We start from the raw sequence: 72,089 nt of genomic DNA, 5'->3' as shown, positions 1-72,089 counted from the left end.
TTCCAAAGAACTCCCAATCTGGAACCCACAGTTTGGAGGACAGGAAGTGTTTCTGGCAGTGAGAACAAACATACCTCAAGGCCTTTGCTGTTCTGTCACCCATGAAAACTTCTTGTACATTGCAAGAGGTAATTTCCTTCCAGGAACTACATCTCCTATCATGTGGGAGGATATTCTGTTAGGTGACACAAAATATAGCACACTGGGAACCAGGGGGTTGTGTTTCCAGTCTTCTGTGTTCCTAACTTCATCAAAACACAAAAACGCACACACTGGCTGTCAAAAGCCTCTAAGTGACCACAAAAATTTTCTTCATGTACACAAAGAAATTAATTCACGTTGATCTGAGAATTACACAAGCACATCCAGGGTGTAGTCAAGGAATGCCTACTATTCCTTAGTCAGTGAAAATGTTACCATCTCTCCAGTGAATGGCAGCTTTCAGGAGCACCAGAAACTATGGAATGTCATGAAGCACTCAGGAAGGACATTCATTTCTTTAAAGATTCTCTCAGGGAGAAAACACTACACCTTTCATTTGTGGAACTGAACACATAAAGTCAGAGTGGCTCAAGGCTGTTCCTCAAAGTCAGTTTGGGAATTAACCTAATTTCTACAAATCAGTGACAGCAAATTGAACAAAAAATGTCACACACACACACACACACACAAAGTGATGATATCCTAATTATTATCTAGTAATTGAATTTTTTATCTTCTGTCTACTGAATAGCCAAGTTGAACAAGACCAGAAGTCACTGAACACCAGGAAACCCTGGAGCACTGCATCCATTCCCAAAGTGTTAAAGAGAGATTTTTATTTAAGGAGTCTTATGCATTCGTAAACAGTGGATATACTCAATGAGTGTGAAATAGTAGGTAGTATGAGAATTTATTAGAAAGAGCAATGAAATTCATACACTATGACACTACAAGTATTACAAATACACAGAAACATGAAACCTGCCTATATTCAATGCATGTGGAAAGTTACCCCACAAGAGCTGAAATCCTGGCATTACCCTACTGTGCGGACACTTTTGTGACTTCATAAAGAATCAAACTTAGAAGAACACGTAAAGTGAAATCATTTCCACCAATGTTCTTGGAAAGAAGACATACTACCACTTGTATGCCAATGAGGAAGGAAACCCTAATTCAGCAGAGTCTATGCCTGAAGTGATCACTGGAATTGAAATCATTTCTAGCAAGCCAGTGATGCACATGGACACATGTATCATAATACCCAGACATACACTGGACATATTCAGTGAACGCTGAATATTTCCTCCTCGGACAAAAGGTTACAGTTGATCTTCGAAATAGCAACATTGAGCCAAACCCGAAATTAGTGACTTCCCGGAAGCATTGCTGACTTGCATTAAATAGAACAGAGTATGTAACAGACACTGATAAAGGAAATAGTTTACAACCACCCACGTGCCTGCACACAAACACACCCAAGCATAGCTATGTTCCGTGAATATTAAGTGTTCTGGTGTAAGGGAATGCCTTACATCTTTCATCTTTCATCTAAGTAAAGTACCTTTCAGCAGCACCCAAATTTCATGAATACCAGGAAACACTGATGAATCAGGGTAATTTCTTCAAACATTCATCACCACAGTTTAATGTACCCTTCAAGCTAGAGAAGAAGGGATGTCACATTAACAGGTGCCTGGGCCTCCATGTAACCTTCTTCCTCCTTTGCCAGTGCGCTAGCAGCACACCATGAGATCGGGTGTTAAGGGTGAGCCCCTGGAATCAAGGCCGCCTGTGTAACTCAGTGAGATCCTGGATAGCCTGTTCTGCTCAGTGTGGTCCAGGCCCAATGGCATAAAGTCCTGTAGACACTCCAAACCTTGGGCACAGTAACTTAGGCTAACAGGTGAAGAATGGAATCCCCCAAGACTAATGTGCTCAGGTCACCCATGTGCTTCTGCTGTACCTGCCCCGTTTCCCTAGGATCCACTTAATTGAGAAATCTTCCACACAAAACAGGGGCACCGTCTTCCAGGTTCTTCCTGCTTGCCTGGCTGGGCTGCCATAGCAACAGGCCAGGCAAATGCTGCCTCAGGACTATCCAAGTTCCAGTGGCAGTGAGCCAACTGTGACATCACAACCAAGTCTTTCCTGATTGGTTGGACTGCATAAGCATGCCCTCTAAGGACCTCCCCATCCAGTCTCCAACCACTTCTGTGGCAGTTTCCTGACAGGATCTTCAGATCTTTGTATTGTTTTTCTCCTCCATGTTCCCTTGTCAGCTGGTTCAAGGTTGAACTGGCATGACATTTCCATCCTGTGCCAAAGAACTCCCAATCTGGAACCCACAGTGTGGAAGACAGGAAGAGCTTCTCATGGAGAGAACAAAAACACCTGAAGCCCTTTGCAGTTCCATCAGCCAGGAAAGTTCCATGAACATTGGATAAGGAAACTTCCCTCTCAGAACTACATCTCCCATCATGTGGATGCAAAATATACCACACTGGGAAAAATGGGTTGTTATTCCAAGCTTCTGTATTCCTAACTTGAACAAACCACACAAACACACACACTGGCTGGCAAGAGCCTAAAAGGGACCACATTAATTCACTTAATGTTCACAATGACATTAATTCACTTTGATTGAGAAATACACCAGCACGTACAGGGTATAATCAATGAATTCTTAGTATTCCATAGTCAGTGAAATTGTTACCACCTCTCCAGTGAACGTCAGCTTTCAGGAACACCAGAAACTAAGGAATACCATTTAACACTCAGGAGGGACATTCATTTCTGCAAAGGTTCTATGAGGGCCAAAACAGTACACCTTTCAATCATGGAACTGAACACATAAAGTCAGAGCGACACAAGGCTATTCCTCAAGTGACTTTGGGAATTAACCAATTTCTACAAATCAATGAAGGCAAATTGAACAGCAAACATCACACACACACACACACACACACGTACACACAAGGTGGTGATATCCTAATTGTTATCTAGTAAATGAGTAAACACATTCTATCTACTGAATAGCAATGTTGAGCAAGACCAGAAGTCATTGAACACCTGGACACCCTGATGCATTCCATCTATTTCCACAGTGTTAATGACAGATTTCGATTCAAGGAGTCTTCTGCATGCCTAAGTAATGGATGTTCTCAATGAGTGTGAAACAGATTGTAGTATGAAACAGATTGTAGTATGAAAGAGCAAAGAAATTAGTACACAATGACACTATTAATATTACGCACGCATGAACACACATACAGACACACACAAACACACACACATTCACACTAACACACACACACACATACACACACACACACACACACACACACACACACAGAGGAACCCTGTCTATATGTATGCATGTGGAAGGTTATCAGCAGTAGCTGAAATCTGGGACACTTTCAGCACTTAAACAAGGATCAAACTTAGAAAAGCACATGAAGTGACATCCTTTCCACCAAATTTCTTAGAATGAAAACATACTACCTCCTTTATGCCAATGAACAAGTAAAATCTAATCCACCAGAGTCTGTGCTGCAGAAATCACTTGAATTGAAATCATTTCCAGCCAGTCAATGATGCACATTGACACTCATATCAGATCACCAGGACATACACTGGGCATATTCAATGAACCCTGAATAGTTCCTCCTCAGACAATTTATTACACATGACATATGGAATAGCAATGTTGACCAAAATCTGAAATTACTGACTTCCTGGAAGCATTCCTGACTTGCAAGATTTGGAACAGAGTATCTAACAGACACTGATCCTGGAAATATTTTACAACCACCCACATGCCCCCTCACACACAAATGCACCTACAGAGTGGCTGTATTCCATGAATATTAACTATTTTAGAATAAGTAAATTTCTGGGCTTTCAATTAAGAAAAGTAACTTTCAGCAGTGCCAATACTTAATGAAAGGCAGGAAATACTGGTGAGTGAGGTTTATTTCTTCAAATCTTCATTGCCCATGCTTTAATGTACCCTGCAGGCCAGAGAGAAATGATGTCAGATCAACAGGTGCCTGTGCCTCCACTTAAACTCATCCCTCCCTTGCCAGTCTGCTAGTACCACACACTGAAATCAGGTAGTCAGGGTGAGAAGCAGAAATCAAGGTAGCCTTTGTACCACAGTGGGGTCCAGGGTGGCCTGTTCTGCTCAGTGAGATCCAGACCCAAATGGTATAAAGGCCTGTGGACACTAAAAACCGTGGGGCATGGTAGCTTAGGCTAGCTGTGAAGAATGGAATCCCCCAATCCAGATGTGCTCAGGTCACCCATGTGGTTCTGCTCAACCTGCCCCATTTCTCTAGGCCCCACTTAAATGAGAAGTTTTCCACACAAGACAGGGGCACCTTCATCCAGCTTCTTCCTGCTTGGCTGGCTGGGCTGCCATAGCAACAGGCCAGGCAGGAGCTGCCTCAGGACTATCCAAGTTCCAGGGGCAGTTAGCCCACTCTGACATCACAGCCAAGTCTTTCCTGATTGGTCAGACCACGTAAGCACTCCCTCTAAGGCCCCTCCCCCTCAAGTCTCCAGACACTTGTGTGGCAGTTTCCTGGCAAGATCTTCTGATCTGGGGATTGCTTTTCTCCTACATGTTCCCTCCTCAGCTCGTTCCAGGTTGAACTGGCATGACATTTCTGTCCTGTTCCAAAGAACTCCCAATCTGGAACCCACAGTTTGGAGGACAGGAAGTGTTTCTGGCAGTGAGAACAAACATACCTCAAGGCCTTTGCTGTTCTGTCACCCATGAAAACTTCTTGTACATTGCAAGAGGTAATTTCCTTCCAGGAACTACATCTCCTATCATGTGGGAGGATATTCTGTTAGGTGACACAAAATATAGCACACTGGGAACCAGGGGGTTGTGTTTCCAGTCTTCTGTGTTCCTAACTTCATCAAAACACAAAAACGCACACACTGGCTGTCAAAAGCCTCTAAGTGACCACAAAAATTTTCTTCATGTACACAAAGAAATTAATTCACGTTGATCTGAGAATTACACAAGCACATCCAGGGTGTAGTCAAGGAATGCCTACTATTCCTTAGTCAGTGAAAATGTTACCATCTCTCCAGTGAATGGCAGCTTTCAGGAGCACCAGAAACTATGGAATGTCATGAAGCACTCAGGAAGGACATTCATTTCTTTAAAGATTCTCTCAGGGAGAAAACACTACACCTTTCATTTGTGGAACTGAACACATAAAGTCAGAGTGGCTCAAGGCTGTTCCTCAAAGTCAGTTTGGGAATTAACCTAATTTCTACAAATCAGTGACAGCAAATTGAACAAAAAATGTCACACACACACACACACACACAAAGTGATGATATCCTAATTATTATCTAGTAATTGAATTTTTTATCTTCTGTCTACTGAATAGCCAAGTTGAACAAGACCAGAAGTCACTGAACACCAGGAAACCCTGGAGCACTGCATCCATTCCCAAAGTGTTAAAGAGAGATTTTTATTTAAGGAGTCTTATGCATTCGTAAACAGTGGATATACTCAATGAGTGTGAAATAGTAGGTAGTATGAGAATTTATTAGAAAGAGCAATGAAATTCATACACTATGACACTACAAGTATTACAAATACACAGAAACATGAAACCTGCCTATATTCAATGCATGTGGAAAGTTACCCCACAAGAGCTGAAATCCTGGCATTACCCTACTGTGCGGACACTTTTGTGACTTCATAAAGAATCAAACTTAGAAGAACACGTAAAGTGAAATCATTTCCACCAATGTTCTTGGAAAGAAGACATACTACCACTTGTATGCCAATGAGGAAGGAAACCCTAATTCAGCAGAGTCTATGCCTGAAGTGATCACTGGAATTGAAATCATTTCTAGCAAGCCAGTGATGCACATGGACACATGTATCATAATACCCAGACATACACTGGACATATTCAGTGAACGCTCAATATTTCCTCCTCGGATAAAAGGTTACAGTTGATCTTCGAAATAGCAACATTGAGCCAAACCCGAAATTAGTGACTTCCCGGAAGCATTGCTGACTTGCATTAAATAGAACAGAGTATGTAACAGACACTGATAAAGGAAATAGTTTACAACCACCCACGTGCCTGCACACAAACACACCCAAGCATAGCTATGTTCCGTGAATATTAAGTGTTCTGGTGTAAGGGAATGCCTTACATCTTTCATCTTTCATCTAAGTAAAGTACCTTTCAGCAGCACCCAAATTTCATGAATACCAGGAAACACTGATGAATCAGGGTAATTTCTTCAAACATTCATCACCACAGTTTAATGTACCCTTCAAGCTAGAGAAGAAGGGATGTCACATTAACAGGTGCCTGGGCCTCCATGTAACCTTCTTCCTCCTTTGCCAGTGCGCTAGCAGCACACCATGAGATCGGGTGTTAAGGGTGAGCCCCTGGAATCAAGGCCGCCTGTGTAACTCAGTGAGATCCTGGATAGCCTGTTCTGCTCAGTGTGGTCCAGGCCCAATGGCATAAAGTCCTGTAGACACTCCAAACCTTGGGCACAGTAACTTAGGCTAACAGGTGAAGAATGGAATCCCCCAAGACTAATGTGCTCAGGTCACCCATGTGCTTCTGCTGTACCTGCCCCGTTTCCCTAGGATCCACTTAATTGAGAAATCTTCCACACAAAACAGGGGCACCGTCTTCCAGGTTCTTCCTGCTTGCCTGGCTGGGCTGCCATAGCAACAGGCCAGGCAAATGCTGCCTCAGGACTATCCAAGTTCCAGTGGCAGTGAGCCAACTGTGACATCACAACCAAGTCTTTCCTGATTGGTTGGACTGCATAAGCATGCCCTCTAAGGACCTCCCCATCCAGTCTCCAACCACTTCTGTGGCAGTTTCCTGACAGGATCTTCAGATCTTTGTATTGTTTTTCTCCTCCATGTTCCCTTGTCAGCTGGTTCAAGGTTGAACTGGCATGACATTTCCATCCTGTGCCAAAGAACTCCCAATCTGGAACCCACAGTGTGGAAGACAGGAAGAGCTTCTCATGGAGAGAACAAAAACACCTGAAGCCCTTTGCAGTTCCATCAGCCAGGAAAGTTCCATGAACATTGGATAAGGAAACTTCCCTCTCAGAACTACATCTCCCATCATGTGGATGCAAAATATACCACACTGGGAAAAATGGGTTGTTATTCCAAGCTTCTGTATTCCTAACTTGAACAAACCACACAAACACACACACTGGCTGGCAAGAGCCTAAAAGGGACCACATTAATTCACTTAATGTTCACAATGACATTAATTCACTTTGATTGAGAAATACACCAGCACGTACAGGGTATAATCAATGAATTCTTAGTATTCCATAGTCAGTGAAATTGTTACCACCTCTCCAGTGAACGTCAGCTTTCAGGAACACCAGAAACTAAGGAATACCATTTAACACTCAGGAGGGACATTCATTTCTGCAAAGGTTCTATGAGGGCCAAAACAGTACACCTTTCAATCATGGAACTGAACACATAAAGTCAGAGCGACACAAGGCTATTCCTCAAGTGACTTTGGGAATTAACCAATTTCTACAAATCAATGAAGGCAAATTGAACAGCAAACATCACACACACACACACACACACACACACACGTACACACAAGGTGGTGATATCCTAATTGTTATCTAGTAAATGAGTAAACACATTCTATCTACTGAATAGCAATGTTGAGCAAGACCAGAAGTCATTGAACACCTGGACACCCTGATGCATTCCATCTATTTCCACAGTGTTAATGACAGATTTCGATTCAAGGAGTCTTCTGCATGCCTAAGTAATGGATGTTCTCAATGAGTGTGAAACAGATTGTAGTATGAAACAGATTGTAGTATGAAAGAGCAAAGAAATTAGTACACAATGACACTATTAATATTACGCACGCATGAACACACATACAGACACACACAAACACACACACATTCACACTAACACACACACACACATACACACACACACACACACACACACACACACACACACACAGAGGAACCCTGTCTATATGTATGCATGTGGAAGGTTATCAGCAGTAGCTGAAATCTGGGACACTTTCAGCACTTAAACAAGGATCAAACTTAGAAAAGCACATGAAGTGACATCCTTTCCACCAAATTTCTTAGAATGAAAACATACTACCTCCTTTATGCCAATGAACAAGTAAAATCTAATCCACCAGAGTCTGTGCTGCAGAAATCACTTGAATTGAAATCATTTCCAGCCAGTCAATGATGCACATTGACACTCATATCAGATCACCAGGACATACACTGGGCATATTCAATGAACCCTGAATAGTTCCTCCTCAGACAATTTATTACACATGACATATGGAATAGCAATGTTGACCAAAATCTGAAATTACTGACTTCCTGGAAGCATTCCTGACTTGCAAGATTTGGAACAGAGTATCTAACAGACACTGATCCTGGAAATATTTTACAACCACCCACATGCCCCCTCACACACAAATGCACCTACAGAGTGGCTGTATTCCATGAATATTAACTATTTTAGAATAAGTAAATTTCTGGGCTTTCAATTAAGAAAAGTAACTTTCAGCAGTGCCAATACTTAATGAAAGGCAGGAAATACTGGTGAGTGAGGTTTATTTCTTCAAATCTTCATTGCCCATGCTTTAATGTACCCTGCAGGCCAGAGAGAAATGATGTCAGATCAACAGGTGCCTGTGCCTCCACTTAAACTCATCCCTCCCTTGCCAGTCTGCTAGTACCACACACTGAAATCAGGTAGTCAGGGTGAGAAGCAGAAATCAAGGTAGCCTTTGTACCACAGTGGGGTCCAGGGTGGCCTGTTCTGCTCAGTGAGATCCAGACCCAAATGGTATAAAGGCCTGTGGACACTAAAAACCGTGGGGCATGGTAGCTTAGGCTAGCTGTGAAGAATGGAATCCCCCAATCCAGATGTGCTCAGGTCACCCATGTGGTTCTGCTCAACCTGCCCCATTTCTCTAGGCCCCACTTAAATGAGAAGTTTTCCACACAAGACAGGGGCACCTTCATCCAGCTTCTTCCTGCTTGGCTGGCTGGGCTGCCATAGCAACAGGCCAGGCAGGAGCTGCCTCAGGACTATCCAAGTTCCAGGGGCAGTTAGCCCACTCTGACATCACAGCCAAGTCTTTCCTGATTGGTCAGACCACGTAAGCACTCCCTCTAAGGCCCCTCCCCCTCAAGTCTCCAGACACTTGTGTGGCAGTTTCCTGGCAAGATCTTCTGATCTGGGGATTGCTTTTCTCCTACATGTTCCCTCCTCAGCTCGTTCCAGGTTGAACTGGCATGACATTTCTGTCCTGTTCCAAAGAACTCCCAATCTGGAACCCACAGTTTGGAGGACAGGAAGTGTTTCTGGCAGTGAGAACAAACATACCTCAAGGCCTTTGCTGTTCTGTCACCCATGAAAACTTCTTGTACATTGCAAGAGGTAATTTCCTTCCAGGAACTACATCTCCTATCATGTGGGAGGATATTCTGTTAGGTGACACAAAATATAGCACACTGGGAACCAGGGGGTTGTGTTTCCAGTCTTCTGTGTTCCTAACTTCATCAAAACACAAAAACGCACACACTGGCTGTCAAAAGCCTCTAAGTGACCACAAAAATTTTCTTCATGTACACAAAGAAATTAATTCACGTTGATCTGAGAATTACACAAGCACATCCAGGGTGTAGTCAAGGAATGCCTACTATTCCTTAGTCAGTGAAAATGTTACCATCTCTCCAGTGAATGGCAGCTTTCAGGAGCACCAGAAACTATGGAATGTCATGAAGCACTCAGGAAGGACATTCATTTCTTTAAAGATTCTCTCAGGGAGAAAACACTACACCTTTCATTTGTGGAACTGAACACATAAAGTCAGAGTGGCTCAAGGCTGTTCCTCAAAGTCAGTTTGGGAATTAACCTAATTTCTACAAATCAGTGACAGCAAATTGAACAAAAAATGTCACACACACACACACACACACAAAGTGATGATATCCTAATTATTATCTAGTAATTGAATTTTTTATCTTCTGTCTACTGAATAGCCAAGTTGAACAAGACCAGAAGTCACTGAACACCAGGAAACCCTGGAGCACTGCATCCATTCCCAAAGTGTTAAAGAGAGATTTTTATTTAAGGAGTCTTATGCATTCGTAAACAGTGGATATACTCAATGAGTGTGAAATAGTAGGTAGTATGAGAATTTATTAGAAAGAGCAATGAAATTCATACACTATGACACTACAAGTATTACAAATACACAGAAACATGAAACCTGCCTATATTCAATGCATGTGGAAAGTTACCCCACAAGAGCTGAAATCCTGGCATTACCCTACTGTGCGGACACTTTTGTGACTTCATAAAGAATCAAACTTAGAAGAACACGTAAAGTGAAATCATTTCCACCAATGTTCTTGGAAAGAAGACATACTACCACTTGTATGCCAATGAGGAAGGAAACCCTAATTCAGCAGAGTCTATGCCTGAAGTGATCACTGGAATTGAAATCATTTCTAGCAAGCCAGTGATGCACATGGACACATGTATCATAATACCCAGACATACACTGGACATATTCAGTGAACGCTCAATATTTCCTCCTCGGACAAAAGGTTACAGTTGATCTTCGAAATAGCAACATTGAGCCAAACCCGAAATTAGTGACTTCCCGGAAGCATTGCTGACTTGCATTAAATAGAACAGAGTATGTAACAGACACTGATAAAGGAAATAGTTTACAACCACCCACGTGCCTGCACACAAACACACCCAAGCATAGCTATGTTCCGTGAATATTAAGTGTTCTGGTGTAAGGGAATGCCTTACATCTTTCATCTTTCATCTAAGTAAAGTACCTTTCAGCAGCACCCAAATTTCATGAATACCAGGAAACACTGATGAATCAGGGTAATTTCTTCAAACATTCATCACCACAGTTTAATGTACCCTTCAAGCTAGAGAAGAAGGGATGTCACATTAACAGGTGCCTGGGCCTCCATGTAACCTTCTTCCTCCTTTGCCAGTGCGCTAGCAGCACACCATGAGATCGGGTGTTAAGGGTGAGCCCCTGGAATCAAGGCCGCCTGTGTAACTCAGTGAGATCCTGGATAGCCTGTTCTGCTCAGTGTGGTCCAGGCCCAATGGCATAAAGTCCTGTAGACACTCCAAACCTTGGGCACAGTAACTTAGGCTAACAGGTGAAGAATGGAATCCCCCAAGACTAATGTGCTCAGGTCACCCATGTGCTTCTGCTGTACCTGCCCCGTTTCCCTAGGATCCACTTAATTGAGAAATCTTCCACACAAAACAGGGGCACCGTCTTCCAGGTTCTTCCTGCTTGCCTGGCTGGGCTGCCATAGCAACAGGCCAGGCAAATGCTGCCTCAGGACTATCCAAGTTCCAGTGGCAGTGAGCCAACTGTGACATCACAACCAAGTCTTTCCTGATTGGTTGGACTGCATAAGCATGCCCTCTAAGGACCTCCCCATCCAGTCTCCAACCACTTCTGTGGCAGTTTCCTGACAGGATCTTCAGATCTTTGTATTGTTTTTCTCCTCCATGTTCCCTTGTCAGCTGGTTCAAGGTTGAACTGGCATGACATTTCCATCCTGTGCCAAAGAACTCCCAATCTGGAACCCACAGTGTGGAAGACAGGAAGAGCTTCTCATGGAGAGAACAAAAACACCTGAAGCCCTTTGCAGTTCCATCAGCCAGGAAAGTTCCATGAACATTGGATAAGGAAACTTCCCTCTCAGAACTACATCTCCCATCATGTGGATGCAAAATATACCACACTGGGAAAAATGGGTTGTTATTCCAAGCTTCTGTATTCCTAACTTGAACAAACCACACAAACACACACACTGGCTGGCAAGAGCCTAAAAGGGACCACATTAATTCACTTAATGTTCACAATGACATTAATTCACTTTGATTGAGAAATACACCAGCACGTACAGGGTATAATCAATGAATTCTTAGTATTCCATAGTCAGTGAAATTGTTACCACCTCTCCAGTGAACGTCAGCTTTCAGGAACACCAGAAACTAAGGAATACCATTTAACACTCAGGAGGGACATTCATTTCTGCAAAGGTTCTATGAGGGCCAAAACAGTACACCTTTCAATCATGGAACTGAACACATAAAGTCAGAGCGACACAAGGCTATTCCTCAAGTGACTTTGGGAATTAACCAATTTCTACAAATCAATGAAGGCAAATTGAACAGCAAACATCACACACACACACACACACACACACGTACACACAAGGTGGTGATATCCTAATTGTTATCTAGTAAATGAGTAAACACATTCTATCTACTGAATAGCAATGTTGAGCAAGACCAGAAGTCATTGAACACCTGGACACCCTGATGCATTCCATCTATTTCCACAGTGTTAATGACAGATTTCGATTCAAGGAGTCTTCTGCATGCCTAAGTAATGGATGTTCTCAATGAGTGTGAAACAGATTGTAGTATGAAACAGATTGTAGTATGAAAGAGCAAAGAAATTAGTACACAATGACACTATTAATATTACGCACGCATGAACACACATACAGACACACACAAACACACACACATTCACACTAACACACACACACACATACACACACACACACACACACACACACACACACACACACACAGAGGAACCCTGTCTATATGTATGCATGTGGAAGGTTATCAGCAGTAGCTGAAATCTGGGACACTTTCAGCACTTAAACAAGGATCAAACTTAGAAAAGCACATGAAGTGACATCCTTTCCACCAAATTTCTTAGAATGAAAACATACTACCTCCTTTATGCCAATGAACAAGTAAAATCTAATCCACCAGAGTCTGTGCTGCAGAAATCACTTGAATTGAAATCATTTCCAGCCAGTCAATGATGCACATTGACACTCATATCAGATCACCAGGACATACACTGGGCATATTCAATGAACCCTGAATAGTTCCTCCTCAGACAATTTATTACACATGACATATGGAATAGCAATGTTGACCAAAATCTGAAATTACTGACTTCCTGGAAGCATTCCTGACTTGCAAGATTTGGAACAGAGTATCTAACAGACACTGATCCAGGAAATATTTTACAACCACCCACATGCCCCCTCACACACAAATGCACCTACAGAGTGGCTGTATTCCATGAATATTAACTATTTTAGAATAAGTAAATTTCTGGGCTTTCAATTAAGAAAAGTAACTTTCAGCAGTGCCAATACTTAATGAAAGGCAGGAAATACTGGTGAGTGAGGTTTATTTCTTCAAATCTTCATTGCCCATGCTTTAATGTACCCTGCAGGCCAGAGAGAAATGATGTCAGATCAACAGGTGCCTGTGCCTCCACTTAAACTCATCCCTCCCTTGCCAGTCTGCTAGTACCACACACTGAAATCAGGTAGTCAGGGTGAGAAGCAGAAATCAAGGTAGCCTTTGTACCACAGTGGGGTCCAGGGTGGCCTGTTCTGCTCAGTGAGATCCAGACCCAAATGGTATAAAGGCCTGTGGACACTAAAAACCGTGGGGCATGGTAGCTTAGGCTAGCTGTGAAGAATGGAATCCCCCAATCCAGATGTGCTCAGGTCACCCATGTGGTTCTGCTCAACCTGCCCCATTTCTCTAGGCCCCACTTAAATGAGAAGTTTTCCACACAAGACAGGGGCACCTTCATCCAGCTTCTTCCTGCTTGGCTGGCTGGGCTGCCATAGCAACAGGCCAGGCAGGAGCTGCCTCAGGACTATCCAAGTTCCAGGGGCAGTTAGCCCACTCTGACATCACAGCCAAGTCTTTCCTGATTGGTCAGACCACGTAAGCACTCCCTCTAAGGCCCCTCCCCCTCAAGTCTCCAGACACTTGTGTGGCAGTTTCCTGGCAAGATCTTCTGATCTGGGGATTGCTTTTCTCCTACATGTTCCCTCCTCAGCTCGTTCCAGGTTGAACTGGCATGACATTTCTGTCCTGTTCCAAAGAACTCCCAATCTGGAACCCACAGTTTGGAGGACAGGAAGTGTTTCTGGCAGTGAGAACAAACATACCTCAAGGCCTTTGCTGTTCTGTCACCCATGAAAACTTCTTGTACATTGCAAGAGGTAATTTCCTTCCAGGAACTACATCTCCTATCATGTGGGAGGATATTCTGTTAGGTGACACAAAATATAGCACACTGGGAACCAGGGGGTTGTGTTTCCAGTCTTCTGTGTTCCTAACTTCATCAAAACACAAAAACGCACACACTGGCTGTCAAAAGCCTCTAAGTGACCACAAAAATTTTCTTCATGTACACAAAGAAATTAATTCACGTTGATCTGAGAATTACACAAGCACATCCAGGGTGTAGTCAAGGAATGCCTACTATTCCTTAGTCAGTGAAAATGTTACCATCTCTCCAGTGAATGGCAGCTTTCAGGAGCACCAGAAACTATGGAATGTCATGAAGCACTCAGGAAGGACATTCATTTCTTTAAAGATTCTCTCAGGGAGAAAACACTACACCTTTCATTTGTGGAACTGAACACATAAAGTCAGAGTGACTCAAGGCTGTTCCTCAAAGTCAGTTTGGGAATTAACCTAATTTCTACAAATCAGTGACAGCAAATTGAACAAAAAATGTCACACACACACACACACACACAAAGTGATGATATCCTAATTATTATCTAGTAATTGAATTTTTTATCTTCTGTCTACTGAATAGCCAAGTTGAACAAGACCAGAAGTCACTGAACACCAGGAAACCCTGGAGCACTGCATCCATTCCCAAAGTGTTAAAGAGAGATTTTTATTTAAGGAGTCTTATGCATTCGTAAACAGTGGATATACTCAATGAGTGTGAAATAGTAGGTAGTATGAGAATTTATTAGAAAGAGCAATGAAATTCATACACTATGACACTACAAGTATTACAAATACACAGAAACATGAAACCTGCCTATATTCAATGCATGTGGAAAGTTACCCCACAAGAGCTGAAATCCTGGCATTACCCTACTGTGCGGACACTTTTGTGACTTCATAAAGAATCAAACTTAGAAGAACACGTAAAGTGAAATCATTTCCACCAATGTTCTTGGAAAGAAGACATACTACCACTTGTATGCCAATGAGGAAGGAAACCCTAATTCAGCAGAGTCTATGCCTGAAGTGATCACTGGAATTGAAATCATTTCTAGCAAGCCAGTGATGCACATGGACACATGTATCATAATACCCAGACATACACTGGACATATTCAGTGAACGCTCAATATTTCCTCCTCGGACAAAAGGTTACAGTTGATCTTCGAAATAGCAACATTGAGCCAAACCCGAAATTAGTGACTTCCCGGAAGCATTGCTGACTTGCATTAAATAGAACAGAGTATGTAACAGACACTGATAAAGGAAATAGTTTACAACCACCCACGTGCCTGCACACAAACACACCCAAGCATAGCTATGTTCCGTGAATATTAAGTGTTCTGGTGTAAGGGAATGCCTTACATCTTTCATCTTTCATCTAAGTAAAGTACCTTTCAGCAGCACCCAAATTTCATGAATACCAGGAAACACTGATGAATCAGGGTAATTTCTTCAAACATTCATCACCACAGTTTAATGTACCCTTCAAGCTAGAGAAGAAGGGATGTCACATTAACAGGTGCCTGGGCCTCCATGTAACCTTCTTCCTCCTTTGCCAGTGCGCTAGCAGCACACCATGAGATCGGGTGTTAAGGGTGAGCCCCTGGAATCAAGGCCGCCTGTGTAACTCAGTGAGATCCTGGATAGCCTGTTCTGCTCAGTGTGGTCCAGGCCCAATGGCATAAAGTCCTGTAGACACTCCAAACCTTGGGCACAGTAACTTAGGCTAACAGGTGAAGAATGGAATCCCCCAAGACTAATGTGCTCAGGTCACCCATGTGCTTCTGCTGTACCTGCCCCGTTTCCCTAGGATCCACTTAATTGAGAAATCTTCCACACAAAACAGGGGCACCGTCTTCCAGGTTCTTCCTGCTTGCCTGGCTGGGCTGCCATAGCAACAGGCCAGGCAAATGCTGCCTCAGGACTATCCAAGTTCCAGTGGCAGTGAGCCAACTGTGACATCACAACCAAGTCTTTCCTGATTGGTTGGACTGCATAAGCATGCCCTCTAAGGACCTCCCCATCCAGTCTCCAACCACTTCTGTGGCAGTTTCCTGACAGGATCTTCAGATCTTTGTATTGTTTTTCTCCTCCATGTTCCCTTGTCAGCTGGTTCAAGGTTGAACTGGCATGACATTTCCATCCTGTGCCAAAGAACTCCCAATCTGGAACCCACAGTGTGGAAGACAGGAAGAGCTTCTCATGGAGAGAACAAAAACACCTGAAGCCCTTTGCAGTTCCATCAGCCAGGAAAGTTCCATGAACATTGGATAAGGAAACTTCCCTCTCAGAACTACATCTCCCATCATGTGGATGCAAAATATACCACACTGGGAAAAATGGGTTGTTATTCCAAGCTTCTGTATTCCTAACTTGAACAAACCACACAAACACACACACTGGCTGGCAAGAGCCTAAAAGGGACCACATTAATTCACTTAATGTTCACAATGACATTAATTCACTTTGATTGAGAAATACACCAGCACGTACAGGGTATAATCAATGAATTCTTAGTATTCCATAGTCAGTGAAATTGTTACCACCTCTCCAGTGAACGTCAGCTTTCAGGAACACCAGAAACTAAGGAATACCATTTAACACTCAGGAGGGACATTCATTTCTGCAAAGGTTCTATGAGGGCCAAAACAGTACACCTTTCAATCATGGAACTGAACACATAAAGTCAGAGCGACACAAGGCTATTCCTCAAGTGACTTTGGGAATTAACCAATTTCTACAAATCAATGAAGGCAAATTGAACAGCAAACATCACACACACACACACACACACACACGTACACACAAGGTGGTGATATCCTAATTGTTATCTAGTAAATGAGTAAACACATTCTATCTACTGAATAGCAATGTTGAGCAAGACCAGAAGTCATTGAACACCTGGACACCCTGATGCATTCCATCTATTTCCACAGTGTTAATGACAGATTTCGATTCAAGGAGTCTTCTGCATGCCTAAGTAATGGATGTTCTCAATGAGTGTGAAACAGATTGTAGTATGAAACAGATTGTAGTATGAAAGAGCAAAGAAATTAGTACACAATGACACTATTAATATTACGCACGCATGAACACACATACAGACACACACAAACACACACACATTCACACTAACACACACACACACATACACACACACACACACACACACACACACACACACACACAGAGGAACCCTGTCTATATGTATGCATGTGGAAGGTTATCAGCAGTAGCTGAAATCTGGGACACTTTCAGCACTTAAACAAGGATCAAACTTAGAAAAGCACATGAAGTGACATCCTTTCCACCAAATTTCTTAGAATGAAAACATACTACCTCCTTTATGCCAATGAACAAGTAAAATCTAATCCACCAGAGTCTGTGCTGCAGAAATCACTTGAATTGAAATCATTTCCAGCCAGTCAATGATGCACATTGACACTCATATCAGATCACCAGGACATACACTGGGCATATTCAATGAACCCTGAATAGTTCCTCCTCAGACAATTTATTACACATGACATATGGAATAGCAATGTTGACCAAAATCTGAAATTACTGACTTCCTGGAAGCATTCCTGACTTGCAAGATTTGGAACAGAGTATCTAACAGACACTGATCCAGGAAATATTTTACAACCACCCACATGCCCCCTCACACACAAATGCACCTACAGAGTGGCTGTATTCCATGAATATTAACTATTTTAGAATAAGTAAATTTCTGGGCTTTCAATTAAGAAAAGTAACTTTCAGCAGTGCCAATACTTAATGAAAGGCAGGAAATACTGGTGAGTGAGGTTTATTTCTTCAAATCTTCATTGCCCATGCTTTAATGTACCCTGCAGGCCAGAGAGAAATGATGTCAGATCAACAGGTGCCTGTGCCTCCACTTAAACTCATCCCTCCCTTGCCAGTCTGCTAGTACCACACACTGAAATCAGGTAGTCAGGGTGAGAAGCAGAAATCAAGGTAGCCTTTGTACCACAGTGGGGTCCAGGGTGGCCTGTTCTGCTCAGTGAGATCCAGACCCAAATGGTATAAAGGCCTGTGGACACTAAAAACCGTGGGGCATGGTAGCTTAGGCTAGCTGTGAAGAATGGAATCCCCCAATCCAGATGTGCTCAGGTCACCCATGTGGTTCTGCTCAACCTGCCCCATTTCTCTAGGCCCCACTTAAATGAGAAGTTTTCCACACAAGACAGGGGCACCTTCATCCAGCTTCTTCCTGCTTGGCTGGCTGGGCTGCCATAGCAACAGGCCAGGCAGGAGCTGCCTCAGGACTATCCAAGTTCCAGGGGCAGTTAGCCCACTCTGACATCACAGCCAAGTCTTTCCTGATTGGTCAGACCACGTAAGCACTCCCTCTAAGGCCCCTCCCCCTCAAGTCTCCAGACACTTGTGTGGCAGTTTCCTGGCAAGATCTTCTGATCTGGGGATTGCTTTTCTCCTACATGTTCCCTCCTCAGCTCGTTCCAGGTTGAACTGGCATGACATTTCTGTCCTGTTCCAAAGAACTCCCAATCTGGAACCCACAGTTTGGAGGACAGGAAGTGTTTCTGGCAGTGAGAACAAACATACCTCAAGGCCTTTGCTGTTCTGTCACCCATGAAAACTTCTTGTACATTGCAAGAGGTAATTTCCTTCCAGGAACTACATCTCCTATCATGTGGGAGGATATTCTGTTAGGTGACACAAAATATAGCACACTGGGAACCAGGGGGTTGTGTTTCCAGTCTTCTGTGTTCCTAACTTCATCAAAACACAAAAACGCACACACTGGCTGTCAAAAGCCTCTAAGTGACCACAAAAATTTTCTTCATGTACACAAAGAAATTAATTCACGTTGATCTGAGAATTACACAAGCACATCCAGGGTGTCCTTAGTCAGTGAAAATGTTACCATCTCTCCAGTGAATGGCAGCTTTCAGGAGCACCAGAAACTATGGAATGTCATGAAGCACTCAGGAAGGACATTCATTTCTTTAAAGATTCTCTCAGGGAGAAAACACTACACCTTTCATTTGTGGAACTGAACACATAAAGTCAGAGTGACTCAAGGCTGTTCCTCAAAGTCAGTTTGGGAATTAACCTAATTTCTACAAATCAGTGACAGCAAATTGAACAAAAAATGTCACACACACACACACACACACAAAGTGATGATATCCTAATTATTATCTAGTAATTGAATTTTTTATCTTCTGTCTACTGAATAGCCAAGTTGAACAAGACCAGAAGTCACTGAACACCAGGAAACCCTGGAGCACTGCATCCATTCCCAAAGTGTTAAAGAGAGATTTTTATTTAAGGAGTCTTATGCATTCGTAAACAGTGGATATACTCAATGAGTGTGAAATAGTAGGTAGTATGAGAATTTATTAGAAAGAGCAATGAAATTCATACACTATGACACTACAAGTATTACAAATACACAGAAACATGAAACCTGCCTATATTCAATGCATGTGGAAAGTTACCCCACAAGAGCTGAAATCCTGGCATTACCCTACTGTGCGGACACTTTTGTGACTTCATAAAGAATCAAACTTAGAAGAACACGTAAAGTGAAATCATTTCCACCAATGTTCTTGGAAAGAAGACATACTACCACTTGTATGCCAATGAGGAAGGAAACCCTAATTCAGCAGAGTCTATGCCTGAAGTGATCACTGGAATTGAAATCATTTCTAGCAAGCCAGTGATGCACATGGACACATGTATCATAATACCCAGACATACACTGGACATATTCAGTGAACGCTGAATATTTCCTCCTCGGACAAAAGGTTACAGTTGATCTTCGAAATAGCAACATTGAGCCAAACCCGAAATTAGTGACTTCCCGGAAGCATTGCTGACTTGCATTAAATAGAACAGAGTATGTAACAGACACTGATAAAGGAAATAGTTTACAACCACCCACGTGCCTGCACACAAACACACCCAAGCATAGCTATGTTCCGTGAATATTAAGTGTTCTGGTGTAAGGGAATGCCTTACATCTTTCATCTTTCATCTAAGTAAAGTACCTTTCAGCAGCACCCAAATTTCATGAATACCAGGAAACACTGATGAATCAGGGTAATTTCTTCAAACATTCATCACCACAGTTTAATGTACCCTTCAAGCTAGAGAAGAAGGGATGTCACATTAACAGGTGCCTGGGCCTCCATGTAACCTTCTTCCTCCTTTGCCAGTGCGCTAGCAGCACACCATGAGATCGGGTGTTAAGGGTGAGCCCCTGGAATCAAGGCCGCCTGTGTAACTCAGTGAGATCCTGGATAGCCTGTTCTGCTCAGTGTGGTCCAGGCCCAATGGCATAAAGTCCTGTAGACACTCCAAACCTTGGGCACAGTAACTTAGGCTAACAGGTGAAGAATGGAATCCCCCAAGACTAATGTGCTCAGGTCACCCATGTGCTTCTGCTGTACCTGCCCCGTTTCCCTAGGATCCACTTAATTGAGAAATCTTCCACACAAAACAGGGGCACCGTCTTCCAGGTTCTTCCTGCTTGCCTGGCTGGGCTGCCATAGCAACAGGCCAGGCAAATGCTGCCTCAGGACTATCCAAGTTCCAGTGGCAGTGAGCCAACTGTGACATCACAACCAAGTCTTTCCTGATTGGTTGGACTGCATAAGCATGCCCTCTAAGGACCTCCCCATCCAGTCTCCAACCACTTCTGTGGCAGTTTCCTGACAGGATCTTCAGATCTTTGTATTGTTTTTCTCCTCCATGTTCCCTTGTCAGCTGGTTCAAGGTTGAACTGGCATGACATTTCCATCCTGTGCCAAAGAACTCCCAATCTGGAACCCACAGTGTGGAAGACAGGAAGAGCTTCTCATGGAGAGAACAAAAACACCTGAAGCCCTTTGCAGTTCCATCAGCCAGGAAAGTTCCATGAACATTGGATAAGGAAACTTCCCTCTCAGAACTACATCTCCCATCATGTGGATGCAAAATATACCACACTGGGAAAAATGGGTTGTTATTCCAAGCTTCTGTATTCCTAACTTGAACAAACCACACAAACACACACACTGGCTGGCAAGAGCCTAAAAGGGACCACATTAATTCACTTAATGTTCACAATGACATTAATTCACTTTGATTGAGAAATACACCAGCACGTACAGGGTATAATCAATGAATTCTTAGTATTCCATAGTCAGTGAAATTGTTACCACCTCTCCAGTGAACGTCAGCTTTCAGGAACACCAGAAACTAAGGAATACCATTTAACACTCAGGAGGGACATTCATTTCTGCAAAGGTTCTATGAGGGCCAAAACAGTACACCTTTCAATCATGGAACTGAACACATAAAGTCAGAGCGACACAAGGCTATTCCTCAAGTGACTTTGGGAATTAACCAATTTCTACAAATCAATGAAGGCAAATTGAACAGCAAACATCACACACACACACACACACACACACACGTACACACAAGGTGGTGATATCCTAATTGTTATCTAGTAAATGAGTAAACACATTCTATCTACTGAATAGCAATGTTGAGCAAGACCAGAAGTCATTGAACACCTGGACACCCTGATGCATTCCATCTATTTCCACAGTGTTAATGACAGATTTCGATTCAAGGAGTCTTTTGCATGCCTAAGTAATGGATGTTCTCAATGAGTGTGAAACAGATTGTAGTATGAAAGAGCAAAGAAATTAGTACACAATGACACTATTAATATTACGCACGCATGAACACACATACAGACACACACAAACACACACACATTCACACTAACACACACACACACATACACACACACACACACACACACACACACACACACACAGAGGAACCCTGTCTATATGTATGCATGTGGAAGGTTATCAGCAGTAGCTGAAATCTGGGACACTTTCAGCACTTAAACAAGGATCAAACTTAGAAAAGCACATGAAGTGACATCCTTTCCACCAAATTTCTTAGAATGAAAACATACTACCTCCTTTATGCCAATGAACAAGTAAAATCTAATCCACCAGAGTCTGTGCTGCAGAAATCACTTGAATTGAAATCATTTCCAGCCAGTCAATGATGCACATTGACACTCATATCAGATCACCAGGACATACACTGGGCATATTCAATGAACCCTGAATAGTTCCTCCTCAGACAATTTATTACACATGACATATGGAATAGCAATGTTGACCAAAATCTGAAATTACTGACTTCCTGGAAGCATTCCTGACTTGCAAGATTTGGAACAGAGTATCTAACAGACACTGATCCAGGAAATATTTTACAACCACCCACATGCCCCCTCACACACAAATGCACCTACAGAGTGGCTGTATTCCATGAATATTAACTATTTTAGAATAAGTAAATTTCTGGGCTTTCAATTAAGAAAAGTAACTTTCAGCAGTGCCAATACTTAATGAAAGGCAGGAAATACTGGTGAGTGAGGTTTATTTCTTCAAATCTTCATTGCCCATGCTTTAATGTACCCTGCAGGCCAGAGAGAAATGATGTCAGATCAACAGGTGCCTGTGCCTCCACTTAAACTCATCCCTCCCTTGCCAGTCTGCTAGTACCACACACTGAAATCAGGTAGTCAGGGTGAGAAGCAGAAATCAAGGTAGCCTTTGTACCACAGTGGGGTCCAGGGTGGCCTGTTCTGCTCAGTGAGATCCAGACCCAAATGGTATAAAGGCCTGTGGACACTAAAAACCGTGGGGCATGGTAGCTTAGGCTAGCTGTGAAGAATGGAATCCCCCAATCCAGATGTGCTCAGGTCACCCATGTGGTTCTGCTCAACCTGCCCCATTTCTCTAGGCCCCACTTAAATGAGAAGTTTTCCACACAAGACAGGGGCACCTTCATCCAGCTTCTTCCTGCTTGGCTGGCTGGGCTGCCATAGCAACAGGCCAGGCAGGAGCTGCCTCAGGACTATCCAAGTTCCAGGGGCAGTTAGCCCACTCTGACATCACAGCCAAGTCTTTCCTGATTGGTCAGACCACGTAAGCACTCCCTCTAAGGCCCCTCCCCCTCAAGTCTCCAGACACTTGTGTGGCAGTTTCCTGGCAAGATCTTCTGATCTGGGGATTGCTTTTCTCCTACATGTTCCCTCCTCAGCTCGTTCCAGGTTGAACTGGCATGACATTTCTGTCCTGTTCCAAAGAACTCCCAATCTGGAACCCACAGTTTGGAGGACAGGAAGTGTTTCTGGCAGTGAGAACAAACATACCTCAAGGCCTTTGCTGTTCTGTCACCCATGAAAACTTCTTGTACATTGCAAGAGGTAATTTCCTTCCAGGAACTACATCTCCTATCATGTGGGAGGATATTCTGTTAGGTGACACAAAATATAGCACACTGGGAACCAGGGGGTTGTGTTTCCAGTCTTCTGTGTTCCTAACTTCATCAAAACACAAAAACGCACACACTGACTGTCAAAAGCCTCTAAGTGACCACAAAAATTTTCTTCATGTACACAAAGAAATTAATTCACGTTGATCTGAGAATTACACAAGCACATCCAGGGTGTCCTTAGTCAGTGAAAATGTTACCATCTCTCCAGTGAATGGCAGCTTTCAGGAGCACCAGAAACTATGGAATGTCATGAAGCACTCAGGAAGGACATTCATTTCTTTAAAGATTCTCTCAGGGAGAAAACACTACACCTTTCATTTGTGGAACTGAACACATAAAGTCAGAGTGACTCAAGGCTGTTCCTCAAAGTCAGTTTGGGAATTAACCTAATTTCTACAAATCAGTGACAGCAAATTGAACAAAAAATGTCACACACACACACACAAAGTGATGATATCCTAATTATTATCTAGTAATTGAATTTTTTATCTTCTGTCTACTGAATAGCCAAGTTGAACAAGACCAGAAGTCACTGAACACCAGGAAACCCTGGAGCACTGCATCCATTCCCAAAGTGTTAAAGAGAGATTTTTATTTAAGGAGTCTTATGCATTCGTAAACAGTGGATATACTCAATGAGTGTGAAATAGTAGGTAGTGTGAGAATTTATTAGAAAGAGCAATGAAATTCATACACTATGACACTACAAGTATTACAAATACACAGAAACATGAAACCTGCCTATATTCAATGCATGTGGAAAGTTACCCCACAAGAGCTGAAATCCTGGCATTACCCTACTGTGCGGACACTTTTGTGACTTCATAAAGAATCAAACTTAGAAGAACACGTAAAGTGAAATCATTTCCACCAATGTTCTTGGAAAGAAGACATACTACCACTTGTATGCCAATGAGGAAGGAAACCCTAATTCAGCAGAGTCTATGCCTGAAGTGATCACTGGAATTGAAATCATTTCTAGCAAGCCAGTGATGCACATGGACACATGTATCATAATACCCAGACATACACTGGACATATTCAGTGAACGCTGAATATTTCCTCCTCGGACAAAAGGTTACAGTTGATCTTCGAAATAGCAACATTGAGCCAAACCCGAAATTAGTGACTTCCCGGAAGCATTGCTGACTTGCATTAAATAGAACAGAGTATGTAACAGACACTGATAAAGGAAATAGTTTACAACCACCCACGTGCCTGCACACAAACACACCCAAGCATAGCTATGTTCCGTGAATATTAAGTGTTCTGGTGTAAGGGAATGCCTTACATCTTTCATCTTTCATCTAAGTAAAGTACCTTTCAGCAGCACCCAAATTTCATGAATACCAGGAAACACTGATGAATCAGGGTAATTTCTTCAAACATTCATCACCACAGTTTAATGTACCCTTCAAGCTAGAGAAGAAGGGATGTCACATTAACAGGTGCCTGGGCCTCCATGTAACCTTCTTCCTCCTTTGCCAGTGCGCTAGCAGCACACCATGAGATCGGGTGTTAAGGGTGAGCCCCTGGAATCAAGGCCGCCTGTGTAACTCAGTGAGATCCTGGATAGCCTGTTCTGCTCAGTGTGGTCCAGGCCCAATGGCATAAAGTCCTGTAGACACTCCAAACCTTGGGCACAGTAACTTAGGCTAACAGGTGAAGAATGGAATCCCCCAAGACTAATGTGCTCAGGTCACCCATGTGCTTCTGCTGTACCTGCCCCGTTTCCCTAGGATCCACTTAATTGAGAAATCTTCCACACAAAACAGGGGCACCGTCTTCCAGGTTCTTCCTGCTTGCCTGGCTGGGCTGCCATAGCAACAGGCCAGGCAAATGCTGCCTCAGGACTATCCAAGTTCCAGTGGCAGTGAGCCAACTGTGACATCACAACCAAGTCTTTCCTGATTGGTTGGACTGCATAAGCATGCCCTCTAAGGACCTCCCCATCCAGTCTCCAACCACTTCTGTGGCAGTTTCCTGACAGGATCTTCAGATCTTTGTATTGTTTTTCTCCTCCATGTTCCCTTGTCAGCTGGTTCAAGGTTGAACTGGCATGACATTTCCATCCTGTGCCAAAGAACTCCCAATCTGGAACCCACAGTGTGGAAGACAGGAAGAGCTTCTCATGGAGAGAACAAAAACACCTGAAGCCCTTTGCAGTTCCATCAGCCAGGAAAGTTCCATGAACATTGGATAAGGAAACTTCCCTCTCAGAACTACATCTCCCATCATGTGGATGCAAAATATACCACACTGGGAAAAATGGGTTGTTATTCCAAGCTTCTGTATTCCTAACTTGAACAAACCACACAAACACACACACTGGCTGGCAAGAGCCTAAAAGGGACCACATTAATTCACTTAATGTTCACAATGACATTAATTCACTTTGATTGAGAAATACACCAGCACGTACAGGGTATAATCAATGAATTCTTAGTATTCCATAGTCAGTGAAATTGTTACCACCTCTCCAGTGAACGTCAGCTTTCAGGAACACCAGAAACTAAGGAATACCATTTAACACTCAGGAGGGACATTCATTTCTGCAAAGGTTCTATGAGGGCCAAAACAGTACACCTTTCAATCATGGAACTGAACACATAAAGTCAGAGCGACACAAGGCTATTCCTCAAGTGACTTTGGGAATTAACCAATTTCTACAAATCAATGAAGGCAAATTGAACAGCAAACATCACACACACACACACACACACACACGTACACACAAGGTGGTGATATCCTAATTGTTATCTAGTAAATGAGTAAACACATTCTATCTACTGAATAGCAATGTTGAGCAAGACCAGAAGTCATTGAACACCTGGACACCCTGATGCATTCCATCTATTTCCACAGTGTTAATGACAGATTTCGATTCAAGGAGTCTTCTGCATGCCTAAGTAATGGATGTTCTCAATGAGTGTGAAACAGATTGTAGTATGAAACAGATTGTAGTATGAAAGAGCAAAGAAATTAGTACACAATGACACTATTAATATTACGCACACATGAACACACATACAGACACACACAAACACACACACATTCACACTAACACACACACACACATACACACACACACACACACACACACACACACACACACACACACACACACAGAGGAACCCTGTCTATATGTATGCATGTGGAAGGTTATCAGCAGTAGCTGAAATCTGGGACACTTTCAGCACTTAAACAAGGATCAAACTTAGAAAAGCACATGAAGTGACATCCTTTCCACCAAATTTCTTAGAATGAAAACATACTACCTCCTTTATGCCAATGAACAAGTAAAATCTAATCCACCAGAGTCTGTGCTGCAGAAATCACTTGAATTGAAATCATTTCCAGCCAGTCAATGATGCACATTGACACTCATATCAGATCACCAGGACATACACTGGGCATATTCAATGAACCCTGAATAGTTCCTCCTCAGACAATTTATTACACATGACATATGGAATAGCAATGTTGACCAAAATCTGAAATTACTGACTTCCTGGAAGCATTCCTGACTTGCAAGATTTGGAACAGAGTATCTAACAGACACTGATCCAGGAAATATTTTACAACCACCCACATGCCCCCTCACACACAAATGCACCTACAGAGTGGCTGTATTCCATGAATATTAACTATTTTAGAATAAGTAAATTTCTGGGCTTTCAATTAAGAAAAGTAACTTTCAGCAGTGCCAATACTTAATGAAAGGCAGGAAATACTGGTGAGTGAGGTTTATTTCTTCAAATCTTCATTGCCCATGCTTTAATGTACCCTGCAGGCCAGAGAGAAATGATGTCAGATCAACAGGTGCCTGTGCCTCCACTTAAACTCATCCCTCCCTTGCCAGTCTGCTAGTACCACACACTGAAATCAGGTAGTCAGGGTGAGAAGCAGAAATCAAGGTAGCCTTTGTACCACAGTGGGGTCCAGGGTGGCCTGTTCTGCTCAGTGAGATCCAGACCCAAATGGTATAAAGGCCTGTGGACACTAAAAACCGTGGGGCATGGTAGCTTAGGCTAGCTGTGAAGAATGGAATCCCCCAATCCAGATGTGCTCAGGTCACCCATGTGGTTCTGCTCAACCTGCCCCATTTCTCTAGGCCCCACTTAAATGAGAAGTTTTCCACACAAGACAGGGGCACCTTCATCCAGCTTCTTCCTGCTTGGCTGGCTGGGCTGCCATAGCAACAGGCCAGGCAGGAGCTGCCTCAGGACTATCCAAGTTCCAGGGGCAGTTAGCCCACTCTGACATCACAGCCAAGTCTTTCCTGATTGGTCAGACCACGTAAGCACTCCCTCTAAGGCCCCTCCCCCTCAAGTCTCCAGACACTTGTGTGGCAGTTTCCTGGCAAGATCTTCTGATCTGGGGATTGCTTTTCTCCTACATGTTCCCTCCTCAGCTCGTTCCAGGTTGAACTGGCATGACATTTCTGTCCTGTTCCAAAGAACTCCCAATCTGGAACCCACAGTTTGGAGGACAGGAAGTGTTTCTGGCAGTGAGAACAAACATACCTCAAGGCCTTTGCTGTTCTGTCACCCATGAAAACTTCTTGTACATTGCAAGAGGTAATTTCCTTCCAGGAACTACATCTCCTATCATGTGGGAGGATATTCTGTTAGGTGACACAAAATATAGCACACTGGGAACCAGGGGGTTGTGTTTCCAGTCTTCTGTGTTCCTAACTTCATCAAAACACAAAAACGCACACACTGGCTGTCAAAAGCCTCTAAGTGACCACAAAAATTTTCTTCATATACACAAAGAAATTAATTCACGTTGATCTGAGAATTACACAAGCACATCCAGGGTGTCCTTAGTCAGTGAAAATGTTACCATCTCTCCAGTGAATGGCAGCTTTCAGGAGCACCAGAAACTATGGAATGTCATGAAGCACTCAGGAAGGACATTCATTTCTTTAAAGATTCTCTCAGGGAGAAAACACTACACCTTTCATTTGTGGAACTGAACACATAAAGTCAGAGTGACTCAAGGCTGTTCCTCAAAGTCAGTTTGGGAATTAACCTAATTTCTACAAATCAGTGACAGCAAATTGAACAAAAAATGTCACACACACACACACAAAGTGATGATATCCTAATTATTATCTAGTAATTGAATTTTTTATCTTCTGTCTACTGAATAGCCAAGTTGAACAAGACCAGAAGTCACTGAACACCAGGAAACCCTGGAGCACTGCATCCATTCCCAAAGTGTTAAAGAGAGATTTTTATTTAAGGAGTCTTATGCATTCGTAAACAGTGGATATACTCAATGAGTGTGAAATAGTAGGTAGTATGAGAATTTATTAGAAAGAGCAATGAAATTCATACACTATGACACTACAAGTATTACAAATACACAGAAACATGAAACCTGCCTATATTCAATGCATGTGGAAAGTTACCCCACAAGAGCTGAAATCCTGGCATTACCCTACTGTGCGGACACTTTTGTGACTTCATAAAGAATCAAACTTAGAAGAACACGTAAAGTGAAATCATTTCCACCAATGTTCTTGGAAAGAAGACATACTACCACTTGTATGCCAATGAGGAAGGAAACCCTAATTCAGCAGAGTCTATGCCTGAAGTGATCACTGGAATTGAAATCATTTCTAGCAAGCCAGTGATGCACATGGACACATGTATCATAATACCCAGACATACACTGGACATATTCAGTGAACGCTGAATATTTCCTCCTCGGACAAAAGGTTACAGTTGATCTTCGAAATAGCAACATTGAGCCAAACCCGAAATTAGTGACTTCCCGGAAGCATTGCTGACTTGCATTAAATAGAACAGAGTATGTAACAGACACTGATAAAGGAAATAGTTTACAACCACCCACGTGCCTGCACACAAACACACCCAAGCATAGCTATGTTCCGTGAATATTAAGTGTTCTGGTGTAAGGGAATGCCTTACATCTTTCATCTTTCATCTAAGTAAAGTACCTTTCAGCAGCACCCAAATTTCATGAATACCAGGAAACACTGATGAATCAGGGTAATTTCTTCAAACATTCATCACCACAGTTTAATGTACCCTTCAAGCTAGAGAAGAAGGGATGTCACATTAACAGGTGCCTGGGCCTCCATGTAACCTTCTTCCTCCTTTGCCAGTGCGCTAGCAGCACACCATGAGATCGGGTGTTAAGGGTGAGCCCCTGGAATCAAGGCCGCCTGTGTAACTCAGTGAGATCCTGGATAGCCTGTTCTGCTCAGTGTGGTCCAGGCCCAATGGCATAAAGTCCTGTAGACACTCCAAACCTTGGGCACAGTAACTTAGGCTAACAGGTGAAGAATGGAATCCCCCAAGACTAATGTGCTCAGGTCACCCATGTGCTTCTGCTGTACCTGCCCCGTTTCCCTAGGATCCACTTAATTGAGAAATCTTCCACACAAAACAGGGGCACCGTCTTCCAGGTTCTTCCTGCTTGCCTGGCTGGGCTGCCATAGCAACAGGCCAGGCAAATGCTGCCTCAGGACTATCCAAGTTCCAGTGGCAGTGAGCCAACTGTGACATCACAACCAAGTCTTTCCTGATTGGTTGGACTGCATAAGCATGCCCTCTAAGGACCTCCCCATCCAGTCTCCAACCACTTCTGTGGCAGTTTCCTGACAGGATCTTCAGATCTTTGTATTGTTTTTCTCCTCCATGTTCCCTTGTCAGCTGGTTCAAGGTTGAACTGGCATGACATTTCCATCCTGTGCCAAAGAACTCCCAATCTGGAACCCACAGTGTGGAAGACAGGAAGAGCTTCTCATGGAGAGAACAAAAACACCTGAAGCCCTTTGCAGTTCCATCAGCCAGGAAAGTTCCATGAACATTGGATAAGGAAACTTCCCTCTCAGAACTACATCTCCCATCATGTGGATGCAAAATATACCACACTGGGAAAAATGGGTTGTTATTCCAAGCTTCTGTATTCCTAACTTGAACAAACCACACAAACACACACACTGGCTGGCAAGAGCCTAAAAGGGCCACATTAATTCACTTAATGTTCACAATGACATTAATTCACTTTGATTGAGAAATACACCAGCACGTACAGGGTATAATCAATGAATTCTTAGTATTCCATAGTCAGTGAAATTGTTACCACCTCTCCAGTGAACGTCAGCTTTCAGGAACACCAGAAACTAAGGAATACCATTTAACACTCAGGAGGGACATTCATTTCTGCAAAGGTTCTATGAGGGCCAAAACAGTACACCTTTCAATCATGGAACTGAACACATAAAGTCAGAGCGACACAAGGCTATTCCTCAAGTGACTTTGGGAATTAACCAATTTCTACAAATCAATGAAGGCAAATTGAACAGCAAACATCACACACACACACACACACACACACACACGTACACACAAGGTGGTGATATCCTAATTGTTATCTAGTAAATGAGTAAACACATTCTATCTACTGAATAGCAATGTTGAGCAAGACCAGAAGTCATTGAACACCTGGACACCCTGATGCATTCCATCTATTTCCACAGTGTTAATGACAGATTTCGATTCAAGGAGTCTTCTGCATGCCTAAGTAATGGATGTTCTCAATGAGTGTGAAACAGATTGTAGTATGAAACAGATTGTAGTATGAAAGAGCAAAGAAATTAGTACACAATGACACTATTAATATTACGCACACATGAACACACATACAGACACACACAAACACACACACATTCACACTAACACACACACACACATACACACACACACACACACACACACACACACACACACACACAGAGGAACCCTGTCTATATGTATGCATGTGGAAGGTTATCAGCAGTAGCTGAAATCTGGGACACTTTCAGCACTTAAACAAGGATCAAACTTAGAAAAGCACATGAAGTGACATCCTTTCCACCAAATTTCTTAGAATGAAAACATACTACCTCCTTTATGCCAATGAACAAGTAAAATCTAATCCACCAGAGTCTGTGCTGCAGAAATCACTTGAATTGAAATCATTTCCAGCCAGTCAATGATGCACATTGACACTCATATCAGATCACCAGGACATACACTGGGCATATTCAATGAACCCTGAATAGTTCCTCCTCAGACAATTTATTACACATGACATATGGAATAGCAATGTTGACCAAAATCTGAAATTACTGACTTCCTGGAAGCATTCCTGACTTGCAAGATTTGGAACAGAGTATCTAACAGACACTGATCCAGGAAATATTTTACAACCACCCACATGCCCCCTCACACACAAATGCACCTACAGAGTGGCTGTATTCCATGAATATTAACTATTTTAGAATAAGTAAATTTCTGGGCTTTCAATTAAGAAAAGTAACTTTCAGCAGTGCCAATACTTAATGAAAGGCAGGAAATACTGGTGAGTGAGGTTTATTTCTTCAAATCTTCATTGCCCATGCTTTAATGTACCCTGCAGGCCAGAGAGAAATGATGTCAGATCAACAGGTGCCTGTGCCTCCACTTAAACTCATCCCTCCCTTGCCAGTCTGCTAGTACCACACACTGAAATCAGGTAGTCAGGGTGAGAAGCAGAAATCAAGGTAGCCTTTGTACCACAGTGGGGTCCAGGGTGGCCTGTTCTGCTCAGTGAGATCCAGACCCAAATGGTATAAAGGCCTGTGGACACTAAAAACCGTGGGGCATGGTAGCTTAGGCTAGCTGTGAAGAATGGAATCCCCCAATCCAGATGTGCTCAGGTCACCCATGTGGTTCTGCTCAACCTGCCCCATTTCTCTAGGCCCCACTTAAATGAGAAGTTTTCCACACAAGACAGGGGCACCTTCATCCAGCTTCTTCCTGCTTGGCTGGCTGGGCTGCCATAGCAACAGGCCAGGCAGGAGCTGCCTCAGGACTATCCAAGTTCCAGGGGCAGTTAGCCCACTCTGACATCACAGCCAAGTCTTTCCTGATTGGTCAGACCACGTAAGCACTCCCTCTAAGGCCCCTCCCCCTCAAGTCTCCAGACACTTGTGTGGCAGTTTCCTGGCAAGATCTTCTGATCTGGGGATTGCTTTTCTCCTACATGTTCCCTCCTCAGCTCGTTCCAGGTTGAACTGGCATGACATTTCTGTCCTGTTCCAAAGAACTCCCAATCTGGAACCCACAGTTTGGAGGACAGGAAGTGTTTCTGGCAGTGAGAACAAACATACCTCAAGGCCTTTGCTGTTCTGTCACCCATGAAAACTTCTTGTACATTGCAAGAGGTAATTTCCTTCCAGGAACTACATCTCCTATCATGTGGGAGGATATTCTGTTAGGTGACACAAAATATAGCACACTGGGAACCAGGGGGTTGTGTTTCCAGTCTTCTGTGTTCCTAACTTCATCAAAACACAAAAACGCACACACTGGCTGTCAAAAGCCTCTAAGTGACCACAAAAATTTTCTTCATGTACACAAAGAAATTAATTCACGTTGATCTGAGAATTACACAAGCACATCCAGGGTGTAGTCAAGGAATGCCTACTATTCCTTAGTCAGTGAAAATGTTACCATCTCTCCAGTGAATGGCAGCTTTCAGGAGCACCAGAAACTATGGAATGTCATGAAGCACTCAGGAAGGACATTCATTTCTTTAAAGATTCTCTCAGGGAGAAAACACTACACCTTTCATTTGTGGAACTGAACACATAAAGTCAGAGTGACTCAAGGCTGTTCCTCAAAGTCAGTTTGGGAATTAACCTAATTTCTACAAATCAGTGACAGCAAATTGAACAAAAAATGTCACACACACACACACACACACACAAAGTGATGATATCCTAATTATTATCTAGTAATTGAATTTTTTATCTTCTGTCTACTGAATAGCCAAGTTGAACAAGACCAGAAGTCACTGAACACCAGGAAACCCTGGAGCACTGCATCCATTCCCAAAGTGTTAAAGAGAGATTTTTATTTAAGGAGTCTTATGCATTCGTAAACAGTGGATATACTCAATGAGTGTGAAATAGTAGGTAGTATGAGAATTTATTAGAAAGAGCAATGAAATTCATACACTATGACACTACAAGTATTACAAATACACAGAAACATGAAACCTGCCTATATTCAATGCATGTGGAAAGTTACCCCACAAGAGCTGAAATCCTGGCATTACCCTACTGTGCGGACACTTTTGTGACTTCATAAAGAATCAAACTTAGAAGAACACGTAAAGTGAAATCATTTCCACCAATGTTCTTGGAAAGAAGACATACTACCACTTGTATGCCAATGAGGAAGGAAACCCTAATTCAGCAGAGTCTATGCCTGAAGTGATCACTGGAATTGAAATCATTTCTAGCAAGCCAGTGATGCACATGGACACATGTATCATAATACCCAGACATACACTGGACATATTCAGTGAACGCTGAATATTTCCTCCTCGGACAAAAGGTTACAGTTGATCTTCGAAATAGCAACATTGAGCCAAACCCGAAATTAGTGACTTCCCGGAAGCATTGCTGACTTGCATTAAATAGAACAGAGTATGTAACAGACACTGATAAAGGAAATAGTTTACAACCACCCACGTGCCTGCACACAAACACACCCAAGCATAGCTATGTTCCGTGAATATTAAGTGTTCTGGTGTAAGGGAATGCCTTACATCTTTCATCTTTCATCTAAGTAAAGTACCTTTCAGCAGCACCCAAATTTCATGAATACCAGGAAACACTGATGAATCAGGGTAATTTCTTCAAACATTCATCACCACAGTTTAATGTACCCTTCAAGCTAGAGAAGAAGGGATGTCACATTAACAGGTGCCTGGGCCTCCATGTAACCTTCTTCCTCCTTTGCCAGTGCGCTAGCAGCACACCATGAGATCGGGTGTTAAGGGTGAGCCCCTGGAATCAAGGCCGCCTGTGTAACTCAGTGAGATCCTGGATAGCCTGTTCTGCTCAGTGTGGTCCAGGCCCAATGGCATAAAGTCCTGTAGACACTCCAAACCTTGGGCACAGTAACTTAGGCTAACAGGTGAAGAATGGAATCCCCCAAGACTAATGTGCTCAGGTCACCCATGTGCTTCTGCTGTACCTGCCCCGTTTCCCTAGGATCCACTTAATTGAGAAATCTTCCACACAAAACAGGGGCACCGTCTTCCAGGTTCTTCCTGCTTGCCTGGCTGGGCTGCCATAGCAACAGGCCAGGCAAATGCTGCCTCAGGACTATCCAAGTTCCAGTGGCAGTGAGCCAACTGTGACATCACAACCAAGTCTTTCCTGATTGGTTGGACTGCATAAGCATGCCCTCTAAGGACCTCCCCATCCAGTCTCCAACCACTTCTGTGGCAGTTTCCTGACAGGATCTTCAGATCTTTGTATTGTTTTTCTCCTCCATGTTCCCTTGTCAGCTGGTTCAAGGTTGAACTGGCATGACATTTCCATCCTGTGCCAAAGAACTCCCAATCTGGAACCCACAGTGTGGAAGACAGGAAGAGCTTCTCATGGAGAGAACAAAAACACCTGAAGCCCTTTGCAGTTCCATCAGCCAGGAAAGTTCCATGAACATTGGATAAGGAAACTTCCCTCTCAGAACTACATCTCCCATCATGTGGATGCAAAATATACCACACTGGGAAAAATGGGTTGTTATTCCAAGCTTCTGTATTCCTAACTTGAACAAACCACACAAACACACACACTGGCTGGCAAGAGCCTAAAAGGGACCACATTAATTCACTTAATGTTCACAATGACATTAATTCACTTTGATTGAGAAATACACCAGCACGTACAGGGTATAATCAATGAATTCTTAGTATTCCATAGTCAGTGAAATTGTTACCACCTCTCCAGTGAACGTCAGCTTTCAGGAACACCAGAAACTAAGGAATACCATTTAACACTCAGGAGGGACATTCATTTCTGCAAAGGTTCTATGAGGGCCAAAACAGTACACCTTTCAATCATGGAACTGAACACATAAAGTCAGAGCGACACAAGGCTATTCCTCAAGTGACTTTGGGAATTAACCAATTTCTACAAATCAATGAAGGCAAATTGAACAGCAAACATCACACACACACACACACACACACACACACGTACACACAAGGTGGTGATATCCTAATTGTTATCTAGTAAATGAGTAAATACATTCTATCTACTGAATAGCAATGTTGAGCAAGACCAGAAGTCATTGAACACCTGGACACCCTGATGCATTCCATCTATTTCCACAGTGTTAATGACAGATTTCGATTCAAGGAGTCTTCTGCATGCCTAAGTAATGGATGTTCTCAATGAGTGTGAAACAGATTGTAGTATGAAACAGATTGTAGTATGAAAGAGCAAAGAAATTAGTACACAATGACACTATTAATATTACGCACGCATGAACACACATACAGACACACACAAACACACACACATTCACACTAACACACACACACATACACACACACACACACACACACACACACACACACACACACACACAGAGGAACCCTGTCTATATGTATGCATGTGGAAGGTTATCAGCAGTAGCTGAAATCTGGGACACTTTCAGCACTTAAACAAGGATCAAACTTAGAAAAGCACATGAAGTGACATCCTTTCCACCAAATTTCTTAGAATGAAAACATACTACCTCCTTTATGCCAATGAACAAGTAAAATCTAATCCACCAGAGTCTGTGCTGCAGAAATCACTTGAATTGAAATCATTTCCAGCCAGTCAATGATGCACATTGACACTCATATCAGATCACCAGGACATACACTGGGCATATTCAATGAACCCTGAATAGTTCCTCCTCAGACAATTTATTACACATGACATATGGAATAGCAATGTTGACCAAAATCTGAAATTACTGACTTCCTGGAAGCATTCCTGACTTGCAAGATTTGGAACAGAGTATCTAACAGACACTGATCCAGGAAATATTTTACAACCACCCACATGCCCCCTCACACACAAATGCACCTACAGAGTGGCTGTATTCCATGAATATTAGCTATTTTAGAATAAGTAAATTTCTGGGCTTTCAATTAAGAAAAGTAACTTTCAGCAGTGCCAATACTTAATGAAAGGCAGGAAATACTGGTGAGTGAGGTTTATTTCTTCAAATCTTCATTGCCCATGCTTTAATGTACCCTGCAGGCCAGAGAGAAATGATGTCAGATCAACAGGTGCCTGTGCCTCCACTTAAACTCATCCCTCCCTTGCCAGTCTGCTAGTACCACACACTGAAATCAGGTAGTCAGGGTGAGAAGCAGAAATCAAGGTAGCCTTTGTACCACAGTGGGGTCCAGGGTGGCCTGTTCTGCTCAGTGAGATCCAGACCCAAATGGTATAAAGGCCTGTGGACACTAAAAACCGTGGGGCATGGTAGCTTAGGCTAGCTGTGAAGAATGGAATCCCCCAATCCAGATGTGCTCAGGTCACCCATGTGGTTCTGCTCAACCTGCCCCATTTCTCTAGGCCCCACTTAAATGAGAAGTTTTCCACACAAGACAGGGGCACCTTCATCCAGCTTCTTCCTGCTTGGCTGGCTGGGCTGCCATAGCAACAGGCCAGGCAGGAGCTGCCTCAGGACTATCCAAGTTCCAGGGGCAGTTAGCCCACTCTGACATCACAGCCAAGTCTTTCCTGATTGGTCAGACCACGTAAGCACTCCCTCTAAGGCCCCTCCCCCTCAAGTCTCCAGACACTTGTGTGGCAGTTTCCTGGCAAGATCTTCTGATCTGGGGATTGCTTTTCTCCTACATGTTCCCTCCTCAGCTCATTCCAGGTTGAACTGGCATGACATTTCTGTCCTGTTCCAAAGAACTCCCAATCTGGAACCCACAGTTTTTAGGACAGGACAACTTTCTCGTGGTGAGCACAAAAACACCTCAAACCCTTGGCAGTTAAATCTGCCAGGAAAACTCCCTTAACCTTGAATGAGGCAACTTCCCTCTCAGAATTACATCTCCCATCATGTGAGAAGGTATTCCCTTATGTCGATGCAAAATATACCACAGTGGGAACCAGGGCATGTTATTCCCAGCTTTTGTGTTCCTATCTTCAACCAAACACACAAATGCACACACTGGCTGGCAAGAACCTCAAAGTGACCCCATGAATTCACTTCATCCCAACAAGATAATACTTCACTTTGATCTGAGAAATACACAGGCACACATAGGTTATAGCCCAGGAATGCTTAGGATTCCCTAGTCAGTGAAATTGTTACCAGCTCTCAAGTGAATATCAGGTTTCAGGAACACCTGAAACTATGCAATAGTATGAAACACTCAATAAGGACTTTCATTTCTGCAATGGTTCTGTGGGACAACACAGTACACCTTTCATTCACGGAACTGAAGACACAAAGTCAGAGTGACACAAGGCTCTTCCTCAAGTGACTTCAGGATTGAACCCAAATTCCACAAATCAGTGATGGAAAATTGATCAGCAATGATCACACACACACACACACACACACACACACACACACACACAAATTGGTGATATTCTAATTGTTATCTTGTAAATGAATTTCTTACCTTCTATCTGCTGAACAGCAACATTGAGCAAGACCAGAAGTCATTGAACACCAGAGGCCCTGGTGCATTCCATCTCTTTCCAGTGTTAATGACAGATTTCAATTCAAGGAGTCTTCAGCATGCCTAAGCAGTGGATTTACTCAATGAGTGTGAAATAGTTTGGAATATGAGAATGTATTAGAAAGAGCAAAGAAATTAACACAGGATGAAACTACGAAAATTATACATGCACGCACTCACACACAAAGCAGATACACACACATACACACACAGAGGAACCCTGCCTATATTCAATGCATGTGGAATTTTATCCGGAATGGAGGCATGGGTCAAGGGGTATAGTGTCTGCCTAACAAGCACAAGATCCTAGTTCAATCCCTACTACTAACTATTTTTTAAAGATTTGTTGTAAAACATTTGTAATAATACTTATTTAATCATCACCATTTAGGAAATATACTCATGTAATTAAAAATGCAACATTCTTTAAATAATTTTTTACAAAGGTAAGTCTGCATGAATTATATTAAAAGTGTTCAACCACAATGTGGTAAATTTTGAACCTGGACAATGAATGTTGTACTATTTGATGCAGTCTACTTTTGAGTACTACTGAATTTCTGCATTTGAAGAAGCACATGATGGGGGAGTACAGATCCTGTAGGATAAATGTAGCTGAATCTCTCAACATATATTTCAAAGGCCTACGGTTTAATACAGATTTAAAATACCACTCTTAACTCTTTTCCCAAACATCTAAGGGCCAGATAATACAATAGACCTCAAATGGTTTTGTTTAACAAGGCCTGGGAGCCACGTAATAGAAAAGGAGAAACATCCTATGCAAATACACAGAGGGGAGCAGGAAAAGACTCTTCATAGCAGATCACAGGAAGACATCCCCAGAGGCAGAGTATGGACACTCAGAACACTGCAGGGACCATTTTGCTAGAACCCTAGCCACAGGGAAATTGAAATGAAGGTGCTCTCTGCGGCAGATGGCTTACACTTGGGAATTCAGAATTGCTGAGGAAAGGCAAAAGAACTGAATGGAGGGTACATCCAGTGGAGACCTGTGCAGAAAAGAAGGAATGGAAGAGCTGGTAGAAATTTCAGGTCCTAGTAGAACAAAACTGAAAACCAGAATCCAAATACATGACATGCTTATCTCAAAAAGCAAAGCAATATATCTGAATACTCAAGCACCTTCTATCTTCTAAGATACCTGTCAAAACAGTAGGAGTATCTAATATGCAAAACTCAGAGCTTCCTAACTCCACCCTGAAGATCAATCAAGCATGAAACCTACCTAAGTGTTGAATAAGGTCGCTCAGTTTTCATGAGCATTAATAGATTCAATTTTGATCTAAATCAAAATCCAAAGTGTGGACAAGGTGGGAGAAATAGCTTGGTTTGAAGTAACACTATAAATTACGTGCACAGTGGGTACAAATGAAGAAAGCAAATGTCATTGATAGCCCCAAATGAAGTTGAATGGTTTCATGTTAAACATGTAGACCAAATATTAGATGTTTAATTAAAGGATGCTAAAGATGTCAAAAACATCTTAGGGTAATTCTAAACACAAAGCCATGACATGTTTTCTAAATGTCAAATAACTCACAAACACAACATGGAGAAAGAACAATAATACACTCCTTCTACTACCTATGGTAAATATAGACTAAGTTATGTGGGACAGTTTAGAATATAAATACAAAAATGAGAATGCCTGTGATAATTTATATACTTACCCCCAAAATTGATCACAGTAATAAAAGATCATAACATTGAACTTTAATAAAAGCATGAGTCCCCAGAGATTAACATAAACATTATTTCTTATTCTGGTTCCTATTAACATTGGATTAAAATTAAAATCCAGAGAAAATGTCCTTTTTAAAACAGAATGTGAACAAAAACAAGTATAGGTGAAGAACTGAATGAAGAATACAGATCAGTTGTCTTGTTTACTGGTCTATATTCTTCATGTGTCCGAGAATTTCCACACAGAAGTTTAAGGCTAAATTTCTTTACCAAAAACTTTGAACACTAATACTGCCTGTTTCTAGCATTTGCCATCCTGAAAAAGGGTTTAATTTGATCTGCTGTCTTTTTACAGCTGCCCCTGCCATTGGTTTTCTACAGGGTAGGACTTGTGAGAGCTAGGATTAAGGTCTCTCAATAGCATCTATGGGTCTTGACACTTGTCTTGGGTATTCATCACAATTAGAGGCTAAGGAACTGTGATTTCGCTAATAAAATTGGATTTTTGGAGTGAAAATCGTCACGAGCTCTTCATGGTTGTGAAAGCCAATCATGAAGCATCATACAGAAAGTCTTCAGTGTTCTATATTTGGCCATTCACTTTGTTTGTTGTTTTATATTTCAAGTGGGAAAGGTACATTCTGTGATACAGTCTTGCTGCAATCAGCAATATCTCTTGTTAGTTCCAGCAACAATTGGTATCTGAGAGAAATCAAATGAGAGTCTTGGTCAGGTCCTGGGAATGCATGCCACAGGAGGTATTGCCAAGTGATGACAGAGGACAGAGACCACCTGAGCTTCTATGGGAGAATGAGCCTAATTACTGAAACTCAGGCTGGCTAAAGTAGAAGGTGGCATCTACAAGGATGTAGAGAACACCCTCTTGAACTTTCAGTCCAGCTTGTGGTGCAGGATTCAGGGCCCCTTTCTTATCCCCTCCCTGCCAGCAGCTGGTGGTATCAGTCATATTCCTCCTTATTCTCTTTATCCTACGAAATCCAGGAATTTTTGCACTTCTTGGTGCTGGGTGTTCTAACTACCTATGATGCATACTCACAAAGACTGGTGTGAGAAGGAGGAACATACCTCTTATGACTCCAAGAAGGGAAGAGTGGGTGGGGAACTGGCAGAGAGATAGGAAAGAGAGATAGTAGGCTTCAGAAGATATCCAAGTCCAGTGCCCCCTTTTACATAAGAGGAGACAATGATGCTTGGGGGCCAATGTTTAACTAAAGCCACATGACATTTTGAAACCCGGGAGCAGACACTCATTATAAATATTGAGGAAGAGCTAGAAAGTTACTTAATGTAGGCAACAGCAGGCACTCTGGATGTTGGGTCACTTTGGCTTGACAGGAATCAAACTTTAAAAGAAAACTTTAGGGTGTTTTTCTACAGCAGATCAGGAAAGATCAGAGAAAGGACTCACTAAAAATAGAATGATGAAGGAAGGGGCAGAGTGGGTGGTAAGGGAGGGGGGCAGGGGGGAGAAATGAACCAAGCCTTGTATGCACATATGAATAATAAAAGAAAAATGAAAAAAAAAAAAGGCCACCCAACATCCATCACAAAAGTTCTACTGTGCTAAGATGGGAGGTCCAGAGTACTGCTCAAAATAACTACTAGTGTCTGAGAATCAAATAGCAAACTCAGGATATTTCTTTACCCATCCCCCCTTCAAATTTTGTTTCTTAATTCACACATTAAAAATTATATATATATTATAGGGTACTATGTGATTATTTCAATATATCCTCAAATATTTGTCATTCCTTTGGGTGAAAACATTCCAAATCCTTTCTTCTAGCTTTCTGAAATGCACATCCATTATCATTACCTGTAGTCACTATATTGTGCAACAGAACACGGAACTTCATTCTTTGATCAAACTCTAACTTAGTACTCCTTGATCAACCTTTATCCTTCCCTTCTTCCTGACTTTTTCTTTTGAATTGAGCTTGCTTTCCATGAAGTAGAAATAATATATATACTTTAAGTTATATACTATGTGCTCTCCAAAATTATTAGTTCTTAACCATTAAACAAGAAATATCATACAATGTTATATCAATTTCCTCAGTAATAAAATATTTATATGACTAAAGGCACAAAAGAGCTTTCCTATTAAACTTACATTTTCATCAAAAAAAAAAAAAGAATGATGAAGGAAGAGCAGTGAATTCACCCAGAGAAAAACTCTTTTCTTTAATTTCTTGAAGGCAATTTCACACTGGGTCACCCATAAAGCATTTCTAGGAACAGTCTCAATATCTAGAGCCACAAATATCTAAAGGATTGCACTGTGTTTTACTATATTCTTTCCTGTTTGTATTTTTCTTTCTAATTACTGCTCCTTCAGAAAAGATTCCTTTTAGTACTTCATGGCAGTCTAGAATGGTGTAGAGGTTGAGAGCCCATGTCTCATACCTGTAAGCTCTGCTGCTCAGGAGGTAGAGAATAGGAGGATCATGATTCAAATTTGGCACGGGCAAATATTTCTCAAGACCCTATTTCAAAAATTCTTAGCACAAAAAGGGCTGGCAGACTGGCACAAGTGGTAAAGTGCCTTCGTTGCAATTGTGAGGCCCTGAATTCAAACCATGGCACCACAACCAAAAAAAAAATGACAAAATATAAACGTACAAACATTTATTGACATTCAGTTTTGTTGTATTATTACATGTCCTTAAGTGAGACTGAAAACTTTTTATGTAGGGATTTTATTTCATGAAAATCCCTCACCAGTAAAATTTTCAAATTGTGGTCTTGCTCTCATTAGAGAACTGGCAAGTTAACATGGTAAAATACAAACAATCAGATTTATGGTAAAAATGAAAGAGAAAATACTAAATACCATTATGTGTAATTGGAAGAAGTATTTTTGTACACTGAATTTCATTGTAGCTACTCCTTCTTATTTCATCTTGTTACAGTTTGTGCACATCTGCTTCACATATGGAAGCTACAGGTCAAATTCATTCATCACCATGTTTTCAAAGAGGTTTGTTGAGAAGGAAATACAAATTCTATCAATAGTCAATGGATGCTCAGCTTTTCCTATGGAGTAATTGTCCTACACATGTGGGACAATTCCATGTGGAAAACTTGAGATCATCATGAACCACTGCTCCTATCTTTATAGATAGATTAGAATCACCTCAGAACTTCTTAAAACTCCTGATGCCCATATCTCATTCCAGACTATTTACATGAGACTGTCATGTATGTGTCCAAGTGTTCAATACCCCCAGGTGCTTGTATCAGGGCATCCTGATCTGTAGATATTAAATGAACTACTGATCCTCTCACTTTCATTTCATCTCCCCATCTCTCTCATGATTGGCTCCTGAACTATTGGCACTATGGATTTTACTCTTCTTTCTGACTGTTGGAAGGAAATCACTCTCTTGCAATTGATATGGATTTGTGCAGAGCTTATCTTGTATTCTCAATAAATCATATAAGGTTGTCATGTACCTTGGTTTGGACTCCATTTTCCATTAAGTTAGTTAAAAAAATGGCTTCATATTCTCAATATTCAGATTCACTGGCATTGTGAAGAACAGAACACAGACTGCCTAAGAATTTCATGCTCTTTGCAGTTGTGAAGTACTGCTATTGGCATCTCATTTTGGATGATTATCCCTTCAAAGTGCTATTTAATATCCTCTAGTTAATGTAAGAGTCTATGGAATACAGACACTTTGTCCTAAAAAAAAAACATGAAATGGGCACAGGACTATACACACTGAGCTGAAGTAAAAATGATTCCAGGTCAATGTGTGCCTCCCACCTAAATCCCAGTTTGCAAATCACAGCACCTACTCATGTGCATGTCCAATTTAAGAATTAGGGATTGAGGTGGTCTTGTTCCCTGAAGCAGGCACAAGAAGAAAAACTGAACAAGTAATTTTAAAAGTATGGACCCAGAAGAAAAAAGCAGTGGACCTGGGAAACTTGAAAAGGGAAAAAGCCAAAAATATGTGTGGGGATCTGGGAAACTGCATGCACTAAGAACCTTAAATGATGCTCTTCTTATAATCAGGATAACAACTGGCTGGGCTTATCTGTGGCACTTAAAGGATCACAACAGCAGCACTGGGGAGAAGCAGAGTTCACAATACAAACAGGAAATGAAGATGGAGAATCTGACAGGGTAGCAGTTCATAGAAATTCAAGGTAAGGACACACCTAGGTTACATCAGCTATAGGACAGAACATACCTGAAAGAGAAAACACAGTAGGAAAATGAGGTCAAACCTACATAGAGAATCATAAGGAGTAAATGCATCCAAGAGCCACAGGTGTGACTACCTCTGTATGCTGATCCAGGGAATCTGCATTCTATTCTGCACTTTCTGAACAATAGTATTCTTTTGATAATCTTTCATTTCAGGACATTTCTGCCATCAATGAGGCCATCTTGAATCCCATGTGTGGATCGTAAGCCTTCAGAATCATCATTCTGTATCTGGGCAGGTGTTTTCCTTTCAAAGCAAGTATCCAAATTTATCTCTGAAAATAAAACCATAACCATTGATACCTCACCATTATTGGGATATGAGAGCACCATCAGCCAAAAAAAGTAGTCTGGGGCATGAAAGTCCAATGGGGACATGAAGCCTATAGACAAATCTGAAATTTTCATTATGGAGATATTTCTTACATATTCTGTAAAAATAAAATTGCCAGTAGGCAAAGGCACCTCCATTTTACTACATGTTCAAGGAAAACAGGATTAGTAAAACCCAGTATCTTCTAAGAGTATAAGACGAGACAAGGAAATGACACCATATAAGGCTGTGATTTTGAAAAGGAAGAGTTGATAAAAATCAAGCAAAACCAAGTATAGAAAAAATTATATCAAAGAAAAGAACTGGGGGAGATTAATCCTAAGAAATTGACAAAGCTTGCACAAATATTTGATGTATTTCCAATATGCACAATACATATAAAACACTTTCCACATATAATGTTGGTTTTCTACATACAAGTTTCATTATTCACATCTGATGAGTATATAGGGTATGTACACTTAACTGTCTGACAGCTCAAAATTTTACATTGGAAACTGGAAGGATTATATATAATATCATAATTACTATTCTCGAGAGTTAAAACTAGAAAAAAATTAGAAATATGAGAAAAAAGTGGTAAGAAAGATGCTGTGAAAAGATGACCTGTTAAACACCAGGAAAAATCATAACATGAAGCAATAAACTGAGAATTCATGCTCTGCCTGCTCCCCAAAAATTTCCTGAGATGGCTTATTGTTCTGCCATCTGTGAAAGGCTAGCAACAGACTGGGTGACTGAATCCAGGTGCAGAGAATTAACTGGGCTTGTAGAAAGCAAAGAGAGGCAAGAGAGATGAGAAAACAGTTCAATGCTACAAGTAACTCACATGGGTCAGGGCTTGCAAGTCTCCAGATTCTCTTCCCACAGGAACTCTGTAAGTGGGAGAATGTGGCCCATTATCCCATTTGACCTTCACCTGCTGACATTATCACCAAGCAGCACCAGAGGCTCCAGGTGTTCAAACTGAGAGGGACACAGAGGATATATGAGCACAAGCCAGATAAAGTGGACATGAAAGGTTGAAACTTCAGTCTTAATGACATCTGGAGCAAGCCAGGGGAGGTGGGCAAAGTCTATAATTCCAGCCACTTTGGAGGCACAGACAAGGAGGGTGGTGGTCTGAGATGAGCTACAGGCAGATATTAGTGAGAGTGAGGCCCTCATCTTAACCAATTAAGCTGGGCTTTGTTGACTGTGCCTTTCATCCCTGCCAAGATGGTCTGTTGGAGTTGCTGAAGTGCTAGAGGCCCTAAAATATGTGACTCTCTGAGTACAAATGTGAGCAATGCCAAAAAAAAAAGAAAATAAGTCTATTGTTAAGGAAATCTTCAAGCACAATGTGGAAAGCATTGAAAGGGGCCACTGGTGCAAGATCCAAGTCCAGTCCCACATTTTACAAAAGATGACACAGTGATGCCTTGTGCCTGAGCTTTAAAGGAAACCACATGGCCTCTTGACAAGCCTGGAACAAGCTCTTCCCATATACATTGACAAAGAGCAAATAAGGCACCAATGGAGGCCACAGAAGGCACTCTGAATGTTGTATCACCTTGGCTAGACAGGGATAAGTATTTACAAGAAAGCTTCCATGTGTTTTTCCAAAGCAGATCAGGAAAAACCAAAAAGGGGAGTGAAGAGAAAGCAGTGAGTTCAAAAAGAGATCAACTCTTGTCTCTAATTTCTTGAAGGAAATTGCACAACAGGTCACCCATAAAGCATTTCTAGGAACAGTCCCAATATCTAGACCCACAAATATCTAAATTGAAAGGGATTGTTTTTCTATACTCTCTCCTCACTGTATTTTTCTATCTCCAAATGCTCCTTCAGAAAAGATCCCACTTTAGTAGTTTAATAGCTCTTTAGAATTTCATAGAAGTGTCACTACACAACAATTTCCTAAGTTTCCTAAGTTTGTTCAGTGTTCACAATCAATTTTATTGGTTTTTGATATAACTGGACACACTTCCATTAAATTAGTTAAATAAAAGGTTATCATATTTTCAGAACTCAAGATTCAATAAGGTTGTATTGCAGACTCAAAATTGGAAAAGTAAAGAAGGAGAGAACAAGGACTGCCTAAATTGCTCATGATCTATGCAGCTTTGAAGTACTGCCCTTGGCATCTCCTTTGGACTGTCATCCCTTTACAGTACCATTTAATATACTCCAGGTAATGTCAGAGTCCATAAGGTACAGATACTGAATCCTAATCAAACCACAAATACTGGCAAAGGGCTGGAGACATGGGGCTGAAGACAACACTGATGCCAGGAGCTATCTTTCTCCAAACAATAATGTAGTGTGGAAATTACTTTTTTGTAATCAGGGTTTCCTCACATTAATTTTAACAGTTTTCATGTTCATGTCTAATGTAAGAATTAGGGATTGATGTGGTCTGGTTCCCAACAGCAGGAATAAGTACAAAATCTGCAGTAGTGACTTATGAAGGGAGTGCTCCCAGAGGAAAGAGGCAGTAGAGCCTGGGTAACTGGGAAGACAGACAACCAGCAAGAAAAAGATGGGGTTCTGGAGAATTACACATACTTAGCAGGCTAAAAGATGCTCTTCATACAATAAGGGTAACAACTGGCTGGGCTTACCTGTGGCACTAAAGCAGCACTGGGTAAGAGCACAGTTCACAAAACAATCAGGAGAAGAAGTTGGAGGTCCAGACAAGGTAACAACCCATGGAAATTCGAGGTACAACTAGACAGAGATTCTGTCAGCTGTTCGACAGGACAAACCTTGAAGAGAAAACACAGTAGGAGAATGAGCTCAACCCTACACAGAGGGTCATAGGGAGTAAGTACATCCAAGAGTCACAGGTGTGATTACCTCTCTTGCCTGGTTCAGGGAGTCTGCATGCTATTCTGCACTTCCTGAATAATAGTTCTCTCTTGACAATCTTCCATTTGAGGACATTTGTGGCTTCAATGAGGCCATGTTGAAACCCAAATGTGTGGTTAACTGAGCCTTTGGGGACATCACCCTCCAGGTTGCATAGTTTCCCACTTCAAAGCAAGCATCCAAATTTAGCTCTGAAAATAAAACAACAGTCATTGTTATCTACACTTTTATTGGGAAATAAGGGCATAATAAAGTAAAGAAAGTCCAAGAGGGGAGGTGAAGTCTATGGACACCATTATATTTTCATGATTGCTAATGTTTCTTACATATCCACTAATGATAAGTTGGCCAAGAGACAAAGGTACTTCCAATTCACTAAAATATTCAAGAAAAACAGGACTAGTAAAACCCAGTATCTCCCAGGAAAATAAGGCAAGACAAGGAAATGACACTGTGTATGGGCTGTGCTTTTGGAAAGGAAGACCTTTTAAAACCAAGCAAAACCAAAGTTCAAGGAAATCTCTATGAGATAAACTAACTGGGGGTAATTAATCCTGGGAAACATAAAATTTTCATAAACATCTGATATATTTCCCATATGCACATTATACATAATGCAGCTGTAACCAACACAAAATACATATGATTTAGATATATGCTTAATTATTCACATTAGGTGAGCATATAATGTATATGCATTTATTTATCTGATTGCACATCTTATATTGGAAAATGGTGGAATAATATACAATATTACTACTATGCCAGTTAGTTGAAATTGGAAATAATTGGGAAATATGAGAAGAAAGTGGAGAGAAAGCAGCTGTGAAAAGCAGATGGCATCAGAAAACCATATCATGGAGAAATAAACCCAGGATTCACACTCTCCCTGTGCCCCAATTAACTCCTAAGCTGGCTTATTGCTCTGGCATCTCTGGAAGGTGAGTAGGAGACAGAGTGACTGAGTTCAATGCCTGAGTACTGGTAGGGTTTGGAAAGAAAATAGAAAGGAAAAGAGAGGCCAGATATACAAAAAACAGTTGTATGCTACAAGTTATTCACATGGGTTAGGCAATGTATGTCCCTGGGGCTCAGGAGCACTTTACATGGGAACACTCCAAGTGGATGACTGAGACCCCTTATCCCACATGACTTTTCCTGACATCACCACCAGGAAGCATCAAGGACACAAGTAGTTGACAATGACAGTGACACAGAGTAAAGATGAGCATGACCCATATAAAGTGGACATGAAGGGTTGAATCCTCAGTCTTAAGAATATCTGAAGAAAGCCAGGGGTGGTGACCCATATATATAATCCAAGCTATTTGTAAGGTGGAGACTGGGAGGATGGTTGTCTGAGGTGAGCTGGGGCAAAATGGTAATGAAATCCCATCTCAAACAATTAAAGCAGGGCTTCATCAAATGTGCCTGTCATCCCATTTAAGAGTGAATTTTGGAGGTGTTGAAGTGGGGGTGGTCCTAGCAGGTGTGAGACCTTGAGTTCAAATGCCAGTTACACCAAAGTAATAACAACAAAAAAACCCTATTTGTTAAAGAAATCCTTAAGCACAGTATGGGAAGAATTGAAAGGGCTCACTGACACAAGATCCAAGTCCACTCCCGCCATTTACTGAAGGGGAGACAGTAGAACCTTGGGCCTGAGCTTTAAAGGAAGCCTCATGACCTGTTAATGAATCTGAAGCAGACCATTTCCATAAACCCTGAGGAAGACTAAGGAAGGCACTAATGGGAGTCAGAGTAAGTATGCTGGACATTGGGTCACCTTGGTTAGACAGGGATCAGAATTGATAAGAATGTTTTGGAATATTTTTTACAAGCAGATTAGGAAAACCAAAAAATATTTTCTCAAACTGTTGAGTAAAAGGAGAGCAGTGAGTTCAACCAGAGTACAACAATTTTCTTGAATTTCTTCAAGGCAATTCTACAGTAGGTGACTCCTAAAGCATTTTTAGGAATAGTTCCAATGGATACACCCAAAAATATCTTAAGTAAAAGGGATTCCACTGTGTTTTACTATACTTTCCCCAATTCTGTATTTTTCTTTCTAAAAAGCATTCCTGAAAAATGATTCCTTTTTAGTATTTCATAACACTCTAAAATAGCAAAGTAGGAACATATAACAATTTCCTAAGTTTCATGCTCAATGTATTATTGTTTCTTCAAGGGAGGGAGACAGAAAAGTTTTGTATGAGGATTTTATTCAGGAAAATCATTGTCCAAAAGTAAACCTTTCAGTGGTCCTGATCTCATTAGAGGACTAGGAAGTAACATGGAAGAATTCAAGCTATCAGTTTTATCTGAAAATGTTAAAGAAAATGCTTAATTCCACTATGTGTAATTGGAGGCAGTGTTTTTTGTACTTTTCATTTCAATATAGTTTTTGTTTTTATTTAATCTTGTATTCAAAACATTTTGTGCATACATGCATAAATTATGGAGGTTACAAGCCTCATCCATCCATCTCAGTATTTTGCTGGGGTATTTAAACAGTTTTGTTCAGATGGGGAATACAAATTCCTTCAGTAGTTAATGGATGCTATGCTTTTTCTATGCAATATGCCACATATATGGGACATTTCCATCTTGTCAACCTTCACGCTGTATAAACCCATATTCCTCAGTTTATGCCATAAATTAGAATCACCTGGAAGCTTTCAAAAACAATGATGCCTAAACCATATTCCCGATTAAGTGAGACCCTCAATTCCTTTTTAATGGCAGCATGATCTGGTGATAGAGAAAGGACTACCATTTCCCATCACTCCCATTTATTCTCCACATCTTGGTCATGACTGGCTCCTTACCTACTGCCACTATGGATATTACAATTCTTTATGATAGTCTTAAGCAAATTGCTCTTCTTGTCAATTGCACTAGTCTGAGGCAAAGCTTATCCTGTATTCACAATCAATTTAATTGGGTCTTGATATAATTGACCTGGACTCACTTTTCACTAAATTAGTTAAATAAAAGGCTGTCATGTTCTCAGACATCCAGATTCCATAGAGTTGTATTTTGGATTCTTAATATTAATGTGGAAAAGGAAATAAGGAGAAAACACAAAGTGCCTCAGTGGCTGATGTTTTAGGCTGTTTTCAAGTACTCCCCTTTGTGTCTACTTTTCATCTGACATCCTTTACAGTGCCATTTAATATCCTACAGTTTATGTCAGAGTCCATGAGGTACAGATACTGAGTCTTGGAAAACCCCTGCACGTTGATACAGGCTGCACACATGGAGCCAACGCTGACTCCAGGCCACTAGGTGTTGTGTGTCTCACACCCATAGCCCAGTTTGCCACTTAGTTTTTGCAATTGGGCATCTTCTCATTAATTTTAAATGTTTCATTTCCATGTCCAATTTAAGAATTAGGGAGTGAGTTGGTCAGCTACCCCAAAGCAGGAAGATGAATAGAATCTTCATCAGTGATTTTTAAAGGATGTGCTCCCAGGGGAAAGGGGCAGTTGTGCTGGGGAAGCTGGGAAGAGAAAGTTAAAAGCCAAGAATATGTGGTGTTTCCAGGAAATCACATGTAATTAGCAACCTAGAAGATGCTCTTCATACAATGAGGATAACTGACTGGGCTTCTATCTGACAATTACAGTATCAGGACAGCAGTAGTGGGTAGGAGCAGAGTTCAGAGTGCAAACAGGAGATGAGGAAAGAAGGGCCTGGTAGGGTGGCTTCCATGAAAATTTAAGGTAAGAACAGACACAGGGTACATCAGGTGTGGGGCAGAATAAATGCTGAAGAGGAAACACAGTGGGAGAATGAGCTCCATCCAACATTGAGAGTCATAAGTACCAAGTACATTCAAGAGCCACAGGTGTCCTGTGCCAGCGAATCTGCCTGCTGTACTCCACTTGCTGAACAGTAATTTTCTTTTAGTAATCTTATGTTTCAGGACATTTGTAGCCATGTGTGTTGTCAACTGAGCCTTTTGATGCACCAAAGTTCATCTTGGAAGGATTATTCCTTTCAAGATAGGCAGCTACCTTCAACACTGAAAGTAAACTACAGCCGTTATTATTTATTACCTTATTGTGATATACGATGGTCATCATGTTAAGACAGTAGTCTAGGATGAGAACATTGTCCTAGGATAAGATGGCCCCTGAAGATGGAAGTCTGACACACACCCTTGCTGCTTACAGGCTAATGGTAACTCTACATAGCTCATTATCCACTCTTCAATGTGCTTCCTACTGATCTCGGTCCTCCACAGAGTCCCTGGCTAATAAAGATCTGACCTGACACTAGGAATTCAGCAAAGCTCTACAGGCACCTGACCTCTCATCTTTGCTGACCCAAAATAGACCTCATAGGTGGCCCACAAACTTCAGCCCAGATAGGATTGGAGCACTGGATTGGGAGTTCCCTAAGGAATTCAGTCAGGTTTACTGCATGGTGTTGAGAGTACTCACTGTTTTGATTCAGAGCATGGATGACTTTATGTCCATCAAAGGGGAGAGCAGTGCCTCTGTGAAGTTCCTGTGAGTACAATGGGTCAGAATGAGTAAAAGGGTGGAAATGCTATTCACCTGATGAGTCTATGGAGAGTTCTTCACTTTCCCCTCCTGCAGCTCACTGTTGGTGCTAGTGAGATCAGGAAGAACAAAAGATAAAGTCAAGATGGATTGCACATCATTGCAACCCAGCTGGTCTTGATCAGAAGCTTATAGGTGGGGTCCAATAGCATGGAGCTCTCCTTTCACAAAGGACAAAGAAAACCATTCTCCTCTGACTTGGGCACAGCTTGATTGCCATAAAGGTGAGAGAGAAGAAAAGAGACAGAGTGATTGAGTGTGCTCCACATTAGTGCACTGTCCAGCTACAAGCTGATGGGGAATGAGACTCAGCTCCTCCTGAAAGTGCTGTCACCAGAGTAGTCAGGCAAGGACAACTATAATGATAGGTGGACCTTCTTCATAAATGATATTGAATATTTTTCACAGCTGTGCAGTGAATATTGGCTTCACCACTGTAGGCTCCCAGTGAACTTGTGCCTTCTAGGCCCTTTTCTATCAGTAGTGGGATGTGATAGGATATTTTGGGGGAGCACTACTTACATTTCATCACAAATCTGTGCATGACCACTGACAAACCATGCAGAAAAGAGATGTGTATTTCATCCTGATTTTAGGCTTACAAAGTGAACAAGTGATTTCTTTAAGTGCAAGAAATCCCAAGACTACTTCCTTCACAAGCAGTTAACCTTGCTAAATGGGTTATGTCATCATTGCTTGAATGAGTAACATCACTTTAATGTTTTAGTAAATGCAACCAGGGTAATAACAGCTTTCCTTTACACCTGCATCATGAATGTGGCTACCTTTATCTTCTTTGTGTGATCTTTTGGGGCCAATATCCATATTTTTCATAATCACTACCTTCCCATAATTACTGCTTTTTACATCCGGGCCAATTCTGGTGATACTTGTTCTTCCTTATTCTCATCTTCATCTTCAAGATGTCCTAAAATCAAACTCAAAGAAGCCCACTTAGACATTAGGTAGCTCTACTCAGCCATTAGGAGTGTAGGAGCTTATCTTGGCACAGAGACATAAATTGTCTGTGTGTGAAATCAGAAAGGACTCATGTTTGTCTGTAAATAAATACCTGCCATGATATTCTAAATTGTGAAGCGAGTGACCCTGATTAGATTAAGGTGTAATATACAAATTGCCGCAAGGGAAAGACTACTAGTCACACTCCAGGTCACAAGATTCTTGCTATTCATTGAGGTTTGGGGATCCAGGATGCAGTTTTGCTTCAGGGAAAATTACATACACAAGCAATGATAGTGCAGGGGTGTTCAGGTATTCAGAGGAATGCTTAAGGAAGACAAATCAGGAGATGGACTGGAGACTAGAGCTCAGCAATATTAGGAACATCTCCAAAAGCATAGGTAAGATTACCATCCTCCTTGAACAACTGCAGGTGCTGAAGGAACACTGTTCAGAAATGATAATTAACAAGACAATTGAGGAGGAAATGAAATGATCCCTTATTTAACAGACTGTGGGATTCACTCACTCTCCTCACCCTGGCTTACATTGTTTCCATACTCTGCATATGTCAGTGTGTACAAAATTGAGAGAGGGGTGGCCTGAAACTAGAAGAGTAAAAGCTACCGGATGCACTTTTTGTCTGTGCTGAAAGCACAGTCAGAGTTTCACTGAAAGCCAGGTATAGCTGCAGGGCGCATGGCAGAGAGAGCTCTCTAATACACAGAAGACTGAGCTAAAGAATAGGGAGGCTACATGGGAGACCATTAGGAGTCTTATTCTCTTTGCAATGGGAATACTCACCAGACACATTGATCAGAGCACTTCATGTGCTCCTCAGATAGGGAGGTTGTATTGTTGGGAGACTGGTGGAGCTCAGACAGGTCGTGGCAACTGGAAGGAGCCAAATACTGCTGATCCATTGAGTCTGCAGCACTGCAGTAATGGTCCTGTCTTCTTGCAGCTCCCTGCTGAGCACAAGTATGTGAGGGGAAGAACATGTTAAACAGTCAAAGTTTGGACTTGACAATTTCTCACTTGTTCTTGAAGGGAAGGCTAAATGAGAGGCCACAGAAGGCAGAGAGGAGGAACCAACACCTCCCCTCTGACTGAGGCAGAGTGAGACAGTTAAGGGAGTTTGATAACAGTGTTGGGGGGGAGTATTACAGCTGCAGCTGCTCAATGCACTGGTCAGGTAACATGCTGATGAGGAAGGATACTCAACCTCCTGTATGATGTACACATGGCATGCACAACATGAGAAACACAGAAGTCACATTTTGCTGCACATTACTTGACAGGTTCCAGTATAGAAAGCTTCCTGATATGGGCGTTTCAAGTCTTGTTCTTTCACTATTGTATTTAAGGTGATTTTTTTTTTCTAGTTGTCCTTTCTTACAATGGAATCCCATACAAAGAACTGCTCAGAAAGAGCATGCTCCTTTTCTCTCAAGTATTAACATATTGAATAGAAATGGAGAAAGTGGAAAGCCCTCTTTCATTCTGGACATTAAGGGGAGCTGATTCCATTGCTCTCCACTTAGTATGACACTGCCTCTAGGTTTGTCATATATAGCCTTTATTATGTTGAGGAACTCTCCTTCTATTCCTAGTTTCTTCAGAGCTTTAATCATGGAAGGGTGTTGGATTTTGTAAAAGGCTTTTCCTGCATCTATTGAGAGGACCATATGGTTTTTGTCCTTATATCTGTTTATGTGCTGCATTACATTTATGGATTTATGTGTGTTGAACCATCTGTGCATCCCTGGAATGAATCCAACTTGCTCATGGTGTATGATCTTTTTGATGTGTTGTTGAATTCTGTTTGCCAGTATTTTGTTGAGAATCTTTGCATCTATATTCATTAAAGATATTGGTTTATACTTCTCCTTTCTGGTTAAGTCTTTATGGGGTTTTGTAATGAGTATAATACTGGCTTCATATGATGAATTTGAAAGTGTTTTTTCCCTTTCTTTGTATTGGAAAAGTTTGAGGAGTATTGGTGTTAGTTCCTTTGTTTTAAAAAAAAAAAAAGGAAATTAATGGTAAAATTTGGCCATGAATCCATCAGGTCCTGGGCTTTTCTTTGTAGGGAGACTCTATTATTGTTTCAATTTCCTTGCATATAATGGGACTATTTAGGTAGTTAATGTCTTCTTGGTTCAATTTTGGTTGGTTGCATGCATCTAGGAATTTATCCATTTCATCTAGATTTTCCAGTTTAATTGAATATGTTTTCAAACTACGCTCTAATTATTTTCTGAATTTTTTGGTATTCATGGTTATGTCCCCTTTTTCATCTCTGATTTTATTAATGTGCGTCTTCTCCATACTCTGTTTTGTCATGTTAGCTAAGGGTCTCTTTATCTTGTTAATTGTTGCAAAGAACCGACTTTTTGCTTCATTGATTCTTAGTATAGTTTGTTTGGTTTCAATTTCATTATTCTTGTCCCTGATCTTCGTTATTTCTCTCCATTTATTGATTTTGGGTTTTCTTTGTTCTTGTTTTCCTATGAATCTAAGGTGCATCAATAGATTGTCTATTTGAGAGGCCTCTGTTTTTTCTTAATGTAGGCATTTATGGCTATAAACTTTCCCTTTAGAGTGGCCTTTGATGTGTTCCAGAGATCCTGGTGTTTTTTGGATTTCACTGGATTCTAGGAATTTTTATGAATTCTTTGCTTAGGACTTCAGTCACCCATTGGTTTCTTAGCAGTGTGTTATTCAGTTTCCATGTGTTTGAATATTTTCTTGGGATTCTTTTCTTGTTGAGTTCTAGTTTTATTCCATTGTGATCTGATATGATTCCGGGGGTTATTTCTATTTTCTTGAATTTAGGACTAGCTTTGTGTCCTAAAATATGATCTCTTTTGGGAAAAGTTCCATGAGCTACAGAAAAGAATGTGTATTGCCCAGCTGTTGGGTGAAATACTCTCAACCATACCTATTTGGGCTAATGTATGTAGTAGCAACAAAATTTCTTTGTCTATCGTTTCTCTGGATGATCTATCTATTCATGACAGTGGGGTATTCAGGTCTCTCACTGTCAATGTGTTAGTATCTATGTGTGCTCTTAGGGCCACTATGGCTTTTTTTTATGTAGGTGGGTACCCCTGTGTTTGGTGCATATAGGTTAAGGACTGATATTTCCTCTTGATGAATTGTTCCTTTCATTAATCTGAAGTGACCTTTGTTGTTTCTCGCAGAAGAAACTAAGCCAGAGACTCTGGAGAAGAAACAAAATAGATGTCATCAGGTCTGAGGGATGACTATAACTTTTAACTTACTGTTGAGAGAAAGTTGATCAACACCTCTGCTTGAGCATCCTTAACCCTGGAAACAAGGGACAAGAAGCCAGAATTCACAGCCAAAGTCACTACCTGTAGCTCAAACTCCAACAAGAGTGAGGGAGAAGGGCCCTGAATGCCAGGTAATGCCCTGGAGTAGCACTAACAGATCTAGAATGTTGAGGCTGTCATGGAATGGCTGCTGTCTTCCCACTGTCAGTCCACTTTGAAACTCAAGCCATCTGGTCTCAGTAGATGTTATTATTGATTGGGGCTGCCCAATCACCAGTCAGTTTAAATAGCTGTGTGCTCTTTTACCAATACCAGCACCTCTCTTTCCTAAAAGATTAAGACTATTTCTCGTTGCTCATTCTTATTTGTGGCCAAAGTCATCAAAGAGGAAGTAGCTTCCCAACAAGTTATGCTTTCTTCAGAGCTACCCAGAAATCCATTTCTTTAACATTAGAGCATATCTTGTAAGGCTTTTCATCAAGTGAAAACTGTAAGACATTGCTGATATAAAACTGTCCTGTTTTCTTTGAATATTCACCTATTATATCTAACTGGTTTGAATGTGTGAACACAGAGCTATATATCACACTAAGAGAATAAATTTCTAGTGCTTAATGTTTTACTTTCCTTCAGACTGGTGGAATAGCTCCAGAACTATAACACCAGCCTACCAAACATGAAGCCAAGCACAAACCCCACTACCAACAAAAAATAATATTTTTTCTTTCCTTCATCAATATTCCATTTTTCTCCTGTTTTTTGGTACGATTCTGCTTTTGGATATTTTTTTTTTGAATTGGGATTTGAACTCCAGGCTTCCACATAAGAAGCAGGCACTCTACTGCTTGAGGCACATCTCTATATATTCCATTTCTACGTTGGCTTCTTTCCTCTCATTGGGGAAGATGTTGGCTTTTCATTAAAACCAAGTTAACCTTGCCACTTCTACCCCTTAGCCTCCTTCATGTTTTGGTTTTGGTTTTGGTTTCATTTATATTTTGTTTTCTTGGGTTTATTTATTAAAGTATTTATTTATTTATTCATCCTCTTTTTACATATTTATGTACTTATTTATTTATTGGTGGGACTGGGAACTGAGAACAGAGCTTCACACTTGCAAAGCTAGAGCTCTACTGCTGTAGTCATATCCCCAGTTCAATTTGCTGTGGTTAATTTGGAGATGGGGTTTCTTGAACTATTTGCTTGGACAATGATCAAACAACCATGATCCTCCTGATATCAGCCTCCCAGGCAGTAAGGATAACAGGTGTGAATCATCAGCGCCTGTCTATTTTTTTGATTTTTGAAACAAGCTCTCCAGGTTGGCCTGGAACTCATGATCCTACTGTCTTCACCTCCCATGTGTACCCACATACTCAGCTATTTTTATTTTTAATGTCACCAAACACCAGTAAATATGTGTTACTTATGAATACATAATGTCACCAAACACCAGTAAATATGTGTTACTTATGAATACATCTTAGCCCCACAAGAGCTCTATCTAAGCTGGCAACATGATTAAAATGATTGTGTATAAAACCTTGAGTACATGTTGTGACCATCTATTTTTGGAACACTTATAAATTTGCTAATTCATTGGTCTCACATACTGAACCAAAGAGGGCCTATCATTACTTAATAGATCACTTGAGTGAGTTAATTTAATGCTGTTGACTTTGTTAGATTCAGCCTTTCACAACTGGACCTTGTCTACTTTGGGTCATGCCAGAAATGGAGCAACCCAATCAATACTACTCAGGACCTGAAGATCTAGCAACAGGGTTTGTGTCACTTTTCTTGGCCTTCCAATCCAGACCCTCAAATGGTCCTGTGACAGGAGATCCATTCTTTGCTGTCCTCTCAGATGGGTAGCATTCTTCTGTTGGACTAGACTATGCGTGTATTGTAGTGGGCAGAGTGGAAGAGAGGGGAAGGAAAAGGAGCAGTAGCCAAGGAGGAGGGGGGATGTTTGAATGGGTGGAAAGATCTGGGGGAAATGGGAACAGGGGAAGACAGAGAAGAAGATGGGTAGAAAAAGAGATCTGGTTATCCAGAACAGAATTAGAGGAGGGGAAAGGAAAGAGAGGGTGAGTAGAAAGCAAGGAGGGGAGGGGAAGGAAGATTTCCAATAAACCCAAAATCCTGTTCCACATGTCATCAAATGCTCAGCGAATAGTGAACAGTGGGAGGAGGATAATTGAAAAGGAAAGGAAAGGTTTACACTTGGGTCATCAGGAAACTGATATCAGAATGGGAAACTAGTAGCCCAACTAGATTAATGAGGTTTCCAGGAGACCCAAAACACGTTTTCAGGTCCCTAATCCAAAAATGGATTTAATCTCTTCTTCAACATACAAATACAAAGACAGGCAGAGAGAAGGTAAAGGGGACAGCAGATAGTGTCCCCAGGTACTAGTCTGATGAGAAATGGTGCCTAGTGAGGACATTTTGAGAAGGGACTTTCATCTGCAGCTGGTCTGCACTTGTGGTTGCATGGTGTAACAGTGAGCACTCTGGACTCTGAATCCAGCAATATGAGTTCAAATATCAGTGGAACATTACTGATTACTGGAAACCATCTTTTGCTTTTAATTGGCCTGGAATTGGTTCTTCAAAGCAAACTCAATTTTTCCCTTCTGTGTACCCTGCAGGTGCTGAATTTGGAGACCAGAAGGTTTTGATCCCTGGAAGGAAGCTGTGGGGGGAAGTAGCTGATTCAGGACCTGGCTCCTGCCACAAGATGTTACCTTTTGTGCTGCACAGTTGTGTCCCTGACCAAGGCTCTCCCATTCACTCTCAGGAAACCAGTCTTTAATTAGCCCCAGTCCACAGGGAAACTGTTAACATAGAAAACTAGGGTGATTGAGACCTAGGCACTTAGTTGATGGCTGCCCCACCTGGCCTGTGCTCCCTGGTCTTTAGGTCTGGACCCTGACCATCAGGGCCCATTGACCTGTCAGGACCCACCTGTGCTTAGGTGGCCTCGTGGAGGGGGTGGAAGTTGCCTCTGAGTCCTCTACCCTAAGCTTTTTCTCAACTGGACACCATGTGATTGGGTGTTGCCCTGTGTCTCTAGACAGAAAATGATCCATGTGCCAATATGTACTTCTTAGCTCCTCAATCCCTTCATCTGATAGGATTGCACAGTTTTTCATCTCCCTGTCATGGGTGCTGTACTGATCAGGCACATTTCATTTCATTTTCATTGAAAAGAACACAGGGAAATACTCAGCACTGTGAATTTAAGTCCAACAAACTAGAAGTGAGGTCTAGGTAGGAAGAAACAGGTATGCTCCTTTCCTGACAAAAAGTGGTTGAGAAAGAATCTTAGCATTCAGAATGTGGGTGCAGTAGTATCAAATATGGGTGCACAGATGATTGGAAGGCAGAAGAAAGATTGAGTCATAGACCCTAAAACTTCTGCAGCTAATCCTTTGGTCTGGAAATTTAGAGGCACCAGAAAGCCTCCCAAGCACACATGTACACAAACCAATATCAGAATATTCAGATACTCCTAACTCCTGAGTGGAGAGTAGACATGATTTTACCTTTAGACATTAAGGCTATTACACTAGACAGGTTCAGTGGATGTTGTGGTTGGATGTGAGGTACCCACCTCCCAAAGACTTGTGTGCTTAAGGCTTGATCTCCAGCTGGTGGGTATATTGCATCATGAGGAACAATAATTTCATCATTGTTCTATGGAGAGTTGGAGCCTGAATGAAGGAAGAAGTCTCTCTTTTCCTCTCTCTTCCCTCCTAGCCACTGCCAAGAAGTGAGCCATCCTGCTCTGTTCCCCATCATGATAATCCTGTCTCACCTCAGACCCAAGGCAGTGGAGCCAGCTGACCATGCCTAAAACCTTTGAAACTGTGGGCCAAAATAAATCAGTCTTCTGTTAAGTTGTTTCACTCAGGTATTTGTCACAGCTATCAAAAACTAACACAACTGGGAAATTACAATGAGCCAGAGCTGGGTTTACGTATGGTTCACAGTGGATGGCCTAGGGGAAGTTAGTGCAGAGGAGTGGGATTTATGTTTCTCTATGTATTCTTTCATCAGGTGAATAACTATCAAAGAGAATATTTCCATGTGTTCCTTATGTTTAAAAACAGAAAGAAAGGAGCCATATATGGTGGTGCATGCCTGTAGTGCCAGTTATATGGGAGGCCTAGGTACTCGACTGGGCTGAGCAAAAAGTGAGACCCTAACTGAAAGCTAACTAAAGCAAATAATGACTGGAGCATGGCTCAAGTGGTAGAGTACCTGCCTAGAAAGTACAAGGCCCTACATTCAAATGCAGTGACCTGGAAATTTTGTCTCCTCACCACATGGCCAAACTAAGAAAAGGTAATTCATATTTAATTCACTTCTACATGTGCAGAAGTAAGACAGCAGGGCCACTGTTGGGTGTGCAGCAGAAAAAGCAGGATCCTGTGACCTGGTGGCCACAGTCATTCCACCCCAAAACCACCTGAGCATATGTGGGGCCTGCTGGGTTACTGTGCCCTGGACCTGGGTTTGGACTTCCAATGCTAGGCACTGTGGTCCAGGCTGGGTGGCGTGAGCCAGATGCTATAGTCCTTTTGGCTCTTGTGGGATGTGTGGGAAACTTCCCTGAGGACTCAGCCTCTCTGAGAAACCACTTTCTGGAACTGGCCTCACAGGGGCTGCAGTGGACATGGAGACCCAGAGATACCCTGAGGTTCCCAGAGCCAAAACCTACCTGTCTCTAAGCAGGGAACAGGAAGTACAACATGAGCCCACTTAAGCAGTAGTGGAAAATGGCCTTTCAAAACTTAAATAGTAAGGTAGATCCCTGGATGTGGAGTACAGAGTGCTTACCATTACACCATGGAACCACAAGGACAAATGTGCTGTAGGGACTAAGTCCACTCTCAGAATTAACTCCATAGACACAAAGTCCTGTCAGGACCCTAGAGGACCCCATCTTCAGCCCTCATCATCTATCTGCTCAGATCTTTGCACTGTCCCTACAGGAATGAGGTAAATCCACTTGTTGTTCATGGATAGAGTGACTGAACCAAGGGGCTGAGTATTAGCTGTGGGTTGTGGGAAGCCAATGGGAAAGGAAAGAGAGGCCAGATGGATGAGAAGACAGTTAAGTGCTACAATTTATCACATAGGTCAGGGACTGCATGTCCCCTGATGCTCAGGAGCACTTCCCATTGGAACTCTGCAAGTGGATCCTTAGCCTAAAGACCACCACCTCCTGATATTTCCAACAGGCAATATCAGAGGCTACAGAAGTTGAAATTAAGAGTGACAGAAAGTCAAAGTGAACATGACTTAGATATAATGGACAGGAAGGGTTGAAACCAGATGTTTTAAAAACACTTGGTGCAACCTGGGGTGTTGGCTGATGCCTGTAATCCCAAATACTTTAGAGGCAGAGATAGGAGGGTGGTGGTCTGAGATGAACTGGAGCAAAATGATAGCTGAGACCCCCATCTCAACAAAAAAGCTGGGCTTGGTGAAGCGCACCTGCTATCTCAGCTAAGGGGGCGGGGGCTGAGGGAACAGCTCAAGTGATACAGTGCCTATCTAGAGAATGGGTGGCCCTGTGTTCAAATGCCACTACCATCAAAAATATTTGTTAAATAAATTGTCAAGCACAGCATGAAAAAGATTGAAAGGGGCCCCTGGTACAAGACCCAAGTCCAATCCTACCTTTTACTAAAGAGCAGACAGTGACGCCCTGGGGCTGAGTTTTACATGAAGCCACATGACCTCTTGACAAACCTGGAACAAACCCTTTCCATAAACATTGACAGAGAGCAAAGAAGGCACCAATGGAGACCACAGTAGGCACTGTGGATGTTGGGTCACCTTGGCTAGACAGGTAGCAGGCTTTCAAGAAAGCTTCTGAGTGTATTCCAAAGCAGATCGGAAGAGAATTCACTCAAAATGTTAAGAGTGAAAGGACAGCAGTGAGCACAGCCACAACACAACTCTTTTACTGTAATTTCATGAAGACAATTCCACACCAGGTTATAAAATAAAACATTTCTAGGAATATTCCCAATATCTAGAGCCACAAATCTCTAAAGTAAAAGAGACTGCACTTTCTTTTACTACACTCTCCCCTCTCTGTATTTTTTTTCCTCTGAAACATTTCTTCAAGTAAGGTTGCCTTTTATTATTTCATGGCAGTAAAAAATGGCATAGATGTGTAAATATATAACTAATTTTTAATTTCAGATTTAATGTTTTATATTTCCTTCAAGGGAGGGAGACTGAAAAGTTTTGGTTGAGGATTTTATTTCATGAAATTCACTGACCAAAAGTAAAAGATTCAAATTTTGGCCCTGACCATATTAAAAGACTTGGAACTGAACATGGCAGAATGTAAACTGCAAGTTTTATTTGAAAATGAAAAAGAAAAAAACTACATTCCACTATCTGTATTTGGAGGAAGTATTTTTGTGTACATTGAGTTTCAATGTAGCCATTACTACTTATTTAATCTTATGTTCAAAACAGGTTTTGCACACGTACTTCAATTATGGGAGACATAGGTCTCACTCATACACCTGCATGTTTTGGCATGATATACAGTTTTGCTGACAGGAGAACATAAATTCCATTATGCTTAGTGAATGCTCAGCTTTTTCTATGGAGTAAGTCACACACTTGGGACAACTCTATCTTGACAACCTTAGATTACCATGAACCAGTAATCTAAGGTTTTATGTTTCATATTCATTTATATGTTAACATCACCTAGGATCTTATTAAAAATTCTGATACCCAAACCACCTTCCAGATTCTCAGGTGCTTGTTTCACAGCAATTAATTCTAGAGATATGGAATGGATCACCAGTTCCTATCCCCAACTCTCACAACTAGCTCCTGATCCACTAGCTATATGGATTTTACTCTTTCTTCTGATAGTTTCAGACAAATCACTCCCTGGTCAATTGCACTGGCCTAATGCAAAGCTCGTCTTGTATTCTCAATCAATCATATTGGGTCTTGAATATAACTGGCCCTGGAGTCACCTTCCATTCAATAAACATGTATTTTAGACTGTTCATTAGACACATTAAAATGTTAAAGGAAATGAAGAGACAACACAGAATGCCTAAGTAGCTCATGATTTATGCAGTATTAAAGTACTGCATTTGGCATCTACTTTTGGATTGATGTCCCTTTACAGAGCCATTCAATATCCTCTACTTAAAGTCAGAGTCCATGAGTTACAGACATTGAGTCTGGGAAAACCCATGCACATTGACACAGAGCTGCACACACGGAGCTGAAAACAACTCTCACTCTAGGCCAGTATGTGTCTCCTACCTACAGCCCAGTTTACACTTTAGTTTTTGTAATCAGGGTTCCTTCTCTTAATTTCAACACTTTTCATTTGCATGTCCAATTCAAGAATTAAGGATTTACTTGGTCTGTCTCCCCAAAGCAGTCACAAGAGGAGAATCTGCACAAGTCATATATGAAAGTTGTGCTCTAAGAGGATAGAGGAAGTTGAGCTAGGAAAGCTGGGAAGAGAAGGCAAAAAGCCATGAGGATGTGGGGTTTTGGGAAATTGCAAGCAATTAGTAGCCTAAAAGATGCTCTTCATACAGTAGGATGACTACCTGCCAGGCCTCTCTGTGGAAGGTAAAGCATCAGGACAGCAGCAGTGGGTAGGAACATGGTTCAGAATGCAAACAGGTGATGAAGATAGAAGGGACTGACAGGGTAGCATCCCATGGAAATTCGGGGAAAGAATAGTCAGAAGTTACATCAACTATTGGACAGAACAAAAAGTAAATGGAAAAAAGAATATATTAAGAGTTTTCACATTATACAGGGTTAATGAAACCTTGGTCTCCCTATTCTCACAACAATACACTCTAACTAACTGCATTAGAATTACAGCAACTGTCAGCAGACATGTACATCAAGCCACCTGAGGAGACAAACTGAGCCAAGGACGGGCCAGCAGCTGAGAAATACCCAGCACACCTATCCTCAACTGTGGCCTAGGAGGAGTCAGAGGCCAGGAAAACAAGAACTCCACCTCTTTGTCCCATTTAGAGGCAGCACCTGGAGAGGACTCTCCACTGGACACCTCGCCCCAAAGCACCCTTCTTAAAGGCTGTTCAGGGCGGGAACCCCATAGTGCACTTGTAGGTTCAGGGCCCCAGTCTCAGGAGCGGGGACTTTTCACAAACATCTGGCAGGCTGACACACTGGGGTCATCTCTACTCCCCATTGGTTGATCCTGTGCTCCTTGCCCAAGCCATGGAGTCCATTGCCCCAGGCGCGAGCAGCCTAGGCACCATGGTGCTCCCTGATACCTGCAGGCTGGTGGTGTTTCCCATAGCCATAACTTACCTCCTGGGCCACCTGCATGGGAATGATACCGCACAGGGAGTATCAGGCTACACTACCTGGCTGCATCAGACAGGGAATCCCCATTGCAGGTAGCCCCGTCCGGGGAGCCCTTCCACCCTCCTTCCTTCCCTCATGGCCCACAGGGGCACCAGACAGTGCCCTGCCTCCCCTTGCCCCTGCTTAGGAAGTCCTCTCTGGGCACCCTGGTAATCCCTGCTCACCTCCCTGGTGCTCCCAGCTCCGGGGCACATAGCTGTGCGGCCAAGGCCAACAGTACAGAGTGGCCCTTACAGACCCAGAGGCTGCCAGCTCTAGCGGCCCCCTCGACGTTCCCCCCTAGAAGATCGAATTCGCACTCAGAGCCAGCCACTCTCTAGCCGCCACTCTCCCTCTCCCCAGATCAGTTTCTCCAACCACTGCTGCTTTGTATGGGTACTCCACATGTGCGAGGTGCCCACAGCACCAGCCCTGAGCTCCTGGTCTACCACACCACCTCACAGCTGCAGAAATGTTGCCTCTGCCAAGTCTATGAGAGGAGACCCGGAGCCATAGTGTGGGCGGCGGGAAGTGTCTACAGCACCAGTCCTCAACTGTGGCCTGGGAAGATTCAGAGCCTGGGAAAATAAGAACTCCGCTCCCTCTCAGTCCTATTTTGGGGTGGCCTGGGAGGGGACTTGCCACCACACACCTTGGTTCCCCAAACTCCCTTAAGAGCGCTTCAGGGCGGGGGACCCCTTGGCTGCACAGGGACTTCCCTAGGTGTCAGAAGGCTGAAGACTCTGGGGTCATCCCTGCCCCCCTCAATGATCTTGTCCTTGCCAGGTTATGGCTGCCATCACCCTCAGTGTGGGCAGCCTTGTTGCTATGGTGCTTCAGGTGTAGGCGCTCCCTAGTGATGTTTCCCATAGTAAAAAGTCCACTCTGGACCACCCGCATGGTAATGACACAGGCTGCGTTAGACAGTGAAATCCTGGATGTAGATGGCTGCACCCGGTGTCCCCTCCCACCCACCTTCCCTCCCCTGTGGCTCGCAAGGAAGTCCCCCGGCTCCAGGCCTCCTGCTGTTCCTGCACTGGGAATACCCACTCACCTCCACCTATGGACTCAAAGCTCCCGAGTCCGCTGGCCCAATAGCTTTGCACACCCACCCACAAGGCCTGCCGCACTCCAGAGACCGCCCTCCAGCCAACTCCTTGACGAGCCCCTCTAGGCTATGGATGCCCATCCCCATGGTGTCTTCTATAGTCGCCTCAGCATCGCCTCTGTGGTGCGCACCTGAGCCTTCCAAGGGCTGCCACCCCATTGTGTGCCCTATGGAGAGCCGCTACACTGGCGTCCTGGATTCCCGCACAGCCTCGGGGGCCCCAGAAGTGTTTTCTGGGCCATGTCTGTGTGAACAGAGACCCGGAGAGGTGAATTCCTGAAGAGAAAAGACAGACTGCCCTCTGCAGGCCAAAGGAAGGATACTGTCATTGCTAGAGGTTAAAACCATGCCTTGGGGTCACAGAGAAGAAGCAGCCAGAATAGGTTCCCAGAGAAGAATTCAAAATGGAGTGATTACATGCACCCTGACAAATTAGTGAAATGTTAGTCACAGCAGAAGGAGAATGATCTTCTAGGCTAACAAATAGCATGGGCATGTTGGTAAATTCCAAGGGGGCAGTCTAGCTGATGCTTATGTACTTTGATATTATTAGCCAAGGAGACAAGGTACAGACTCGGTAGCAAGTAAAATTACCTTACTTATATATGTCCCTGTCTATAACATCCATATATTTTGTTTTTGAGGACTACTGTCTTTATGTGCAGAGCTCAAGTAACATCTTTCCTAAATAAGTATAAGATTGTTTTTTGTCCTTTTTTAAAAAATGTGTATCATCAGTTTTCCCTCTCAGCATTATAGCCTATGCTTACTCAGCAAAGGAAACGAATTACTGGAATAAGTTATACTATGCTTTATTAGATCAAATTATCCTGGCTTGGCTAATATTTTCAACATATAAAAAGAGGGTGATTGCTTTATTATACACTTAATAAAGTCATGCTTGTGAGGAAAAAAAATATGTTAGTATTTTTCCTGTCTTTGGAAATGGGAAACTTGAGTAGAGTTGAGAGTTTTCACTTTTGTGTTTGAATTCCTACAGACACACACACACACACAGCAGTCCATCTAGGAAGAAAAGATCATAGAACTACAGGACATGTTCTTCTCTAGCCTTCTTATCACTGCTCTGCTCTCCTTGCAATCAATCACTATGAAGGCATTTTAGACTCATGAGGAATAGCTCTTAATTTTCCCACCTGGTTTGACTGAATGTATTCCCTCTTCCAAGGTCATATGTTGAAGCTCTCAACTCCAATATGATGCAGTTAGGAGGTGGGTCTTTGGGAAGTAATTAGGTTTCCATGAGGTCATAAGGGTGTAACCTATATCATGGGATCAATGCCCTCATGAGAAGAGCCATCTCAGAGCTTCCTCTCTCTGCCTTGTGAGGAGAGAGAGTGAAGACCCTGTTTGCCAGCCAAGAAGCTAGTAGATTAAGAACCAAATCTGGTAGTACCTTGATTTTGGACTTGCTAGATTTCAGAGCTGTAAGAAATAAATGACTATTGTTTAAGCCATCCAGTCCAGGGTTTTTTGTTACAGAAGTCCAGAATGATTAAGACACCATCCAAATCCCAGAAAGAAAATGAGACTACTTAACACTGGCCACATCTATTTGAGAACTCATCCTTTATCTTCTTATTATTTCCTTCTTTTTTTCTTTAAAATGACAAATCACTTGGGCATGGTGGCCCATATCTGTAACTCTAGCAATGGGAAGCTGAGAGAGAAGGATCACAGGTTCAAGGCCAACATGGGATGCATAGTGAGTTCAATGCCAGCCAAAGGGACATAATGAGATCCTGTATTAAAAACAAGAATTTTTTAAAAAATATATAATAAAAATGATAAAGCAGACATAATTCAAGGAAAACCATGATGATAGATACAGGGACCATTGTGACAGGGTTTTCAAAGCGGGGAAACTGGACTCAACTCCATCTGTTCCTACTTTCTGCATGAAGTTTTCTTTAGCTGCTTGCCCACTTCAGCACACAGGATAAGGTTTCACAGCAAAAACCACATATCAGCATAGGCCCAAACAATGCCACAAGAGCAGTGGGTTAGCCAGGGTTATGAAGTTCCCAAATAAGGTCTGAAGAATGCAATGTCTCCTCTGTTGCTACAAGAAATTAAAGAAAAGAGTCACTGCCTAAAACATCCATGTCTCTTCCCAATTTTTATTTGGCTCAGGACATACAATGAAGTTCACATTCTGCAGGGAGTGTTTAGATTCTTCAACAGCTGAAGCCTGTGCTTGCTACACAGGAGCAATAGGAGTGGGTACATCTGTAATGCCTCAAAAGTACAAATGTTCAAATAACTTCCTCAGGCAATTCTATGACAAGTGTGAAGATCTTGTGTGAAAAATGATTTAAAACAATAATATTGCAATATCATGTCCACCAATTGTGGTATACTTAAATGTACAATAGTTTATCCATACCATGAAAAGATATGCTGTGTTTTAAAGGGCTGAAGTAAAAAATGAAAACGATGATGCCACTGGAAATAATTCAGTGACTAATATTGTCGAGGTTTGAACTCAGAGCTTTGCACTTGCTGGGGATGTGTTCTTCCACTTCAGCCACACCTGCAGCACTAAGGGACTAAGGTTTTTGTTTGTTTGTTCATTTTGTTTATTGTGGGATTGGAACTCAGGGCCTACACCATGAGGCACTCCACCAGCCCTTTTTTGGGATGGGCTTTTTCAAGACAGGGTCTCACGAATTATTTGCCTGGAGTTGGTTTTGAAATCTGATCTTCCTGATCTCTTCCTCCTGAGTAGCTAGGATTACAGGTGTGAGCCACGGGTATCCAGCTGTGAGTAGTGTTTAATGAGAATTTATTTCAGAGTTCAAATGTTTTATCTACATTCCTCATTAAATGATACATGAGCTCATTAAACATTGCAACTTCCTTTCTTTTTATAGCCAGGGAATTGAGTCACTCCTTCAAAGTCACCTTGTGCCAGAACCAAAACTTTATCCCAGAACTTTTTCCATGATGGTTAAGCCTGGGGTTTTCTGGTCCTCATTTCATGGTATTGTTTTAGGTTTCTGGGGATGTGTGGTTGTAAAAACACAGCGTCCAGAATCTATGACCAGTGGCTCCAGGGGATAACAACAAAACCAGCATGGTATTTGCATACAAACAGCCATGAAGACAAGGGAACAGAATAGAACACAAAGCAATAAACTAGCAGGGCTATAGCCATCTGAATTTTTGACAGATGAGCCAATAATATGCAATAGAGAAAAGACTATGGCGTCAACAAACAGTACAGGTAAAACTGGTTATTTACATGCAGCAGACTGAAATTATATTGTGATCCCTCACCCTATAAAAAGCAACTCAAAAAGAAGCAATGATTTTACTTTAATTATATTTGTTTGACTCTACTGGGACCTCAACTCATGGCTTCACACTTGCTAGACAGGCAGTCTTAACATTTGAGCCACTTCACCACCCCTGGATCAATGATCTTAAAATAATAACTGAAATCTTGAAACTACTATAGGAAAACACTGGAAGATATAAGCATAGGCAATAATTTTCTGACTAGGACTCCAATTGTCCAGGAAATAAGAGCAACTACAGATAAATGGGGTTGCATTAAATTAAAATCTCTGAGTATCAAAGGAAACAATGACTAGAATCAAGAGACATCCAATACAGTGGGAGAAAATCCTTGGACACTATTCAACAGATAAACAATTACTATCCAGAATATAATAAGATATCGAAAACTTAAATAGTACGAACAAATAATCCAATTAATAAGCGGGTAAATTAATGGAACAGACAGTTGTCAAAGGAACTACTAATGCCTAACATATACACAAGCACTTTAGACATACAGGAAATGTAAGTCAAAACTGCACTGAGGGATGGTAGACTGATTCAAGTGGTAGAGTTCCTGCCTAACAAGTTCCAAGCCCTGAGCTCAAACCACAATACCACGAAAACCAAAACAAACAAACAAAAAAACTACGTTGAGATTTCATCTCACCCATTCAGAAAGGCATTTGTTATGGAAAGAAACAACAAAACAGGTGAAGTGGCTGAAGTAGTACCGTGCCTGCCTAACAAGCATGAAGCTCTGAGTTCAAACCCCACTAGCAAAAAAGAAAGAAAGAAAGAAAGGAAGGAAAAAAGAAAACAAACAATGACAAGTACTATCAAGAGTGTTGGGGAAAACTAACCCTTATACACTATTGGTGGAAATGAAAACTAGTGCAATCATTATGTAATTCAGCATAGATGTTCCTCAAAAAATCAAAAATTGACTTGCCTTATGAACCTGCCATATCACTCCTGAACATATATCTAAGGGAGTGTAAATAAACACAGGAGAGAAACCCACACACACAAACATGTTCATAGCAACATTGTTCATAATAGCCAAGCTGTGTAATCAGTCTAGGTGCCCCCAAAACAAATGAATACATAAAGAAAATTATATATATATATATATATATATATAAGTATATATATACAGATATATAATATATAATGTGTGTATATGCATATGTATATATATGCATCTATATGTATGTGCATATATACATGCATATATTATGTACAGGCATATATATATGAATATATATGAGTATTATTCAGCCACAAAAATAATGAATTCATGTCATTTGCAGGAGATGAATTGACCTGGAGATTATCATGTTGAATGAGATAAGCCAAACTCAAAAAGACAGATATCACCTGTTTTCACTCATAAGTGAAATCTAGACCTATATGATGATAATAATGATGTTGGTGGTGATAATGGACTTGAGGGTGAAAGGGGGACTGATGGAAGAAAGGGAAACAGAGAGTACTGGGGGTAAAAGGATGGAAGTATGTAACACACACACATGAAGACAGCATATTGAACCACACCAGACAGTGTTGGAGAAAGGCATAAAGAGGGATGGGGGTAAGGGAATATAAATAACAGGGGAAATTGTTCAAATTACAAGTATCTGTGGAATTACCACAATGAAACTAACTTTACTACTAATGTATGCTAACAAAAAATAGTTAAAAGAAAATACCTGAAGTAAGCATGATTAATGTCTATTATGATAAGGAAAAAATTAATTCTTTTGAGATAATCATGGGGGTTCTGGAAACCCTCAAAATTTCTTTGAATCCAGGAGACTTAATTTAGAATTTGATTTTGAGAAATTTATGAGAAACAGTTTTAAAACGTACAGTTAATCCTAGGGTGTCCCTTGATGGTTGAAGGTGCAAGGTCTTGGATTCATTCCCCACCACTAGTCATGATTCGATATTATGAGCAATAGAAAAACCACTGAAAATGTTTGAAAAGAAATAGAGTTTATATACTGGGAGAAGACAAAAACACACTGGAAAAGGGGTTCCACCGACATTCTGGGCTGATGGAATTGTCCTATCACAAGATCTAAGAGTGATTTCTGTTGTTCAAATTCATCAGCCATGTCCTGGATATTTGCGCAAATATGTATGTAATTGATTTGGACATGCCATTGTCTTCTATTTTAATGCATTTACTAGATGTTATTTAAAATTCTGCCATTGGCCTTCCAAGTTTCATTTCATTTCTCGTTTATCCTGAGAAGCCCAAGAGATCATGGAAATAGTTAAAGCAGAAACAGGGGATATGGCTACAGCATTGCATGAATGCAAAACAGCAATAAGCCAGTGAAGAGGCAGGCCCTCAGTTCTATGTCGACCATGAGTGCTCAGAGCTCCTTTCGTGTACTTGACCTTGGAGAACTCCAGAGCACTGTATGCACTGAGATCATAGGTTAAGGGCGCAGGTTCAAAGATTAGAACCTGAAAGAAAAGGAGTGATGCAACTGCTGTGAGTCAGATTCCAACTGAGATTGCTGTGGCTGCAACACAGACTACTAACCACTATACCATCAGGGCCTGCCACTACAAGGATGACCCGCCTATAGCATTATTTATACTTATAACCCACACGCACTTGTGATGTTTGACTGCTCTTTTTTAGAGGGCCATGACCAGCCATCAGTGAGAACCTAGTTCCTTAATCTTTTTGTCACCTTTGTGTCCCATGTTTGCCTGGATAGAAACCAATTCCCACCTCCCCAAGACCCAGAGCTTCTAGGAATCTTGTCAAACAGAGCAACCTCACAGAAAACCCCACTACCCAGAAGTCCCAACAATGGCTTAGGAATGGCACAGATGGCAGCAGAAGCTTCCCTGGCACTGGTTGGGGGAGACACCAGGCAGATTCCCCAGAAGCCTGCGAGCAGAGAACAGGAAGAGCATCGCGGGAGCTTCAGGTATGCCTGACACAGATTTCTGAGGTAATCAAGGGCCAGTGGAGGTCAAAGCCATAGAGTACCTTTCTGCCCCATCGCAAAGGTTTCCAATGGGCCAAGTACTTGAGGCACTGCCCTTTTCTCCAAGTAATACAAGGCTTTGCAGCTCAGTGGGCACCTTGTGAAGCCTGCAGGCCATGGGGGAATGGCTGCAGTGACCAGGCCTTCCATTTACATCCTCATCCTGAACAGGCACAACTCTGGAGTCTCTGTGGTGCAGTCAGTTAGTGCATTCAGCTGTTAACTGAAAGCTTGGTGGTTCA

Source organism: Castor canadensis, chromosome 5 (genome assembly GCF_047511655.1).
Source record: "Castor canadensis chromosome 5, mCasCan1.hap1v2, whole genome shotgun sequence".
NCBI lineage: Eukaryota > Metazoa > Chordata > Mammalia > Rodentia > Castoridae > Castor > Castor canadensis.
This window is presented reverse-complemented; position numbering follows the sequence as displayed.